Source organism: Anopheles merus, chromosome 2L (genome assembly GCF_017562075.2).
Source record: "Anopheles merus strain MAF chromosome 2L, AmerM5.1, whole genome shotgun sequence".
Classification (NCBI taxonomy): domain Eukaryota; kingdom Metazoa; phylum Arthropoda; class Insecta; order Diptera; family Culicidae; genus Anopheles; species Anopheles merus.
Window position 1 is genome coordinate 1,651,574 of NC_054083.1, and position 72,089 is coordinate 1,723,662.

Here is a 72,089-nt window from a genome sequence, read left to right on the forward strand (position 1 = left end):
TAGTTGCCATAAATATGACAGGAAACCCTATAACATTAAAATTTCACCAAGACCAATTACGGAAAAGCCATTGGACCGCATTCATATGGATATTTATATAATTAATAAGTGTAGCTTTCTTTCCATGATCGATTCATTTACAAAACATTTACAAATGCTAAACTTAAAAAACAAAAACGTTGTACAAGTTCAAAGGAAAATTACAAAGTATTTCTCGTCATTTGATTTACCCAAGGAAATCATAACAGATCATGAGACCACTTTTATGTCCATTCAACTAAAAAATTACCTATCGTCATTAGGAGTTTCGCTTAAATATGCCTCATGTTCCGAATCAAACGGACAAATCGAAAAGACACATTGCACATTAGCTGAGATACTCAATACAAACAAGTATAAGTATGAGAGAGCAGACACAAGGACACTAGTAAGAATTGCTGTTACTCTTTATAATAATACTGTACATTCAGCGACAGGATATACACCAAATGAATTGCTATTTAACAATTCAGATAGCCGTAATTTGCAACAGATATTAAGGAATGGGGAAACATTAGTCTCTGCGGCACAAACAAATATGTTAAAAGCAGCCAAGCAGCAAACCAAACGAAATAATGTAAAATGTGACCCTCCTTCTCTTGAAGAAAATCAAGTGGTGTATATCAAACCAAATATAAGAACGAAGATGCAACCAAGAGCATCAAAAGTGGTAGCGAAAAATGTTGCTGACAGAACTTTCGAAAATATCAGAGGTGTTAAAAGACATAAGCGCAAACTCAAAAGGTTGAAATAAGTGACATAAAAGTTAGTAGAATGATTTGTTTTGGTTTTAAACAGTTATTTTTTCTTAAAAAAGTACAGCATAGTAGTTCATATCTAATTTTGAATTTTCCCTTGTTAAGTTTTTGTTAGCTAATGATTTTGAACTCTAAATATCATATGAATGCTTCTAAATGCTAAAGATAAGACTATTACTTAGTTAAGTTTCAAGATAGTTTTAAGTAACATAAATTTTACCGTGTTTGAATTTTTTTAATAATGTCTATCGGACGAGGACGCCCGAGTTTCACCCCCCGAAGAAGTTATGAGTGGTATAACTTAAACTGGTCTATACCAGTATAATATTATACAAGCACTGTATAAACCTTGCCCAACTGAATTGTCAAAAACGTCAGTTGGATAACACAGCCGAGCTCCTCACATTATCTCTCTTCTATTCCGACCGTTGGCGAATAAACACCTAAATCCAATCTCCACGACTCATTATATATATATATATATATATATATATATATATATATATATATATATATATATATATATATATATATATATATATATATATATATATATATATACTTAAAATCAAAGCATTGATGCTATAAACGTTCTTCCGTTTTAAATACTGTAGTGTAGTACAAGACAGTCTTTTTAGGCCGTCCACAAGGACAGAGGAGGCGTGGAGGCGTCCTCCATTAAGGCCGGGATAACGGACTGGCAGACGAAGGCTCGAGACCGTGAGCGGTTTCGGACACTTCCTGACACTCCTGCCTCCGTGTTCAATTTGGCGTAACGTCCTACATGGACATGCCGGCCCATACAGGCCGAGATTTATTCACTCCCTCGCAATCGGATAGTCAGTCCTACGCGGGGACGGTCCAAATGAAGCTTAAACCCACGACGGGTATGTTGTTAAGTCTTTCAAGTTGACGACCGTCCCTGTGGGCCCTGCTTCCCTCCGCCCGCGCCCAAATACCATTGGAAAGCAGCGATTAATATAAATGCTAAAATATAATATTGTAGCGTCTGGTCCTAAAAGAGCAGATTGGTTGGAGGATTGGACCGTTAAACGTGTGCACACACAAACTGCACATTGGAGCACAATTCATTACCCTCATTGCTATATTAAAATCTATAGCACCAAATATACTCACCATGAACTTGCTAGCTCAGGTATCAAGCCGGTCTCATGGTACAGTCGTCAACTCGTACGACTTAACAACATGCCCGTCATGGGTTCAAGCCCCAAATAGACCGTGCCGCCATACGTAGGACTGACTATCCTGCTATGGGGGGAAATCAATAAGTCACTGAAAGCCAACCCCACAAGTGGGTTGGCAGGCCTTGACCGGCATCGGTTGTTGAGCCAAAGAAGAAGAAGAAGAACTTGCTAGTTTGAATCGTTCTCTACTTCTCATTCTTCATTTTCCAAACGTGTGCATATCGTTTTTCCGGATTTGTATTTCTGTCTCGCCTGTGATCGTTAGACCTTATTTACGACGTAAATATCCTAAAAATAAACAAATACAACAAAATATTTGCTGCAAAATCACAAAACGTGCTTGCAACATAAAGAAAATTAATATTATCGGTTAAATAGACAAGGGGTTTCAATGTATTGTGATAAGAAAAACCGGTTTGTTTAACGCTTTTCTATTTTGTTTACTTTTTCTCACGTCACATACGAATTTGGCAACCATTCTTCCACCCCGCATCCAGGCGCTTCATACGTCTCAGCCTGTTGTGTGCCAAAATGACATTCGAAGCAGGCTCATGTGCTATCTCTTTCCCTCCTTTCCTTCAGAAGTCGCTCAGCTCTGCGGCTCGGGGCTACCGCACACTGTCCTGATGAAACACAGGGTTTGATGTCTTTTTGGTTGTTTCTTCATTTTTTGGATTTATCTCACATTTTATTGCATGCTTCCCAAATTATTTTGGACTCATTCCACAATTTATTAGTTGTTTCTCGTATAATTTTGCATTCTTTTTGTGATCTATTCTTACCATCCCAGTTGTTTTGAAACAAATGATAGAACAAATTTTAGGAAACGCTAAATAATCGTGATCCATAAACCCTGTAATAGGAGACAAAATTGATATCAATCGGGGCGAGTATGGGCTTCGAACGACGAAATCCGTTCGACGCTCATGAGAGAATGAGAAACATGAGATACAACTGTCAATCAGGCGTGTCAGACAGGCGCTTATATCTATGATTTAAGGCTTATACAATTTTGAATTTTGATTTTTTTTCGTTGGTGTTGGATTTGAATCGTTACATCTGTATTGGATGATTTGTTAACAATAACATGGCGGTTTTATTTGCTTTTGTCATAACCATCGAAATGTCAACATCACCAAATGGATCAACCTGGTAGCGGTTGGCTGACAGCGGCTGTCAACAGGGGGAACGGGAAAAAAGTGCGCCACGGGAGCAGCGTGGGGAGAAGCGTACAAACGGAAAAGATACAGAAGTACAAATATACGAGTGAATTACAACAAATTGGCGACGAGGAAGTACGAAAACCACGTTATTATACCTAAGCAAACTAAGCTTGTGTTGTTTTCATGGATCCGGCGTCAAAGAAGACCGAAATTCCTGCTGCTTCTGTCACCACACGGGCTGCTGCTAAATCTGCCAGTACCGGAACACCTACGGCCGATTCTTCTTCAAACCTTCCTACTGGCGTCCTTGCTACGGACAATTCTGCTACTGCTAAGCCTATTTCTTCGAACACTTCTACTAGAGGCCCTGTTACGGCCCATTCTGCTGCGGTAAAACCAAAGGCATCCAGTTCTACTACATCCAGCACATCGGTGCCCGGCTCAAGTGTGGGTGAAGGTACCGCTCTGTCTGTTTCGGTCCGGGGGATAACTACTGCTGTTACGAATATGTCTACAATGTTCTCATTTGAGCCGTTTGATCCAACAAACTGCAAATTTCAGAGATGGTTGGAAAGGTTGCAAATTGCCTTCAAAATCCATCGAGTTTCCGAAGAAGACAAACGTGATTACCTTCTCCATTATATGGGTGGTGCTACTTATGACGTGTTGTGCAACAAGTTAAAGAATGCAGAACCGCAAACTAAAACGTTCCAGGAAATTGTTTCCATTCTTCAAGAGCATTTCAACCCAAATCCTTTAGAAATTTTGGAAAATTTCAAGTTTGCAAATCGGAAGCAAGCTGAAAACGAAACACTGTCTACGTATCTAATGGAATTGGAGAAGCTAGCACAAACATGCAATTTTGGGGATTACCTCGACAAAGCCTTGAGAAACCAATTTGTATTCGGACTCCAAAACCGTGCGATCCAATCGCGGTTGCTCGAGGTGCGCGACTTAACATTAGCTAAAGCGAAGGACATAGCTTTTAGTATGGAAATGTCAAATCGAGGCGCAGACGAAATACACGGCGCCGGTGCAGCGTATCCAGTTCAGCACATCAGCACCACGAGCAAGAAGAAGAGCAAGCCAACAACGGTTCAAAGGAAAACAGCTTGCTATCGGTGTGGAAACGAAGAGCATTTTGCGGATAAGTGTCGACACCGGAATGCAATTTGCAACTACTGCAAGAAAATGGGACACTTGGATAAAGTGTGTCGTACAAAACTACAACGAGCAGGAGTACACACACTGGAGTACGAGCCTGATCTTCCTGCCTGTGACGATGACGTTGTGGATGTGCTCAACCTGAGAGCAGTGCAAAATCTGGCGGGTAAGTTTTTGCTGGAAATGGAAATCTCTGATAGAAAACTTATTTTCGAGGTGGACACGGGTTCTCCAGTATCACTAATAAGTAACAGGGATAGATTAAATTGTTTTCCTAACACATTGATGAAGAAAAGCAATGTAAAATTGAAAAGTTACTGCAACGGTGTTATCAACGTTCTTGGAGAGATCGAAGTGAGAGCAAACATTAAAAATTTAGAAATTCCTTTGCCATTGCTTGTCACAAAATCCGACAGAAATCCTTTGCTTGGACGTAACTGGATGAGAGCTATAAAGTTAGATTTGAATAAATTTATGCATACCAGTCAAGAAGTTTCATATTGTGAAAAGGAAAATTTCACTCCATGCTCAATACTAGAAGCTCTACTAAAAAAATATTCGGAAGTATTTGAGGCAGGAATAGGCAAAATTGAAGGGTTACAAGCTTCATTAACTCTTCGCAAAGAAACAAAACCTATTTTTATCAAAGCGCGGCCTTTCGCATTTGCTGTCCAAGATGCTGTAACCAATGAAATCAATAAGTTAGTTGAGGAAAACGTTCTAGAGAAAGTGGATCATTCTGAATGGGCTACACCTATTGTGCCAGTAAAAAAATCAGGGGGTAATGTAAGATTATGTGGTGACTATAAAATCACGGTTAATCCAAACCTATTAGTAGACGAGCACCCACTACCGACAGTTGAGGAATTGTTCACAAATATTGCAGGCGGGGAAAAATTTTCTAAATTAGACCTTTCCCAAGCCTATCTGCAATTGGAGGTAAGCCCCGATTGTCGGGATATTTTAACATTAGCAACCCACAAAGGATTGTACCGCCCTACCAGACTAATGTACGGGGTGGCATCGGCACCAGCAATATTTCAGAGGTTAATCGAACAGATTCTACAGGACATTCCAGGAGTAACTGCTTTTATTGATGATATTAGAATTACAGGGCCAAACGATGAAATCCATTTAAAAAGATTAGAAGAAGTACTAAAAAGATTACGAAAGTACAATCTAAAAGTAAACAAAGCTAAATGCGAGTTTTTCGCAGATCAAATAGAATATTGTGGATACCTAGTTGATAAACATGGCATACACAAACTACATACAAAAATTAAGGCCATACAGGACATGCCGGCTCTGAAATCCGTAGATGAATTAAGATCTTTTCTAGGTTTGGTAAATTATTACGGACGGTTCTTCCCAAATTTAAGTACTGTAAACTATCCTTTAAACAATCTTCTAAAAGATGGAATACCATACGTTTGGGACGAGCATTGCCAAAAGGCATTCGCTCAGGTAAAAAGGGAAATGCAAACGGAGAGAGTACTGGTACACTATGATCCTAACCTTCCTCTCATATTAGCTACAGATGCCTCACCCTACGGGGTAGGTGCCGTCCTTAGCCATAAATTTGCCGATGGAACCGAAAGGCCATTACAATACGCATCGCAAACTTTAAACAAAACTCAACAGCGATATTCTCAGATCGACAAAGAAGCCTACGCAATCATTTTCGGAGTGCATAAATTTCACCAATATTTATATGGACGGAAATTTACTCTGGTAACGGACAACAAACCCTTATCACAGATATTTTCAGAATCCAAAGGATTACCAACGATGTCGGCAATGCGAATGCAGCACTATGCAGCTTTTTTACAAGGGTTTGATTATAACATTCGTCACCGGAAATCTGTAAACCACTGTAACGCCGATGCATTGTCAAGGTTGCCTTTACCGTCAGAGGATTCTGATAGAAGAATAGAGGATTCCGATTTAGTTGAGATCAACGTAATCGAAACATTGCCTTTAACAGTTCCTGAATTGGCAAAAGCCACAGCTGTAGACCCAAATGTTGAAGAACTACTGCGTGCCCTCAGAACGGGTAAAATAATTTTACCGAAACACTGTTTTGGTATTGATCAAAATGAATTCGATTTACAAAGTGATTGTATTATGCGGGGGAGTAGAGTTTACATTCCGCCTTCATTAAGAGAAAAGGTATTACAGGAGCTTCACTCTTCTCATTTTGGGATCTCTAGAATCAAATCTTTGGCAAGAAGTTATTGTTGGTGGCCCAACATAGACAAAGAAATTGAAAATATTGTAAATAACTGCCAACCCTGTCAAGAGACAAGAGCAAACCCACCAAAAGTACCGATACATTGCTGGGAGAAAGCAGAAGGGCCTTTTCAGAGGGTGCATGTGGATTATGCTGGTCCTTTCATGGGAAGCTACTTTTTTATTTTAGTGGATGCTTTCTCTAAATGGCCTGAGGTCCGTGTCGTCAACAACATGACTACCGAAACCACAATAAATGCCTGCAGGGAAATATTCAGTACATTCGGAATTCCTATGGTTTTGGTTAGCGACAATGGCACTCAATTTTCGTCAACGGAATTTACCAGGTTTTTAAAGCTAAACGGGGTGATTCATAAATTTAGTGCACCTTACCATCCAGCGACAAATGGACAGGCCGAGCGTTTTATTCAAACACTAAAATCAAAGCTGAAGGCAGTAAAGTGTAATCGTACAGAAATTCCAGAAGTGTTGAGCAATATTCTATTGTCTTACAGAAAAATAATTCATCCTAGCACTGGTTTTTCGCCCTCTTTGTTAGTATTTGGAAGGCAAATACGCAGCCGTATTGACATAATGATTCCAACTTCAAACTCGAACAATAGAGAAATCATAAAAACTAAAGATTTTGAAATAGGACAAAGAGTAGCTGCAAGGGAGTACATTAAAAATAACAAATGGGAATTCGGAAAAGTAACAGCAAGATTAGGTAAACTGCATTATGAAATAGAGTTAGATGATGGACGAACTTGGAGACGTCACATCGATCAAATGCGCGCTGTGGGTATTAGTATGCAAAAACCAATAAATAGGAACACTTCTTGGCAAGGCAGAGAGACTACTTCGCATAATTTGGAATCAGAAACTAATACCATCCCGAAAAATAGCAGTACACCAGAACTAATGACAGATTGTGGATCTAGGTCAATAGTACAAGCGCAACCATCCAACCCTCCACCAATGAGTTTTCCATCAGAGGCTCCATGTTCAGCGGAAATACCACCGGAAGCAAAACTGCGGCGATCAGCAAGGAGTATCAAAACACCACAAAGGCTACTACTGTAAATAACTATTTCGGAGGGAAGAGCTGTCATAACCATCGAAATGTCAACATCACCAAATGGACCAACCTGGTAGCGGTTGGCTGACAGCGGCTGTCAACAGGGGGAACGGGAAAAAAGTGCGCCACGGGAGCAGCGTGGGGAGAAGCGTACAAACGGAAAAGATACAGAAGTACAAATATACGAGTGAATTACAACAGCTTTATTTTTATTTAAATTTTAATTTAAACTTATACAAATTAAGGAGGGGCAGCAAGCTTTGAATTAGTTAATAAAAATCTTTAAAAAAATATTATTTTTATACAAAATAGTGATAAATTCAGGTTTATTCAAAAAGTAACTTTAATTTCAATTTAATAAATAATAATGGCAATAGAATTGTATTTTAATTATGAACAACGCTATTCAGTATCGTTATTTAACATAGCAAAGACAGCGGTTTAATCTTGTTGCGGGCAACATTGTTGCGGGGAACGTTATTGTTCGGAAACATATACAGCAATTATCCGCAGTACGCGATACTCGATATACGCGAATTCGCAGTACGCGATTGCTCTAAATTTGACAGCTCCATGTGTTTTTTGCAAATATTTCAATACTTTGAAATATTTTATGCTCTTTTTGAATTTCCCTAATGTTCTTTTTGCATTTTGGATTAAATTTTTGCAAAAGATACCTGTTTTACAACGAAAAACTTTAATGCAAAGCTCTGTGGCGATATTTTTCAACCCTCGAACTGGTAGTGTAAACTATTTTTCCATACAAATCCGCTATACGCGAAAACTCGAGATACGCTATTGCGCTCGGTCCCGTACGATAGCGTATATCGGATAATGACTGTACCTGAGATTGTCGATGAATATTTCTAGCTGCGTTTAGTTTTGACATGAAGGAATTTTCGCTAATAGCTGCTGTTTCATATCATTTGCCGAATGTCCAAGGTAAATAGACAATGTTGCAGGAAAAAAATCAAATTGTTTTGAATTTGGTCACCAACAAAGTTGTGCGCAACAAGAATAAACCAATGCCTAAATGAAACCTAATAGAACCAACACTATTAAGTTGAATTTCGTCCTTGCGTTTCATCGTTACTAACCATAATATGCACAATATTTGCAAGAGAAATGCAGGACCGATAATTGATCGACTCCTGTAATACTAGATGCGTTCAAATTTCATTTTGACCAATCCTCTCAGTAGGAATTGGCACTCCAGTTACGCTTCAGTCTACGTCGTCACACCGATCTTGGTGGTTTTGGCCTGCGTAAGAAGTGTCCGAAATCGCTAACCGTCTCACGCCTTCATGTGCTAATCCGTTATTATGGTCTGAATGACATGCATATACTTACCAACACAAGTTGGGCTTTCCACAAACCCAACCCGTTGATGTTCATATGGACGGTCCCTTGGGACGTTAAAAACTGATCAAATTCGGATACGCTTTTAAAATGCATTTAGAAAGCCTGCATTAGGCCTTCAAGGCCGAATCCATCGCCAAGAAAAAGAAAAAAAAAGAAATGAAAACAGCGGTTTTACTTTGATTGAAGCGGCTACAGTCACCCCAGCAAGCGTGCGAGCTCTTTCTGAAAATGTATGAAATTTGACAACCATAGCGAGAGTCAGTTTCAGAATCAAACAATTTTGATTTTTTCGCACGCCTGTAGGAGCGATTATCGCTTCTTGAGATATATGAGTCATTTAGCAGCAGTCTGGCAGCAATCAAACAATATATCCAACTAAAACAAATGTATATGAAGTTGTGGTGACACAACGTGTAACCGCTTCTTAAGACGCGTTACGCATAGCAAACACATACAGAACGCATCGCGCGTAACGTGTAGCACTCTTTCACTCACTAACACTAACAATAGCAAACGATTGCACTACTACCATTAGATATAGGATTAGAATTATATTTTATATTAGAAATAAAATCATTCTACGAGTGACCACCAAGCGAGCAACAAGCCAACTCATTACGTGCACCCGAAAGTAGTGAAATCAGCTAGAACATTCCCATAACTGGTGACCCCGACTGAACAAATATCAAAATACGTTTATCCGAAACGTAACGTAGCAATCGCGAGTAATCATTTCACAGTGACAGCTTTTCATTTGCATTTCGCTCGCCGCGTTTTTAATTTCAATAATCGAACATTGACCATCAAGTGTCGACCGCGTGCGAAACAAAATGACGACCAACAATGAAGTTGAACAAAATGGTGCGCTGATTGTGAAAAGTGAGGCAAGTAAAGCTACAGTGATTGCCAAAATAAATTTTCCAGACTTCGACCAAGCGGATATTGAAACCTGGTTCATATGCCTCGAAGCCTCTTTTCACGTCAACGGCATTAAACTGGACAAGTTTAAGTTCAACACAGTGATCGTCGCTCTTGGTTCACGAGCAAAATACGTGCATTCAGTAATCAAGCAGTGCCAAAACGAAAATAACAGCAACAAGTACGAAACACTAAAGGAAGCTGTTATCGCTCATTTCCAACCATCGGAAACACAGCGACTGAGCAGTTTGCTGTCCGGCATGTCCCTTGGAGACCAGAAACCCAGCGTTTTGCTGTCCGAGATGCGCCGCTTAGGAGGAGCAGGTTGTACCGACAACATCCTGACCAACTTATGGTTGCGAGCCCTGCCCAACACAACTCGTGCCATCATCGCTGCCATGCCAACCGCAACACTGGACGACCAGGCAAAAGTTGCTGACAAGATTCTGGAGGCACCCCGCGAGCAGATTTCCTCTATTCAATATCGAGGAGATGGAGCTACGATAAATTCGCTGGAACAACGTATCGAAGCCCTTACGCAACGCTTAGATGAAGCACTAACAGGTAACCCCCACAGACGGAACCGTTTTACTAATACACGTTCTCGTTCTTGCAGCCGACGGGATGGAACGCCAGCCAGAAATAAACGTGGCTGGATCTGCTGGTTTCATTTCCGGCACGGTTCTCAAGCTCGCAAGTGCGAAAAACAGAAGGCTGACAACCCGAACGTACCGTGTATTTTTTTCGACGGGAAGATCGAGGTGTACTCTCGACCGCGACCGATGTAAGCGCTAACCCACAAACCGCCCACGCCGCTGCTGCATCTGCCAGCAATCCTGCGTCCGCCACGGACAACGACAGCAGCGACAACAATCGCTTACAACGCATACACATACACGACCCGAAAACATCGAATCGATTCCTTATCGACACCGGAGCGGACGTTTCTGTTGTCCCACCAACCTTAAGAGAACGTAACTCACCAAAACACTCACAACAGCTGTTTGCCGCGAACGGTACCCCAATACACACGTACGGTACCAAGCGTATCACTGTCGATCTCGGCCTACGACGATCCTTTGTGTGGGTGTTTGTCATCGCAGATGTAAAGTCGCCAATCATAGGTGCCGATTTCTTAAAACATTACGATCTCCTTGTCGATCTCCGGCGATGCAAACTGATCGATAACACGACTCGTTTTGAAATCGAAAACATTAACGCAGTGACCGAACCTGCTATTACCACATTCGACATGAATTCACCGTTTTCTGACATTCTTAACGAATATAAGGACATAACTGTTTTAAACATGAAGCACAAACCAACCGAGGCAAACACCGTCCATCAGATAATCACTAACGGACCACCCGTTTTTTGTCGACCACGACGATTGCCCATCGACAAATTAAAAGAAGCCAAGGCTGAATTCCAATTTTTAATGGAACAGGGGATTTGTCAACCCTCTAAAAGCAACTGGGCAAGCGCTTTACATCTTGTAAAAAAATCGAACGGCAAGTGGAGACCGTGCGGAGATTATCGGAATCTTAACGCGATCACCATACCAGACCGATACCCAGTACCGCATATTCAGGATTTTTCGAATATCCTGCACGGCAAAACAATATTTTCATGTATTGACTTACAAAGGGCATATCATCAGATTCCAGTAGCCCCAGAAGATGTCCCAAAGACGGCCATAACGACCCCTTTCGGACTTTTCGAATTTAAATACATGACCTTTGGCTTAAGAAACGCAGGACAGACTCTACAAAGGCATTTGCACGCTATCTTAGGCGACCTCGATTATGTTTTTCCTTACGTAGATGATCTATGCATAGCTTCAGAGAACATAGAACTGCATAAAAGGCACCTTCGTGAAGTTTTTGTACGCTTGAAACAGAATGGTCTCGTCATAAACGCAGCTAAATGTCAAATAGGCCAACAAGCTGTGGATTTTCTCGGACACAGAGTCACAGCCGAGGGTATACAACCGAAACTCGCCAAAGTTCAAGCCATTATTGATATACCTAGACCCATTAACGCCAAGGAACTGAAAAGATTTCTAGGAGCCATAAACTTTTATCGCCGATTCATACCACGCGCAGCTGAAAACCAACGCATCCTACAGGCAATGATATCAGGCAACATAAAAAACGACACGACTAGCCTCGAATGGAATGACACTACCAACGACGCATTCCTAAAGTGCAAACAGGAACTATCAAATGCTACTCTGCTTGCACACCCTTCACCTGAAGGAACACTAGCCCTTGATGTGGATGCCTCGAATACGTGCATCGGTGCCGTTCTTCATCAGATCACCGAAAAGGGACTACAACCACTTGCATTCTTTTCACGCAAGCTGAGTGAGAGCCAACAAAAGCTAAGCACGTATGATCGCGAGCTAATCGCGATGTACGAAGCAGTAAAGCACTTTAAAGATACCGTACAAGCCCGAGAGTTTTGTATTTATACAGATCATAAACCGCTCGTCACCGCTTTTCAGCAGCGCCCAGAAAAGGCTACACCTACACAGCAACGCAGACTTAGCTACATAAGCGAATTTACAACCGATATTCGGCATGTAGCGGGTGATGCGAATAAAGTTGCCGACATGCTGAGCCGCATTAACACCATTACTGCAATAGATACAATAGACTACAATCGCATGGCTAAGGAACAGAAAACCGATCCAGAACTCAAGCATTTCCTAGAAAACCCACCAACAAATACTTGCGTTCATCTTAAACAATTAAAATCACCTCTAGCCGATACTCCCATATATTGCGATATATCCACAGAGGCGATTCGCCCTTTCGTACCAAAGCAATTTAGAAAGCAGATTTTAGAAAAAATGCATAGCACATCACACCCTGGTATACGTGCTACCACTCGTTTGGTATCTGACCGCTTCATTTGGCCTTCTCTTCGTCGAGATTGCAAAGCATTTGTAACGAATTGTATGCCATGCCAGAAATCAAAAATACAACGCCATAACAAATCGCCAATTGATCAAATCAAAACGCCTGATCGCCGATTCGCACACATCCATATGGATCTCATAGGACCCTTACCGCCATCTGAAGGCAATTTATATTGTCTTACCATCATCGATAAATTTACCAGGTGGCCCGAGGTTTACCCTATACCTAACATGACCGCACACACCGTAGCGCGTGCTTTCATAAGTGGTTGGATTTCGCGATTTGGTGTACCGACGAATATTACAACCGACTGTGGCAGGCAATTCGAGTCAGAGCTTTTCCGTACCCTTACAAGTATGCTTGGCATAACACACTTGCGCACTACCCCATACCATCCGCAAGCAAACGGACAAATCGAGCGTACACATCGACAGCTCAAGGCAGCTATAATGTGCCACCAAAACTCGAGGTGGACTGAAGTCCTACCTATCGTCCTCTTAGGCATGCGATCTTCTCTGAAAGCAGATCTAAATGCAACGGTTGCTGAGCTTATTTACGGCGTACCACTTCGACTACCTGGTGAATTTTTCGTGCCAAGCGAAGATAAGAGAGCAACATCTGAGTTTGTAACACAGCTGAAGCAGCAAATGTTGAAAATAGCACCAAAACCAACCAGCAACCACAACACACGAGAAGCTCCATTCATCCAAAAGGAGATAGCAACATGCACACACGTTTTCATCCGAGTGGGTGCAATCAAACCGCCTCTAACGCAGCCGTATGATGGACCATACCGAGTGGTCCGACGGAAGAAAAAGGTTTTTATCGTCGAGGTAAACGGAAAGAACGTCCCAGTTTCCATCGACCGCCTTAAAGCAGCATTTACCCAGGCAGAGGATGAAGATTCACCCGCGAAAAATGATCAGCATTCCAATTCACCACCAATTGTAGACCCTCCGTACAAAACACGCTCAGGACGCCGTGTTGTGATTCCGAACCGCTATTAAAATCTAAGGGGGAAGTAGTGTGGTGACACAACGTGTAACCGCTTCTTAAGACGCGTTACGCATAGCAAACACATACAGAACGCATCGCGCGTAACGTGTAGCACTCTTTCACTCACTAACACTAACAATAGCAAACGATTGCACTACTACCATTAGATATAGGATTAGAATTATATTTTATATTAGAAATAAAATCATTCTACGAGTGACCACCAAGCGAGCAACAAGCCAACTCATTACGTGCACCCGAAAGTAGTGAAATCAGCTAGAACATTCCCATAAAGTATACGAAGGAGGAGATATCTCGAACCATTCCATACATTGTTCGTGTCTGATGTATTGTTTGATGGCTACCAGAGCGCCGGATAACCATTGGTAAAGTGTCATCTTGAATCTATTTCCCGCCTATCCCGATGTTAACAAATAAAAATTCTTCTCAATACGTCAAAAATTCTGGGTTCATTTAGTTTGATGCTGAGCTTTCAACAAAATTTGCAGTGAAGAACAGTTTAGTAGAACAGTAGAAATAATAAAATGATGTTCATAACAAATGTGTGTGCTAGTGAAGCTGCTGCTATGAGAGAACTAATACGCCATCGCAGATTGCTACGAAATAACACGGATCCTCTCGCTCTTGCAGATGAAGCGTATGTACCATAACGAATTAAATATACTACTGTTTACTTACTCGAAATTGATTATTGTTTTAGCTTTATTCAAAATTTTAGGGTTTCAAAGGCCATATTTTTGTACCTTTTTGATGGTCTTCACGCGCAATTAAATACTCAACGATGTTATGGACTCGACACGAAAGAACAAAAAGCAGCATGTCGATTTATTTTTGCCACCGGAAGCTACCAACGTGGCGTTGGGAAAGATTTCCATATTGCAAGTGCGCAAAAAAACGTTTTCAAAAGTGCTACAGCAAACATTAGCACCGACAAACCGACATGACACTGGCGTTACAAAAGTGTCCCTCACGAAAGTACTGTCATTTACCAATGAGGCGAACACTTCTGTCAAAGTAAGCTCTGTTCACTGCTGCTTCGATGTAAACAACTTTTCTAAATACAAATGGCGAAGGAAGTGTGAGGCAAGATTTTGTGAGAATTATTGGACAAAACACCCAGGAAAGTCATTTTATAAGTTTCCAAATCAATGCAAAAGATGTGAGAAGTACATAAAACAATACGCATTGTAATTTGCGAAGAAAAACAAAAAGGGGATTTAGCAGTTTCTTGTCTGTGTCAGTGTAGTAAGCGAATCATTATAGAGATGGCGGTAGTGTTTAACGTATTTTCATTTGAAATAAGGAGACAACTTTTGAAGCTCATTTTGTTCGAAGTGTCACGTCGGTTTGTCGGTGACATTACCCAAATAACCAAAAGCCCGAAATCGCCACCAATTTTCAAATTTTAGAACACAGTTGATTTGATTCAAGCCAGCTTGAAATGCTGAATTGTCGTTTCATTGTATGAATCTGTTTGGGTTTTCAACCCCGAGAATTGAACTATACGATTGTATAAACGCTTGGACGAAGTGATGAACTGGTTCCTTGACAGAAGAAGCTGAAGAAAAAAAAAATCATTGTGGAACGCCCATGTTTTGGTAAACTAGCAGGAGGTCCGCAAAAGAAAAAAAAGATGTTATCGAAAAATATCCGAAAAACTGGAACTTTATACAAAAAAGGGATAAGATGCACGCAGCATTCTTCAATGCACAGGATGAAACATCAGATACTGCGCCTATCGCTTGTACAGGTGAGTATGTTGTTTACGTTTCCATATTTTACCTTCCGTTCAATAGCGTATCACGAGAAGATTCTATCTATTAAACTATCTTCTTTTATGAATATAGATATCGAAAATAGTACGGCAGATTTAGATGTTGCAATGGAGCGTGAAGAAGACATGAATGACGAAGAGGAATCAGATCAGGAAACATCATCAATACATGACACTGATAAAATGGATTTTTCCAATATGTCGTTGGAAGATTGCATAAAATTTTATGCTTTGTCAACAAATCAGTCACACATCGCAATCAATCTGCTGTCTAATATATTATCAGCTAACCTGGGACGAAGCCTACCAAAATCTGCTCGAACTCTTCTGAAGACCAGGAGGAATAATGACGATGTTCACAACATTCCCGGAGGCCAATTATGGTATTACGGTGTTGCTCAAAACAGTAGAAACTACTACAGGTAATAGCATATAGTATATAATTGCATACGAAGACTCACATTTGGCTTTAATTTCTAGGTCTAGTGTACCAAATATAACAACGTTATCCATCAACATTTCGATTGATGGATTACCATTGTACAAAAGTAGTAGAACACAGTTTTGGCCCATATTGATGGATATTGTGGAACTAGAAAATGCTCCAGTTATGACTATGGGTATATTTTGTGGTCAAAGCAAACCAACAAACGTGCAGGACTATTTGAGAAAGTTGGTGGATGAGCTAAAAGATATCCTGATAAATGGCATTTTGATCAATTCTGCTCAAATCAAAATCAATTTGCGTGCCATTATTGCGGATGCACCTGCTCGAGCATTTATTAAGGGTATGTTAATTGGATTTGGTACATGATATATAATTAATATTTAATTTTCTATCATTTCTCAGGATGTGCATATTTTAATGCTACTCATGGATGTATGAAGTGTACCTGTGAAGGAGAGTTTAGTCCCCTTTCAAATACAACGACTTTTAAAAGCATCAATGCCCCTCTTCGTACTGATAAAGAATTTCGAGCCGGAGCTTACCCAGATCATGTGAAAGTAATCTCTCCTCTTTTAGAAATACCCGACATCGATATAATAAGAGATGTCATAATTTCAGAATCCCTACATTTGTTTTACTTAGGTATATTGAAAAGACTTTTATTTGGATGGAGAGATGGCAAGTTAGGGAAATTTTACAAATGGTCTGGTATGCAATGCGATAGTGTATCAGAGCACCTAGTAGGTATAGAATTGCCATCGGAAATACATAGAAGGTTTAGACGATTAGATGAGTTAAAAAATTGGAAAGGTACTGAGCTAGCATCATTTTTACACTACGCTGGATTGGTGGTTTTGAAGGTACTTCCATCTGAAGCTTACGAACATTTTCTGCTACTGTTTTGTGCAGTTACGATGCTCTCATCTAATGAATTTAAAAAAATTGGCACGTAGCTGGTAAAATGTTGGAAACATTTGTCATCCAGTATGGACAAATATATGGCGAACAATATCTTACTAGTAACGTACATAATTTGCTGCACGTTTTGGATGAAGTGCGACATTTTGGACCACTTCCTTCACTTTCCGCTTTTCGATATGAAAACAAATTACAATTTATAAAAAAATCTCTTCGTGGAACCAATAGACCTTTAGCTCAGGCCGCCAATAGAAATATTGAACTTCAAATTTTTTTTACGATTGCTAATAATACAGTACCATCTTACCCATTAACTAAGAATAACAAAACAAACGATTTATTTATAACTTCTGGATTCCTCTTGCAAAACAACAATCGAAATGGTTGGTTCTTAACTTTAGACAAGCAAATAATTCGTTACCATTCTTTTGATTCCGATTCTGAAACAGAGATTAGAATTGAAGGTTTTGTTTTGCCAGGCAATACAGACTATTTTCAGTATCCCATAAAATCTAATCATCTATACGATTTTCGGGGAAACCGGCGCGACTTAAGAAAAACATCTTCTATGTTTAAGTTAAGTGATATTAAATGCAAGCTAGCTGCTGTAACAACAAATGATGGCGATGAACATGTTTTTGTACCTTTATTGCATACGTTACGATGAGTACGAAGTGTGAATAAAAAAAAACAATAACATGTGAATAATTACATTGAAATGTTGTTTTTATAAATTCATTTCATTTTTTTTTAATTTTTAGTTCACAGTCACAGAGTTTGTTAAGCAAATAAATTCGTCACAATTACATTGTGAGTTACTAGAACTATGTTAAAGATTCAATATATCACATTTCATGGTGTTTGAAAGTATGTTTAGTTGATTTTCTTAATCCTTTATTATTTAGTCGCTTCTGTGCGTACTTTAACGTATCCTTGAAAAAGTTTGCAACTGCATTCAAAGAAAGCTGTTCATCATTAGTAGACCCTATTTCTTTAAAAAGGTTAACAACATTTTGATATGATTGAAACTGTATCCTGCTCCCAGTTCTTCCTACACCTGTCCAACTACATTTCGTTAAAAAGGTTTTGTCAAATAGAATGTCCAATGCTTGTATCAATCTATTATGGCTGATTTATTTATTTATTTATTTATTTCAATACTTTATTTATTTCATATATATAAACCGACGGACCATCATGTCTAATCGGCAACCTTATAATTAAATTAAGGAGCATATAAATAAACATCTAGTTATAAGCAAACATTACATGTGACGTAGACGCAATTTCTCCTTGAACGTGGAAGTAGACATACTAAAATCGAACAAATCTAACACTTCATTGAACTCGAGGGACATACGTATAATAGGGTGTCCCTGGCTATGGTTGTTGCGGGTACGCGGAACACGGAGATGGAAATTGGATCTAAGAATCCGACAGGGAGCGAACAAATTGATGCTGGCTAGTAATGCCGGGGAATCGATCTCTCCGTTAAGGAGCCGAAATATGAAAAGGCATTGGGCGTTTTTACGTCGAGAGCAGAGTGGTTCAAGTCCGAGAAGCAGACACCGCTGATGGTAGGTGGGCCGAGCGTGGTGGGATTGCCATGGAAGGAGTCGAACCGCGTACCTGGTGAGTCTCCGTTGAATGGCTTCGAGGCGATTGATGTCACCAACGCCAAGCGGGCACCAGATCGGACAGCAGTACTCCAGGCACGACCTTACGATGGCACAGAAGATCGACTTGACGCACATGGGATCGGTAAACTCGCTACAGGTCCGCGTAATTAAACCAAGTAGCTGATTTCCCTTCGCAACAACGCTATCAATGTGAGGGCGAAATGACATCTTCTGATCGAGTAGCACCCCCAGATCACGGATACATGTCGTGCGAGCCAAAGCCGTGTTGAGCATAGTGTATGTAAACGTGATGGGGTGACGGGCTCTGCTGAATGATATACACTGGCATTTATCAGCACACACTTGGAGAGCGTTTCTGCTGCACCAGCTATCCAGATTCTCAAGGATCATTTGAAGGCGTACACAGTCACTGTCGTTTCTAACTGGAGCGAATATTTTTACATCGTCGGCGTACATTAGGTGTTGGCCTGGCGGTAAAACGAAAGATAGATCATTAATATAGATGAGGAAGAGTAGCGGTCCCAAATTACTCCCTTGAGGCACACCGGAGGAGCTGGTGAAAGAGTGAGAACGATGAGATCCTATACTTATGTAGTACGAACGACCAGTTAAATATGAACGCAGCCAGGTGATGTGCCAGTCGAGGAAACCGAGTTTTTTTAGCTTCGAAAGTAGAATATCATGAGAAATACTATCGAACGCAGCCCTGAAGTCGATATATACTGCATCAACTTGAGTACCACGATCCATGTTGTCGAAGCAGTAGCCAACAAATTCAGCAAGATTTGTGGTGGAAGATCTCCTTGGGAGAAATCCATGCTGACTAGGGCTCATATAGTTTTGAACTGCTGTGAGTAGCGGATTGTATAGAATGAGCTCAAACACCTTTGCACAAGCGCATAGGGATACAATGCCACGATAATTACTAGCATGAAGTCGACTGCCTTTTTTATGGATAGGAATCATTCGCGCGTGTTTCCAGGACTCAGGATACGTGCCACGCATAAGGGAATCATTAAATATTTTGGCAAGAATGGGTGCGAGTGATTGACGGCAGTGCTTCAATATGTATGCGGGAATATTGTCAGGTCCAGATGATGTAGATGGTTTTATATCGTTGAGTGTGCGCGCAATTAATGCTTCGTCAATTGTGGGTATAATAAAATCGATAGCATCCGATGGAGTATTGCGGGTGGCCTCTGCTAGTGTGTTAGGATTGTGAACAGGAAGGGTGAATGCATCAGCGAAACGATTGGCGAGAGTGTTGCAAATATCGGATGTATCGATACTAGTTTGGCCATTGTAGCTCATTGACGGAGGGATACTTCTTATATTGCGCCGTTTGTTCCAGAAGCTCCAGAACCGTGTCGGCTTAGAAAATAGCTGCCTTTCGGTACGGCGAATGAAGGAGCGGTAGAGCACACGATTATGTCGACGATAATTGTTCAGTGCATCGAAAAAAATTCTCCTATGCAGCGATGATCTCGTTCTACTGTAATCCGCGTAGGCTTTTGATTTTATTTTTTTCAACCGTCTTAAAGATGCATTAGACCAATCGGGGCCAGGCTTTCGTTGAGCAACAGGAACGCAGGAATTAATCGCTGAGCGCATAAAAACGCTAAAGCAATCGGTGGCTTCGTCGATAGTGGAAAAGTTGGAGCAGTCAAAATTACGGTCAAACGACACAATAAGGGCATTCATACGTTCCACATTCGTTTTGAAGAAATTTCTATTGACTGTACTGCGAGTGTGACTGTTGGTGGTGTGGGATAGTTGTACGGGATAATAAATCATCATATCCAATGAAGGATGATGAAAGTCCTCACTGAGAAGTGGAATACTACAGTGTGTTACGTATGGGAGGAAGTTCTCTAGAGCCGAAGTACCATTCACAGAGTGCAGAGGTGTGATTGAGTCGCACAAAATATTGGTTGCGGCAAGGTTTGCGAAGACCAGATCCAATTGACGCCCAGATTGATTTGCAATACCACTCAACTGAAATAATCCGGTACTATGCAACCCATCAACGAAATCGGTATTAGCCACGGAATTGCATAAAGGTGCATAATGCATGACAGAATAACATGGAGAGCAATCGGTGGCTTCTGATGTATTAGTCAGCTCCCATCTGATATCAGGTTTATTGAAATCTCCGAAGACGTATAATAAATCGCTCTCTTTAATGCGGCTTGAAATTTCACGTACACTATCATGTAAAGCGTTCATCACTGCGGGGTCATTCGCATGACTAGGCGGAATGTAAACAACGCCGATGTAAACAGAGACACCTGGCAGCAATGTTTTGATCCAAAGTTGTTCCAGTATGGTATTAGGCGATGCGATTTCACATGTCGGTATTGAAGAGGAACTTGCAATTAAAACACCCCCACCGCGTGAGAGGGCACTGTTGGAAAGATTCCTATCGCACCTGTAGATATGATAATGATCGTCAGTGAGGAGCGAAGAAGGTATGGACTGAGTAAGCCAAGTCTCGGTAAGAATGATAAAATCATATTCTGATTCTGATAGCGCCAGGCGAAGATTTGTAGTTTTCGTTCGTAGACCACGTACATTTTGGTAGTAGATAGAGAGACTGGGATGAGCTGAACGAGGTGCATCGCCGGATGCTGTGCAAGATTGCTATTCATCCGACGGGCCAGCGTCAGCAGATTCATCAGTCCGTTTAGCGTTTCGCTTCGGTCGTTTTTTAGGAGCGGCTAAGCATTCGGGAGGTGACCTAGTAGGTGTGGTGGTAACAAGCATTCGCTCATTAAGGTCAAGATGTGGTTCGTTTGTAAACAAAGCTGCGTCTGTAGTGGTCATGGCAGGTGAGGAAATCGTAACGGGCTGTGCGAGCGTATCTGTTGTAGTAGTTGGCATCGCGGCACTCCCTCCAGAATGTGAGAGAGGATTATGATAAGTGTCGGTAGCGGGAGTAACGTTTTGATCGAGCATCGAATTTGTTTCAGTTGTTGCACAGGTATTAGTGTTATAATTATTGGTCCGATAGTCACGGAACTCTCGGTAGGTAAGAGCAGAGGGCCATGTGTTAGGTGAGAGAGCCTTGTTGCGTAGAGTGGCTGGTATGCCCACCTTAAATGAGATAAATGAGAGTGTACTAGTGTCGGCACCAAGCTTCGTCAAACGGTGTACAGACACATCCCGCTTATCGAGTGCTAGCCGTACTTGTACCATGAGAGAAATCTGCTCAGTGGTAACCGATGGGGAGAAACGCGTAAAGAATAGCCACATTCGCGTATCGGTGTGTGGGATGGTGTCTAGTGTGTCAGAATCGAGCGGCGATCCCGATCCTCTGAGTAGTGGTGTTTGCGGGTTGTAAACTGGTGGCATATTGGTGAAGGATGACGGTTCGTTCGCACTCACACTAAGAGAAGCGGCTAATGATGGATACTGTTGTAGTGTGGGTGTAATAGTACCGGGGATATTTTTGACCACTGAATTAAACAATTTAGGCGCTGAATTGTGATGAATGGGCCGTTGAGACGGTAAATCGGTGGCGGCATGCGTCGATCGCAAGCAGGAACGGATCTCCGCCTTTAAAACTTCCAGAAGCTCTAACTTAATAGCTGTGGTATGCTGTGACAGCTCGCTACGGAGGCCCGCTTTAAGGTCGGCTATGCTGGACAGTAGGTCGACAGAGGTGTGAGTGTACGGGGTGGATGACCTCAATACGGCCGTACGCGGATCCTTGTGAAACTTTACACAGGCTTTACAGGCCCAAAAAAGTTGTGCACAGGACTCTATAGTAGCGGAAAGTTCCTCAGAAAGTCCGCTGCATGAGAAGTGAAACTCAGAGTTGCACCAACCCTGGCATTTCACAATGCGATCAGCAGCTACGATGTCGTTAGCGCAGGCGGAACAAATACCAGCCATTGCTTTGTGGATGAGCGATTGATTGTGATGTTGAAGCGACGAAATGATTGTGGGCCGGAAAACGTTTCCAGGTGATTGACGGTGAATAATCCAGTTGTTAAACAAAACCAGGCAATGAAGTCACCTACACCAGCAACAAGTTCAGCAAAGATACAGGCTTTCTCGGAATAATATTGAAAATAGTCGGAGCGCAGAGAATCTTCGACCAGTCACAGTGACGTTTGGAATGTGACTTGATATCAAAAAATCAAGCCAATCAAATATTGTTCGCATGTTGGTAAATGACTCTAGATCTTTGTTAAGTTTTTCGAGATCTTCCAACGTTTTTATAGTTTTAATATTAGCATGCTTTTCTTTTAGATGTGGAGGCACACGAGGACATGTCTTATCAAGCAAAATATTCATTTGGGTGATAAGAGTTGCTTGCATCTTTTCGATTCTTGAAAGCCTGTTATCTATTTCATTTAGTTGCTGAGTATGGTCATAGTCTCCTTTTCGGTTTTGTGTATGTCTAGGAACATTGTTGTTTTCATCTATGGGCAGATGATTGCTTTTTACTAAGTTATTTGGATCACAGGGAATATATGAGTGAGGGTATTGTGCATTGGCATCGTCCATATCTGCAAGCATTTGATAGCCATGGTTTGAGCATACAGTTGCTACCGAGTGATTAGTCGTATCACATTTATCATTTGCGTCATTTTCATGAAGCCATTCTTCTGTAGAGTATTTCGCGGATTGAATTTCTTCTACAGCCACTTTAGTTTCGTTGCCATTGGTTGAATGTAGTGATGCTACCGATCCATTTATCGATTCAACTGCATCATGTGCATCATTGTCATGAAGCCATTCTATGGAATATTCAGACCATCGATTTTCTTCTATAGCTTCTGTACTTTCATTTTTAACATCATCTATCACCATTAAGTTTTCAAAGTTAGCTCTTTTTATACCATCTAATGTAGGTGCAGATGTGATGCTAAAATCAGAGTTATTTTCGTCACTCATAGCAGTTACCAGTTGCTCCGCATCTTCTATCGTACTGATGTTCTTTTTTTCACGATGCACTTAATCTTCTCCCAGTTAGGATTGCCCGTGCAATTCCCATCGTTAACCATTTGTTGAAGATGGCGTTTGTTTTTATATTTTGGCCAAAGATGATATGTTTTGCCTCGGCTTGTTTCCTGTATCCAGCCCTCTGGAATTATATATAGCTCGGCATTTCCTCTTGCATCAGTTGTCTGAACTATGGCGTGCGGCATTTTACTGAAAAAATATATCAACGACGATGATTATAAGCAATCCATTATATACGTGTACTTGTGGCTAATACGCCGAAGCTCTACCTGTTCTATATGTCCTCTAACAACTTGGATGGCTTTTTACGTCGATATCTCAATCTTTTCAGATAGTCGAAACGACAAAGGCGCTAGAAGATGGATGCACACAAAGGCCTCGGATCAGGACTTCACTACAGTGGGTAAATAGAATAAAATCTTAGTTACAATCACATCACACTAATACCATATCACAATATAATACACGCAATAAAGGCAATATTAACCAATGTGTATCCCTATAAACAGCATCGGTGAAAATGACATACACACGCAGATACACACCGGCCGAACAAGATCGGACAAGCTTTTTTTTTTGGCGCATTCGTTACTTTTGACATAGATTGCACATTTAAACCCCAGAGTTAAAAACTGACAACCGGGGCTGTCAGTCATGTTCTAAAAACAGTACATGTTCTAAAATTTGGTGGGTTAACGACTGAATCGACCACCTTTAACCCACGTGCGTTTAAAGTGGGTTAACAGTGGGTTAAGGCCGATTTGGTTATTTGGGTAGTCCCTCTTCATAATTTAATAAGAGATTGGATTAAATTGGCGATGTCCGAAGAGGAGCAAAAGAAATCTTTTTGGAAAAAAGTGGATTTGAAAATATCGTCATGTGTGTTGATGGTACCCACATAAAAATAATAAAAAAAACCACGTAACCGACCACTACAGTATTTAAAACGGAAGAACGTTTATAGCATAAATGCTTTGATTAGTATATATATATATATATATATATATATATATATATATATATATATATATATATATATATATATATATATATATATATATATATACTAACAATCAAAGCATTGATGCTATAAACGTTCTTCCGTTTTAAATACTGTAGTGGTCGGTTACGTGGTTTTTTTTATTATTTTTCTTTTTTTTTCTTTTTCTTGGCGATGGATTCGGCCTTGAAGGCCTAATGCAGGCTTTCTAAATGCATTTTAAAAGCGTCACCAATCATATCACTCGTTAGAACCACTTGAGAATTTCACTTGTGATAATCGCATTTGATTACGTGACGCTGACAAGGTTTTTGTTTCACTCAGTTTTTTTGTGATATTGATGGTGACATTTTGCAGCACTGACTGTCCATTTCAATTTCACAATTGTCGTCTTCGAAAACACACGTCAGATGCGGCACGGGTTGTTTTGGTTTTGGCTGGAACGTGTATCACTTGTGTATAAGAATTGAACCATGCAGTAAACAGGTCTTGATTGAATATGAGAATATGGAAAAGTTGAGCAATATGGACATGCTAAGCAGTTTTATCATTTGGTTTTAGTTATTATTGGAGCGTTACAGTTTTTAAGTTATTTTGGGACGTTGTAATTTTTTTTTCATTTGCTACCAGTAAAAGCACTGATTAATGTACAAATTTTTGCATTGTATTAAAAATTAAAATAAAGATAAAACTGCCTAACATGTCCATGTTGCTCAGCTTTCCCAACTTCAAGTGATACACGTTCCAGCCAAAACCAAAACAACCAGTGCCGCATCTGACGTGTGTTTTCGAAGACGACAATTGTGAAATTGAAATGGATAGTTTACCAAAAACGGCTTGACTTGTTTGTAAGTGGTAGACAATCGTGTTTTTCAAATCGAGGATTGCTAGTTGACTGTGGACAGTTGTTAATTGGAATGGAAAACCCTGTAATAGATGCCGTACATGAATAAATGTTGAACTTGATTCCATAGTTAGTTTTTTAAATATTTTTTTATTTCCGTAACAATTATTTCAAACTTCTTCTCTTGTTCTTTGGCACAACAACCGCTGTCGGTCAAGGCCTGCCTGTACTCACAAGTGAAGTGAGCTTGGCTTTCAGTGACTTATTGTTACCATAGCAGGATAGTCAGTCCTACGTATGAGGATCATGGATCATGATCACGGATATGCATCATTTGCATTGCAGCCGAGTACCGAAATGATGGAACTACGTCCTATCTAATGGTTTTTTCTGCTCTGACGTCAGTTTCATCGGTCGTGCCCGCTACTCCTATTATTCTTGCTTCGACATTGTTGGCTGTCTCATCGTCACCACCACCTATATTTGTTTCGTCAGATATGTTGACCGTTCCATCGTCACCGCCACCCATCCGTGATGTTTGCGGTACATTTCTTTTGGGTGGATCTATGTCCGGTTCGTCAGCCAAGCCGGGACAGCGATCCTCTTCCGGACCGTCATTGTTGATCGTCCCATCGTCACCATCACCCATCACTAATGTTTCCGGTTCGTTTCTGTTCAAAGGATCAATGCCCAGTTCGTCTGCCAAGCCGGGACAGCGATCCTCTTCCGGAACGTCATTGTTGACCGTCCCATCGTCATCACCACCAATCTGTGATGTTTCCGGTAAGTTTCTTTTGGGTGGATCTACGCCCGGTTCGTCAGTCATACCGGGACAGCGATCCTCTTCCGGACCGTCATTGTTGACCGTCCTATCGTCACCACCACCCATCACTAATGTTTCCGGTTCGTTTCTGTTCAAAGGATCAATGCCCAGTTCGTCTGCCAAGCCGGGACAGCGATCCTCTTCCGGAAGGTCATTGTTGACCGCTTCATCGCCACCATCAACCATCCCTGATGTTTCCGGTACGTTCCTTTTCGATGGATCTTTGTCCGATTCGTCAGCCATACCGGGACAGCGATTCACTTCCGATTCGTCAGCTATGCCGGGACAGCGATTCTCTTCCGGATCGTCATCCTCAACCAGTCTGCCGTCTTTACCTGATACTTTTTCATCATCCGGTGTACATGAGTGTGTTATAACTCGAAAACAAGTGGACAATCTTATTAAGCTATCGAAGCAGACTACGGCTCGAAATTATGTTTTACGCAATGGATACTATAGCAGGGACAACATCACGCAATGCAGCCATTACTGCCATTGATACAGAAGAGGCATTAGAAGCATTTAATGCTAACTTAGAAGCTAACACGTATGTGACTGAGATGCTCAGTTCACTTTTGAATACAATAGGTCGTATAAAATATGTAAAAAGAAGATCAAATAATAGATCTATTGTTTACTAAAGATGTTTTTCTAAATGTTGGTCAGGGATTTGTAATAAAACTCCAAAAAATCGCATTTTTTTATCTTGGAAACTTTACGTAAAGTTGCATAATTTAAGAAGCTAAGATAATTATTAGTCCAACGTAAATTTGAAACCATGGGTTTAAGTCCCGAATAGACCGCGTCCCCATACGTAGGACTGACTATCCTGCTATGGTAACAATAAGTCACTGAAAGCCAAGCTCACTTCACTTGTGAGTACAGGCAGGCTTTGACCGACAACGGTTGTTGTGCCAAAGAAGAAGAGAAGAAGTTTGAAATAATTGTTACGGAAATAAAAAAATATTAAAAAAAACTAACTATGGAATCAAGTTCAAGAATCAAGTTCAACATTTATTTATGTACGACATCTATTAACATAAAAAGTTCCTCCATTCGTATTAGTTCATAATTGTGAAGCAATGCATCTGCATGCTTCAATTACATTCTTGCTAGTATCACGAGGAGGTTGGGATAGGAGTTAAAGATACGTATGAAGTATCTTAGCATTTGCTAGCCAACTGATAACGAAAAGTAATATAAACAAAAAAATAAACATTGAAATAAAGCTACTCTCTGTCTATTTCTATTGCACTCTCTTACTAGCTAGCTACTCTTGAAATGTGTGCGTTAAAGTACCTAAATGAAAATAGACTCCTCCATCTAATGATATTGCTTAAAACTTACATTACGTTACATGTACTGACTGTTTAGTGTCTAACTAATGCCTTTTTATGTCTATTTGCTAAGCTAGTGCCTATTTCTGTCTATTTGCTAAGCTATTTAGATGTCAAAATGCAAGTGCGATCGTAAGATCTTTCTGGTTCTGATGGAAGCTCGGTCATGTTGGTACCACGCATGCACTGGTGTCTCGTTCCCTACGCTGTGTTGTCTGCGGGCTGCAGTCCGGTGTCATCCGATGCTCCGCAGTGTAAGCTGGATTCGTCTGGTCAGTTTGTGCAGGTGCATAGATGATAAATGATGTTAGATGTATCCGGTTAACCTGTTTAAGGTAAAACAAATAAATTAAATGTAATAAAAGTTTATATACAAGACAGTCTTTTTAGGCCGTCCACAAGGACAGAGGAGGCGTGGAGGCGTCCTCCATTAAGGCCGGGATAACGGACTGGCAGACGAAGGCTCGAGACCGTGAGCGGTTTCGGACACTTCCTGACACTCCTGCCTCCGTGTTCAATTTGGCGTAACGTCCTACATGGACATGCCGGCCCATACAGGCCGAGACTTATTCACTCCCTCGCAATCGGATAGTCAGTCCTACGCGGGGACGGTCCAAATGAAGCTTAAACCCACGACGGGTATGTTGTTAAGTCTTTTAAGTTGACGACCGTCCCTGTGGGCCCTGCTTCCCTCCGCCCGCGCCCAAATACCATTGGAAAGCAGCGATTAATACAAATGCTAAAATATAATATTGTAGCGTCTGCTCCTAAAAGAGCAGATTGGTTGGAGGATTGGACCGTTAAACGTGTGCACACACAAACTGCACATTGGAGCACAATTCATTACCCTCATTGCTATATTAAAATCTATAGCACCAAATATACTCACCATGAACTTGCTAGCTCAGGTACCAAGCCGGTCTCATGGTACAGTCGTCAACTCGTACGACTTAACAACATGCCCGTCATGGGTTCAAGCCCCAAATAGACCGTGCCGCCATACGTAGGACTGACTATCCTGCTATGGGGGGAAATCAATAAGTCACTGAAAGCCAACCCCACAAGTGGGTTGGCAGGCCTTGACCGGCATCGGTTGTTGAGCCAAAGAAGAAGAAGAAGAACTTGCTAGTTTGAATCGTTCTCTACTTCTCATTCTTCATTTTCCAAACGTGTGCATATCGTTTTTCCGGATTTGTATTTCTGTCTCGCCTGTGATCGTTAGACCTTATTTACGACGTAAATATCCTAAAAATAAACAAATACAACAAAATATTTGCTGCAAAATCACAAAACGTGCTTGCAACATAAAGAAAATTAATATTATCGGTTAAATAGACAAGGGGTTTCAATGTATTGTGATAAGAAAAACCGGTTTGTTTAACGCTTTTCTATTTTGTTTACTTTTTCTCACGTCACATACGAATTTGGCAACCATTCTTCCACCCCGCATCCAGGCGCTTCATACGTCTCAGCCTGTTGTGTGCCAAAATGACATTCGAAGCAGGCTCATGTGCTATCTCTTTCCCTCCTTTCCTTCAGAAGTCGCTCAGCTCTGCGGCTCGGGGCTACCGCACACTGTCCTGATGAAACACAGGGTTTGATGTCTTTTTGGTTGTTTCTTCATTTTTTGGATTTATCTCACATTTTATTGCATGCTTCCCAAATTATTTTGGACTCATTCCACAATTTATTAGTTGTTTCTCGTATAATTTTGCATTATTTTTGTGATCTATTCTTACCATCCCAGTTGTTTTGAAACAAATGATAGAACAAATTTTAGGAAACGCTAAATAATCGTGATCCATAAACCCTGTAATAGGAGACAAAATTGATATCAATCGGGGCGAGTATGGGCTTCGAACGACGAAATCCGTTCGACGCTCATGAGAGAATGAGAAACATGAGATACAACTGTCAATCAGGCGTGTCAGACAGGCGTTTATATCTATGATTTAAGGCTTATACAATTTTGAATTTTGATTTTTTTTCGTTGGTGTTGGATTTGAATCCATCTTACATCTGTATTGGATGATTTGTTAACAATAACATGGCGGTTTTATTTGCTTTATTTTTATTTAAATTTTAATTTAAACTTATACAAATTAAGGAGGGGCAGCAAGCTTTGAATTAGTTAATAAAAATCTTAAAAAAAAATATTATTTTTATACAAAATAGTGATAAATTCAGGTTTATTCAAAAAGTAACTTTAATTTCAATTTAATAAATAATAATGGCAATAGAATTGTATTTTAATTATGTACAACGCTATTCAGTATCGTTATTTAACATAGCAAACCCAAATAACCAAATCGGCCTTAACCCACTGTAAAGCCACTTCAAACCCACGTGGGTTAGCGGTGGTCGATTCAGTCGTTAACCCACCAAATTTTAGAACAACTGAAGCTGTCAGTTCTAATAAGATGTATTGACCTTGCCCATGCTTGGCCCACCTTTTCCAAACATGTTGACGAGAAAAAGATGGATCAAGTGCGGGCTAAGGTCAATATGTTGAACATGATTTTAACACATCGATTACTTTAGCTCATTCACTTACATCACAGTATAACTTCGGTAATATTATTAATAAATAAACGGTGCACTGACCAGCGAAATGAAAGAGTCCATTCGCTAGTAAACAAACACACACATCCACATCTTACACAAATATTTTTAACAACAAATCAACTTAAACACACAAGTTTTATAGCTTCCTTTGCACAATTAAACACATTTTTGGGTCATACATGTTGAGTAAATGAATTACCCGTGCATAAAAAAAACTGACTTCAACAAACATTGAAGTGGCCGATTCTGTAGATGTGTGGTTTAACCCACCAAACTGACAGTTTTTTGGCTTTTTTCGATGCAACTGGATTTTTAGTACAGGAAATTGGTGGCGTTTTCGGTATGTTGGTTATTTGGGAAGACAGCGGTTTAATCTTGTTGCGGGCAACATTGTTGCGGGGAACGTTATTGTTCGGAAACATATACAGCAATTATCCGCAGTACGCGATACTCGATATACGCGAATTCGCAGTACGCGATTGCTCTAAATTTGACAGCTCCATGTGTTTTTTGCAAATATTTCAATACTTTGAAATATTTTATGCTCTTTTTGAATTTCCCTAATGTTCTTTTTGCATTTTGGATTAAATTTTTGCAAAAGATACCTGTTTTACAACGAAAAACTTTAATGCAAAGCTCTGTGGCGATATTTTTCAACCCTCGAACTGGTAGTGTAAACTATTTTTCCATACAAATCCGCTATACGCGAAAACTCGAGATACGCTATTGCGCTCGGTCCCGTACGATAGCGTATATCGGATAATGACTGTACCTGAGATTGTCGATGAATATTTCTAGCTGCGTTTAGTTTTGACATGAAGGAATTTTTGCTAATAGCTGCTGTTTCATATCATTTGCCGAATGTCCAAGGTAAATAGACAATGTTGCAGGAAAAAAATCAAATTGTTTTGAATTTGGTCACCAACAAAGTTGTGCGCAACAAGAATAAACCAATGCCTAAATGAAACCTAATAGAACCAACACTATTAAGTTGAATTTCGTCCTTGCGTTTCATCGTTACTAACCATAATATGCACAATATTTGCAAGAGAAATGCAGGACCGATAATTGATCGACTCCTGTAATACTAGATGCGTTCAAATTTCATTTTGACCAATCCTCTCAGTAGGAATTGGCACTCCAGTTACGCTTCAGTCTACGTCGTCACACCGATCTTGGTGGTTTTGGCCTGCGTAAGAAGTGTCCGAAATCGCTAACCGTCTCACGCCTTCATGTGCTAATCCGTTATTATGGTCTGAATGACATGCATATACTTACCAACACAAGTTGGGCTTTCCACAAACCCAACCCGTTGATGTTCATATGGACGGTCCCTTGGGACGTTAAAAACTGATCAAATTCGGATACGCTTTTAAAATGCATTTAGAAAGCCTGCATTAGGCCTTCAAGGCCGAATCCATCGCCAAGAAAAAGAAAAAAAAAGAAAAATAATAAAAAAAACCACATATATATATATATATATATATATATATATATATATATATATATATATATATATATATATATATATATATATATATACTAACAATCAAAGCATTGATGCTATAAACGTTCTTCCGTTTTAAATACTGTAGTGGTCGGTTACGTGGTTTTTTTTATTATTTTTCTTTTTTTTTCTTTTTCTTGGCGATGGATTCGGCCTTGAAGGCCTAATGCAGGCTTTCTAAATGCATTTTAAAAGCGTATCCGAATTTGATCAGTTTTTAACGTCCCAAGGGACCGTCCATATGAACATCAACGGGTTGGGTTTGTGGAAAGCCCAACTTGTGTTGGTAAGTATATGCATGTCATTCAGACCATAATAACGGATTAGCACATGAAGGCGTGAGACGGTTAGCGATTTCGGACACTTCTTACGCAGGCCAAAACCACCAAGATCGGTGTGACGACGTAGACTGAAGCGTAACTGGAGTGCCAATTCCTACTGAGAGGATTGGTCAAAATGAAATTTGAACGCATCTAGTATTACAGGAGTCGATCAATTATCGGTCCTGCATTTCTCTTGCAAATATTGTGCATATTATGGTTAGTAACGATGAAACGCAAGGACGAAATTCAACTTAATAGTGTTGGTTCTATTAGGTTTCATTTAGGCATTGGTTTATTCTTGTTGCACACAACTTTGTTGGTGACCAAATTCAAAACAATTTGATTTTTTTCCTGCAACATTGTCTATTTACCTTGGACATTCGGCAAATGATATGAAACAGCAGCTATTAGCGAAAATTCCTTCATGTCAAAACTAAACGCAGCTAGAAATATTCATCGACAATCTCAGGTACAGTCATTATCCGATATACGCTATCGTACGGGACCGAGCGCAATAGCGTATCTCGAGTTTTCGCGTATAGCGGATTTGTATGGAAAAATAGTTTACACTACCAGTTCGAGGGTTGAAAAATATCGCCACAGAGCTTTGCATTAAAGTTTTTCGTTGTAAAACAGGTATCTTTTGCAAAAATTTAATCCAAAATGCAAAAAGAACATTAGGGAAATTCAAAAAGAGCATAAAATATTTCAAAGTATTGAAATATTTGCAAAAAACACATGGAGCTGTCAAATTTAGAGCAATCGCGTACTGCGAATTCGCGTATATCGAGTATCGCGTACTGCGGATAATTGCTGTATATGTTTCCGAACAATAACGTTCCCCGCAACAATGTTGCCCGCAACAAGATTAAACCGCTGTCTTCCCAAATAACCAACATACCGAAAACGCCACCAATTTCCTGTACTAAAAATCCAGTTGCATCGAAAAAAGCCAAAAAACTGTCAGTTTGGTGGGTTAAACCACACATCTACAGAATCGGCCACTTCAATGTTTGTTGAAGTCAGTTTTTTTTTATGCACGGGTAATTCATTTACTCAACATGTATGACCCAAAAATGTGTTTAATTGTGCAAAGGAAGCTATAAAACTTGTGTGTTTAAGTTGATTTGTTGTTAAAAATATTTGTGTAAGATGTGGATGTGTGTGTTTGTTTACTAGCGAATGGACTCTTTCATTTCGCTGGTCAGTGCACCGTTTATTTATTAATAATATTACCGAAGTTATACTGTGATGTAAGTGAATGAGCTAAAGTAATCGATGTGTTAAAATCATGTTCAACATATTGACCTTAGCCCGCACTTGATCCATCTTTTTCTCGTCAACATGTTTGGAAAAGGTGGGCCAAGCATGGGCAAGGTCAATACATCTTATTAGAACTGACAGCTTCAGTTGTTCTAAAATTTGGTGGGTTAACGACTGAATCGACCACCGCTAACCCACGTGGGTTTGAAGTGGCTTTACAGTGGGTTAAGGCCGATTTGGTTATTTGGGTTTGCTATGTTAAATAACGATACTGAATAGCGTTGTACATAATTAAAATACAATTCTATTGCCATTATTATTTATTAAATTGAAATTAAAGTTACTTTTTGAATAAACCTGAATTTATCACTATTTTGTATAAAAATAATATTTTTTTTAAAGATTTTTATTAACTAATTCAAAGCTTGCTGCCCCTCCTTAATTTGTATAAGTTTAAATTAAAATTTAAATAAAAATAAAGCAAATAAAACCGCCATGTTATTGTTAACAAATCATCCAATACAGATGTAAGATGGATTCAAATCCAACACCAACGAAAAAAAATCAAAATTCAAAATTGTATAAGCCTTAAATCATAGATATAAACGCCTGTCTGACACGCCTGATTGACAGTTGTATCTCATGTTTCTCATTCTCTCATGAGCGTCGAACGGATTTCGTCGTTCGAAGCCCATACTCGCCCCGATTGATATCAATTTTGTCTCCTATTACAGGGTTTATGGATCACGATTATTTAGCGTTTCCTAAAATTTGTTCTATCATTTGTTTCAAAACAACTGGGATGGTAAGAATAGATCACAAAAATAATGCAAAATTATACGAGAAACAACTAATAAATTGTGGAATGAGTCCAAAATAATTTGGGAAGTATGCAATAAATTGTGAGATAAATCCAAAAAATGAAGAAACAACCAAAAAGACATCAAACCCTGTGTTTCATCAGGACAGTGTGCGGTAGCCCCGAGCCGCAGAGCTGAGCGACTTCTGAAGGAAAGGAGGGAAAGAGATAGCACATGAGCCTGCTTCGAATGTCATTTTGGCACACAACAGGCTGAGACGTATGAAGCGCCTGGATGCGGGGTGGAAGAATGGTTGCCAAATTCGTATGTGACGTGAGAAAAAGTAAACAAAATAGAAAAGCGTTAAACAAACCGGTTTTTCTTATCACAATACATTGAAACCCCTTGTCTATTTAACCGATAATATTAATTTTCTTTATGTTGCAAGCACGTTTTGTGATTTTGCAGCAAATATTTTGTTGTATTTGTTTATTTTTAGGATATTTACGTCGTAAATAAGGTCTAACGATCACAGGCGAGACAGAAATACAAATCCGGAAAAACGATATGCACACGTTTGGAAAATGAAGAATGAGAAGTAGAGAACGATTCAAACTAGCAAGTTCTTCTTCTTCTTCTTTGACTCAACAACCGATGCCGGTCAAGGCCTGCCAACCCACTTGTGGGGTTGGCTTTCAGTGACTTATTGATTTCCCCCCATAGCAGGATAGTCAGTCCTACGTATGGCGGCACGGTCTATTTGGGGCTTGAACCCATGACGGGCATGTTGTTAAGTCGTACGAGTTGACGACTGTACCATGAGACCGGCTTGGTACCTGAGCTAGCAAGTTCATGGTGAGTATATTTGGTGCTATAGATTTTAATATAGCAATGAGGGTAATGAATTGTGCTCCAATGTGCAGTTTGTGTGTGCACACGTTTAACGGTCCAATCCTCCAACCAATCTGCTCTTTTAGGAGCAGACGCTACAATATTATATTTTAGCATTTGTATTAATCGCTGCTTTCCAATGGTATTTGGGCGCGGGCGGAGGGAAGCAGGGCCCACAGGGACGGTCGTCAACTTAAAAGACTTAACAACATACCCGTCGTGGGTTTAAGCTTCATTTGGACCGTCCCCGCGTAGGACTGACTATCCGATTGCGAGGGAGTGAATAAGTCTCGGCCTGTATGGGCCGGCATGTCCATGTAGGACGTTACGCCAAATTGAACACGGAGGCAGGAGTGTCAGGAAGTGTCCGAAACCGCTCACGGTCTCGAGCCTTCGTCTGCCAGTCCGTTATCCCGGCCTTAATGGAGGACGCCTCCACGCCTCCTCTGTCCTTGTGGACGGCCTAAAAAGACTGTCTTGTATATAAACTTTTATTACATTTAATTTATTTGTTTTACCTTAAACAGGTTAACCGGATACATCTAACATCATTTATCATCTATGCACCTGCACAAACTGACCAGACGAATCCAGCTTACACTGCGGAGCATCGGATGACACCGGACTGCAGCCCGCAGACAACACAGCGTAGGGAACGAGACACCAGTGCATGCGTGGTACCAACATGACCGAGCTTCCATCAGAACCAGAAAGATCTTACGATCGCACTTGCATTTTGACATCTAAATAGCTTAGCAAATAGACAGAAATAGGCACTAGCTTAGCAAATAGACATAAAAAGGCATTAGTTAGACACTAAACAGTCAGTACATGTAACGTAATGTAAGTTTTAAGCAATATCATTAGATGGAGGAGTCTATTTTCATTTAGGTACTTTAACGCACACATTTCAAGAGTAGCTAGCTAGTAAGAGAGTGCAATAGAAATAGACAGAGAGTAGCTTTATTTCAATGTTTATTTTTTTGTTTATATTACTTTTCGTTATCAGTTGGCTAGCAAATGCTAAGATACTTCATACGTATCTTTAACTCCTATCCCAACCTCCTCGTGATACTAGCAAGAATGTAATTGAAGCATGCAGATGCATTGCTTCACAATTATGAACTAATACGAATGGAGGAACTTTTTATGTTAATAGATGTCGTACATAAATAAATGTTGAACTTGATTCTTGAACTTGATTCCATAGTTAGTTTTTTTAATATTTTTTTATTTCCGTAACAATTATTTCAAACTTCTTCTCTTCTTCTTTGGCACAACAACCGTTGTCGGTCAAAGCCTGCCTGTACTCACAAGTGAAGTGAGCTTGGCTTTCAGTGACTTATTGTTACCATAGCAGGATAGTCAGTCCTACGTATGGGGACGCGGTCTATTCGGGACTTAAACCCATGGTTTCAAATTTACGTTGGACTAATAATTATCTTAGCTTCTTAAATTATGCAACTTTACGTAAAGTTTCCAAGATAAAAAAATGCGATTTTTTGGAGTTTTATTACAAATCCCTGACCAACGTTTAGAAAAACATCTTTAGTAAACAATAGATCTATTATTTGATCTTCTTTTACATATTTTATACGACCTATTGTATTCAAAAGTGAACTGAGCATCTCAGTCACATACGTGTTAGCTTCTAAGTTAGCATTAAATGCTTCTAATGCCTCTTCTGTATCAATGGCAGTAATGGCTGCATTGCGTGATGTTGTCCCTGCTATAGTATCCATTGCGTAAAACATAATTTCGAGCCGTAGTCTGCTTCGATAGCTTAATAAGATTGTCCACTTGTTTTCGAGTTATAACACACTCATGTACACCGGATGATGAAAAAGTATCAGGTAAAGACGGCAGACTGGTTGAGGATGACGATCCGGAAGAGAATCGCTGTCCCGGCATAGCTGACGAATCGGAAGTGAATCGCTGTCCCGGTATGGCTGACGAATCGGACAAAGATCCATCGAAAAGGAACGTACCGGAAACATCAGGGATGGTTGATGGTGGCGATGAAGCGGTCAACAATGACCTTCCGGAAGAGGATCGCTGTCCCGGCTTGGCAGACGAACTGGGCATTGATCCTTTGAACAGAAACGAACCGGAAACATTAGTGATGGGTGGTGGTGACGATAGGACGGTCAACAATGACAGTCCGGAAGAGGATCGCTGTCCCGGTATGACTGACGAACCGGGCGTAGATCCACCCAAAAGAAACTTACCGGAAACATCACAGATTGGTGGTGATGACGATGGGACGGTCAACAATGACGTTCCGGAAGAGGATCGCTGTCCCGGCTTGGCAGACGAACTGGGCATTGATCCTTTGAACAGAAACGAACCGGAAACATTAGTGATGGGTGATGGTGACGATGGGACGATCAACAATGACGGTCCGGAAGAGGATCGCTGTCCCGGCTTGGCTGACGAACCGGACATAGATCCACCCAAAAGAAATGTACCGCAAACATCACGGATGGGTGGCGGTGACGATGGAACGGTCAACATATCTGACGAAACAAATATAGGTGGTGGTGACGATGAGACAGCCAACAATGTCGAAGCAAGAATAATAGGAGTAGCGGGCACGACCGATGAAACTGACGTCAGAGCAGAAAAAACCATTAGATAGGACGTAGTTCCATCATTTCGGTACTCGGCTGCAATGCAAATGATGCATATCCGTGATCATGATCCATGATCCTCATACGTAGGACTGACTATCCTGCTATGGTAACAATAAGTCACTGAAAGCCAAGCTCACTTCACTTGTGAGTACAGGCAGGCCTTGACCGACAGCGGTTGTTGTGCCAAAGAACAAGAGAAGAAGTTTGAAATAATTGTTACGGAAATAAAAAAATATTTAAAAAACTAACTATGGAATCAAGTTCAACATTTATTCATGTACGGTATCTATTACAGGGTTTTCCATTCCAATTAACAACTGTCCACAGTCAACTAGCAATCCTCGATTTGAAAAACACGATTGTCTACCACTTACAAACAAGTCAAGCCGTTTTTGGTAAACTATCCATTTCAATTTCACAATTGTCGTCTTCGAAAACACACGTCAGATGCGGCACTGGTTGTTTTGGTTTTGGCTGGAACGTGTATCACTTGAAGTTGGGAAAGCTGAGCAACATGGACATGTTAGGCAGTTTTATCTTTATTTTAATTTTTAATACAATGCAAAAATTTGTACATTAATCAGTGCTTTTACTGGTAGCAAATGAAAAAAAAATTACAACGTCCCAAAATAACTTAAAAACTGTAACGCTCCAATAATAACTAAAACCAAATGATAAAACTGCTTAGCATGTCCATATTGCTCAACTTTTCCATATTCTCATATTCAATCAAGACCTGTTTACTGCATGGTTCAATTCTTATACACAAGTGATACACGTTCCAGCCAAAACCAAAACAACCCGTGCCGCATCTGACGTGTGTTTTCGAAGACGACAATTGTGAAATTGAAATGGACAGTCAGTGCTGCAAAATGTCACCATCAATATCACAAAAAAACTGAGTGAAACAAAAACCTTGTCAGCGTCACGTAATCAAATGCGATTATCACAAGTGAAATTCTCAAGTGGTTCTAACGAGTGATATGATTGGTGACAATTTGGGAATTAACTTTTAGTCAATCACTTTTTTATGAAATTTTCTGGACCAGGAGCAGCACTGTAAAATATCACTGTTTCAGTCACCAACGCTCATGACTGAAACGAGGCTCAAGTCGACTCACGTACACAAGTGCGATGATCAGGCGCAAGCCCGCTGCGCAAATTCGAGCAGTTTCCAGCGCAGGAAATGTAACAAAATCTGCGCTGGCCAGCGCAGATTTTGGTTGGTCTCCCGCGCTGGACTTCAGCGATTCCTGCGCAGGCCTGCGCCAGGTTAGCGCCATCTGTTGGCGAAATGGACGAACTATTTGTGGCGGCGGAGCAAAAAAAACGGTCAAAAAATTTAAAAATATTGGCGCCCATTTTTTCGTCCGCTTCTTCTCCCTCCCTCACCCTGCCCTGCCTTACTAGCGCTTCTGCCCGTGCCTTCCGCCGCCAGCTGATTGGGTGTTTTTGGTGTATGCGTTAATTCATATATGTGTATTGTTATTGGTGGGTGTTAGCATTTATTAATTTGTGTGTGACCTTGAGACGCTGTGGGAGAAGCTGGATTGGGATTTAAAGTGTTATCGGTGTATTGATGGTTTATTTTATTTCGTGCCACTGCTGATGAGACCATTCGATGCCCCTGCCAATTGAGGGTGAAGAAGCCTATTTAAAACAAGCGTAGGAGAACGTCTAACACTAAACTAATATTTTTTAATTTGAACATGTTTGATGCTTCAACGACGTTCTGTACATCATGTAGCACAGTGTATAGTGGTTATAATTTTTTTTAATTTGCCGAAATCTGTCTCCAGTTTTTGGGTCTCGACACACACACACACAGCTCGGGGAAAGTGGCCGTTCACTCTATCATGTCACGATCCCCCATCCCGCCCGGCGCTAGGGATGAGGATGCTACAAGAAAGCTGAACCAACCGTTCTACCGATAAGGTAGCCGTAAATGATCATGCGTGAAGGGGGGTGGGTTTAGGGGGGGGGGGGAGTGCGTGCTTGCGCGATTTCTGGGGTGCGTGCTCGCGAGCGCGCTTTCGTGGGTGCGTGCTGGCGTGCGCGCTTTCATGCTCGCGGGCGCGCGTACGTGCGTGTGTGTGTGTGTGTGTGTGTGTGTGTGTGTGTGTGTGTGTGTGTGTGTGTGTGTGTGTGTGTGTGTGTGTGTGTGTGTGTGTGTGTGTGTGTGCGAGTTTGCGCGCGCGTGTTTGTGTGTGAGTTTGCGCACGCGTCTTATTTGTTATTTTTTAATGAAAATTCAACGGACCGCAAGTGGCCCACTTGAAGCGAGTTCATTTACATTCATTCATTATAACATAGTCGCATTTCGGTCATTCATTAGTCACGCTTAGTCTTCAGTAACATAATTAAGATGTAAAAGGTCGTACGACACGAATGCTATTTTACAATGCGGTGCGCGACATGTCAGGTTGATGACGATCACAAATAACATTAAACTCACGGCACATACGAATAAACGGATCAGAGGAGCCAAAGCGAGTGCGGCGTTCCTCCACGTCAAGTAGCGATCTAGCTCGGAGCGATTTTGTGTTTGTGTCATTGTGTGTGTGCGTGCGTTTGGAAACCCCAAAACTATTTGATTCTGATGCGTACATTTTCATCCGCTGCGGCTACAAAGTACCACGCATTTTCGATGTTGAGAGACAACACAACCATTGGCATTGGCATCTTTGCGATCGGCTCTGCTGTTGGGGGTATTAAAAAGACACACGATCTAAGCAAACGTGCGTGTGATATGTTGCACATTTATTTCTAATTCAGCTAGCGGACGCTAGTGGAAACAACATTTTGAATTGAATTCATACAAAAGAGGATTCTGGATTTGTTTATTACGGTGCGCGTATGGTGCTGCACCTGTCCGTCCAGAATCTGGTGGCTTGTTGGCTGGGCAAGCCGGTATCATGACGCCGTTCGACTGGCACTGCCTTGGAATGGGTTCGGATCGGTAGGTTCATGTTTTGATCGAGTGCATTCCGTGCATTTGTCGCGTCACAGCGGCAGCAACAAAGTCAAGACAAACTCTTACCCGGGTGTGCACTGCTATGCTAAGTTCTTTTTATTATTATTATTATTATTATTATTATTGGCTTAATAGCCAACGCGATCATGCCGGCCTTTTCAAGACTTGAGTACCACGTAGTCGGAGCCGGTGACTAACCCCTTGCTACGGCGGACGGTACATACGCGATTAGAACCGACGACGGGCATGCAGATGTGCGGAATGATGGCGGTGCCGCGGGCCCGCTCCTATCCAGTGTGCAACTTGCATACTGCCACACTGTCTCCTGCCCGGTCCATACGCAGCAGGCAGGGGGAAGGATGCACCTCCACGATAAAAAAAACACCGTCATGAACCTGCGGCGGATCTAACGGTAGACGGACTAGGCGGTCGCCGAAGATCTCTAGTCTGTAGTATGGCGTATGTTTACAAGTGGACAGAGTATTAGCGACAAGGCCCCCGAAAAGATGGTCGTTGGGGCTCCGTGGCTGGAGAATCATTTGCCCCCCCCCCTCCCCCCCTCACGCCGGCAATAATTGTAGGGCCTGTGACCGATGATCGTAGGAGTCCCATGGCCGAAGCCCTCCCCCTCCCTCCCCCCCTCATGCCGGCAATAATTGTAGGGCCTGTGACCGATGATCGTAGGAGTCCCATGGCCGAAGCCCTCTCCCTCCCTCCCCCGCCGGCAATTTAAGTATACTGTTTAATCTTCCAACGGCTGTGTCTCAGTACCCCCTCCTCCAGGTCATCCCGTGCCTCAACTCGTCTTTCCGCCAAGGGCCCTCGATTCCCCCTACTCCGCCTCTCTCATGAACACCTTCTTTTCTTTGACCGATGGATCATAACATTCCGGAAGAGCATACATTCGGCGACAGTTTTGCACACATACGCACACTCACACCCTTGCGCAGACGGCTCAGCATATCTGTGTAATCTACACCATACGAAAGCAAAAGCTTATGGTAACAAAGTTATGCTTAATGCTTAACACGTTCAGTTCGATGACAGGCCCCAGGGACTGCCAGTGGACTTTCCAGTATACCGGTTTCACAATCAGCTTGCGTTCTAGATGCTGGCGGAAAGGAAAGTTGATGAAAATCAGCGCCGGGCTGAACGTGTTAATGCGAATAAGGGTTCTGCGCGTTGCACAGCAACCCCTCCAGCGTGAGCTAGCGATTCCTTAGTCATTTTTACATTGCAGCAATTGAACTCATTGCGCTTTTTTGGTTTGATTTGTGAAAATGCAACTTCATCGCCGCAATGTTTGTTAAAGACTTTTTTGATCGCCGCAGCAACTCATGAGCATTGACCACACGCGAGAAAGAGATAGCGCTATGGAGGGAAAAAGTACGGACGAGGGTTGACAGCGATTGGCCGTCTGACGCACCAACACATCCAAACCTTCGACAGCGCGCTCAGGCGAGGGGTATGAGGCGGAGTCAGGGACGGGCAGCTCAACGAGCTGCTTGACAAATTTGCCGTTGGAGGGAAAGAGATGGCATGATAAAATTCTCAGAACGGCATGATTTCTTCCGTCGCTTTGCGCAGCGGGAGATGAACATAGTCGTTGTGACGTGTGACCAGATTGGTGACATTTCAGCAAGTACCTCTTGGTCGGTCACTTTGACGTGACTTTGTTTGTCTGTGATCAATTTCGAAATGTCACTGATGCTATCACCAGCACTCGTGATTGAAATGAAATTCATTTCGGTTCACGTACACATGTGCGATGATCAGAGGTAAGACGCACATGGTCGTTATTTGTGGCGTCTGATCTGATTGGTGATATTTTGGTAACCAACTCCTTTTATGAAATTTTCTGGACCAGGAGCAGCACTGTAAAATATCACTGTTTCAGTCACCAACGCTCATGACTGAAACGAGGCTCAAGTCGACTCACGTACACAAGTGCGATGATCAGGCGCAAGCCCGCTGCGCAAATTCGAGCAGTTTCCAGCGCAGGAAATGTAACAAAATCTGCGCTGGCCAGCGCAGATTTTGGTTGGTCTCCCGCGCTGGACTTCAGCGATTCCTGCGCAGGCCTGCGCCAGGTTAGCGCCATCTGTTGGCGAAATGGACGAACTATTTGTGGCGGCGGAGCAAAAAAAACGGTCAAAAAATTTAAAAATATTGGCGCCCATTTTTTCGTCCGCTTCTTCTCCCTCCCTCACCCTGCCCTGCCTTACTAGCGCTTCTGCCCGTGCCTTCCGCCGCCAGCTGATTGGGTGTTTTTGGTGTATGCGTTGATTCATATATGTGTATTGTTATTGGTGGGTGTTAGCATTTATTAATTTGTGTGTGACCTTGAGACGCTGTGGGAGAAGCTGGATTGGGATTTAAAGTGTTATCGGTGTATTGATGGTTTATTTTATTTCGTGCCACTGCTGATGAGACCATTCGATGCCCCTGCCAATTGAGGGTGAAGAAGCCTATTTAAAACAAGCGTAGGAGAACGTCTAACACTAAACTAATATTTTTTAATTTGAACATGTTTGATGCTTCAACGACGTTCTGTACATCATGTAGCACAGTGTATAGTGGTTATAATTTTTTTTAATTTGCCGAAATCTGTCTCCAGTTTTTGGGTCTCGACACACACACACACACAGCTCGGGGAAAGTGGCCGTTCACTCTATCATGTCACGATCCCCCATCCCGCCCGGCGCTAGGGATGAGGATGCTACAAGAAAGCTGAACCAACCGTTCTACCGATAAGGTAGCCGTAAATGATCATGCGTGAAGGGGGGGGGGGTTTAGGGGGGGGGGGAGTGCGTGCTTGCGCGATTTCTGGGGTGCGTGCTCGCGAGCGCGCTTTCGTGGGTGCGTGCTGGCGTGCGCGCTTTCATGCTCGCGGGCGCGCGTACGTGCGTGTGTGTGTGTGTGTGTGTGTGTGTGTGTGTGTGTGTGTGTGTGTGTGTGTGTGTGTGTGTGTGTGTGTGTGTGCGAGTTTGCGCGCGCGTGTTTGTGTGTGAGTTTGCGCACGCGTCTTATTTGTTATTTTTTAATGAAAATTCAACGGACCGCAAGTGGCCCACTTGAAGCGAGTTCATTTACATTCATTCATTATAACATAGTCGCATTTCGGTCATTCATTAGTCACGCTTAGTCTTCAGTAACATAATTAAGATGTAAAAGGTCGTACGACACGAATGCTATTTTACAATGCGGTGCGCGACATGTCAGGTTGATGACGATCACAAATAACATTAAACTCACGGCACATACGAATAAACGGATCAGAGGAGCCAAAGCGAGTGCGGCGTTCCTCCACGTCAAGTAGCGATCTAGCTCGGAGCGATTTTGTGTTTGTGTCATTGTGTGTGTGCGTGCGTTTGGAAACCCCAAAACTATTTGATTCTGATGCGTACATTTTCATCCGCTGCGGCTACAAAGTACCACGCATTTTCGATGTTGAGAGACAACACAACCATTGGCATTGGCATCTTTGCGATCGGCTCTGCTGTTGGGGGTATTAAAAAGACACACGATCTAAGCAAACGTGCGTGTGATATGTTGCACATTTATTTCTAATTCAGCTAGCGGACGCTAGTGGAAACAACATTTTGAATTGAATTCATACAAAAGAGGATTCTGGATTTGTTTATTACGGTGCGCGTATGGTGCTGCACCTGTCCGTCCAGAATCTGGTGGCTTGTTGGCTGGGCAAGCCGGTATCATGACGCCGTTCGACTGGCACTGCCTTGGAATGGGTTCGGATCGGTAGGTTCATGTTTTGATCGAGTGCATTCCGTGCATTTGTCGCGTCACAGCGGCAGCAACAAAGTCAAGACAAACTCTTACCCGGGTGTGCACTGCTATGCTAAGTTCTTTTTATTATTATTATTATTATTATTATTATTGGCTTAATAGCCAACGCGATCATGCCGGCCTTTTCAAGATTTGAGTACCACGTAGTCGGAGCCGGTGACTAACCCCTTGCTACGGCGGACGGTACATACGCGATTAGAACCGACGACGGGCATGCAGATGTGCGGAATGATGGCGGTGCCGCGAGCCCGCTCCTATCCAGTGTGCAACTTGCATACTGCCACACTGTCTCCTGCCCGGTCCATACGCAGCAGGCAGGGGGAAGGATGCACCTCCACGATAAAAAAAAACACCGTCATGAACCTGCGGCGGATCTAACGGTAGACGGACTAGGCGGTCGCCGAAGATCTCTAGTCTGTAGTATGGCGTATGTTTACAAGTGGACAGAGTATTAGCGACAAGGCCCCCGAAAAGATGGTCGTTGGGGCTCCGTGGCTGGAGAATCATTTGCCCCCCCCCCTCCCCCCCTCACGCCGGCAATAATTGTAGGGCCTGTGACCGATGATCGTAGGAGTCCCATGGCCGAAGCCCTCCCCCTCCCTCCCCCCCTCATGCCGGCAATAATTGTAGGGCCTGTGACCGATGATCGTAGGAGTCCCATGGCCGAAGCCCTCTCCCTCCCTCCCCCGCCGGCAATTTAAGTATACTGTTTAATCTTCCAACGGCTGTGTCTCAGTACCCCCTCCTCCAGGTCATCCCGTGCCTCAACTCGTCTTTCCGCCAAGGGCCCTCGATTCCCCCTACTCCGCCTCTCTCATGAACACCTTCTTTTCTTTGACCGATGGATCATAACATTCCGGAAGAGCATACATTCGGCGACAGTTTTGCACACATACGCACACTCACACCCTTGCGCAGACGGCTCAGCATATCTGTGTAATCTACACCATACGAAAGCAAAAGCTTATGGTAACAAAGTTATGCTTAATGCTTAACACGTTCAGTTCGATGACAGGCCCCAGGGACTGCCAGTGGACTTTCCAGTATACCGGTTTCACAATCAGCTTGCGTTCTAGATGCTGGCGGAAAGGAAAGTTGATGAAAATCAGCGCCGGGCTGAACGTGTTAATGCGAATAAGGGTTCTGCGCGTTGCACAGCAACCCCTCCAGCGTGAGCTAGCGATTCCTTAGTCATTTTTACATTGCAGCAATTGAACTCATTGCGCTTTTTTGGTTTGATTTGTGAAAATGCAACTTCATCGCCGCAATGTTTGTTAAAGACTTTTTTGATCGCCGCAGCAACTCATGAGCATTGACCACACGCGAGAAAGAGATAGCGCTATGGAGGGAAAAAGTACAGACGAGGGTTGACAGCGATTGGCCGTCTGACGCACCAACACATCCAAACCTTCGACAGCGCGCTCAGGCGAGGGGTATGAGGCGGAGTCAGGGACGGGCAGCTCAACGAGCTGCTTGACAAATTTGCCGTTGGAGGGAAAGAGATGGCATGATAAAATTCTCAGAACGGCATGATTTCTTCCGTCGCTTTGCGCAGCGGGAGATGAACATAGTCGTTGTGACGTGTGACCAGATTGGTGACATTTCAGCAAGTACCTCTTGGTCGGTCACTTTGACGTGACTTTGTTTGTCTGTGATCAATTTCGAAATGTCACTGATGCTATCACCAGCACTCGTGATTGAAATGAAATTCATTTCGGTTCACGTACACATGTGCGATGATCAGAGGTAAGACGCACATGGTCGTTATTTGTGGCGTCTGATCTGATTGGTGATATTTTGGTAACCAACTCCTGGTTAATCAGTTTGTCGTGATTTTTTGGTATTTTATTATCGCGATAGACTTAGAACATACGTGGCGCGGGCGAGTGGTGTTTTATTAACCATGTGCATATGATTAGAAGCAGTAATCGGTTCTGCTAACTGGTCAAATGATCCCGCATCCTACATATATTGCCAGACTCAGTTTGCTGATCCAAACGTTTATGTATGAACTCTCGTAAGCAGTGCACATGCAAGGATTACCGCTTCATAATTGTTGTGTCCGCACAAAACAAACATGAAGACGGTGGTGTACGGCACAAACAGAATATGTATTTTATCACTATCTTTGGTATATGTTCAACCGTTTACAATAATAAATAATACCACACAATAACACGCAATGCGGGGAGAAGACGGCTGGTCCTTCTCGCGCCGCGATCCTCACTGAGGACGTCACCGGATGACAGCCCTGCTGTCAACGGCGAGCCCTCAGGATGAGGCAGCGGTCTGTCCACAACATCTCCCCGTTTTAATTAAGCCGGTACGGCTTAAGCCAACGCAGCGGTTTTAATGTACTTAAAACCGGAGTGGCAAGCGTACGGCTCAAGTGGCGCTGTGTAAAACGGGGGAGAGTGCTGAACGGCCTCCGTGCCTAACGCTCGAACGGGATGAGCGTTACGGGCTGCAACAGGGGGCAGCCGATGTGCTGCGCTCGCTCGTTCCGTTGCAGCCGCTGTGGTGTTGTTGTTGTTGTTGTTGTTGGTGCAACTGCAGCATGATGCTGTTGCCGTAGGACGTTGCACCGGACGCCGATGATGCTGATGAGGCAGCTCTCCGGATGCTGCTGCCGTTGGGGCGTCGATGTGCGGCTGAGCAGGGGGCGGCCGTGGTGCCGCGCGCGCTTGGACCGCTCAGCCGGAACCGCTGCACAGGGACGCTGACGTTGACGATGATGATGAGGGTACACAGGGGGCGACCGTGATGCCGCGCACGACGACTGTGACCCGGGACACATACGATGTTGCTGCACAGGGGCGACAGTGGTGCCGCCGTCGAGATGCACCTGTGCAGCTGGAGCGCCGGCGATGAAGATGGACAGGGGGCAGCCGATATGCCTCAGCACTGTGCCTGCTCACCGGGCTCGACGATGATGCTGGTGCAGCAAGGGCGGCCCTGATGCCGCGCACGACAATACTGCACCAGTGTGTCCGATGACGCAGCAGCGGGCGGCGGTGATGCCGTGTGACGACGGTCCAAAGCGGAATGTCCCCTCGCTTTGTCCGGTATAGTGCTGCAGCGGAGTGAGGATCCTGGGGCTTCGCGCAAGCTCGAGCGAGCCCATCCTGCGCGATGGCGGTTGTGCGATGGTGACCTTCGTGCTGCGTCGGTTCGTTGTAGGATCCCCCCCTACGCGAGGAGGATCCCATCCTCGTCGCCACTGTTGTGTCCGCACAAAACAAACATGAAGACGGTGGTGTACGGCAAAAAAAAGAATATGTATTTTATCACTATCTTTGGTATATGTTCAACCGTTTACAATAATAAATAATACCACACAATAACACGCAATGCGGGGAGAAGACGGCTGGTCCTTCTCGCGCCGCGATCCTCACTGAGGACGTCACCGGATGACAGCCCTGCTGTCAACGGCGAGCCCTCAGGATGAGGCAGCGGTCTGTCCACAACAATAATGTATTTATTAATTACTCTAGAAAAACACTTTAGACCCACAAATAGCCGGCACCGGAATTTGAGACAATTTGGAAGAAGGGAAGGAAGAGTCAGTACGACTTTTAGCGGACATTGCCTAAGTTTCTTGTCCAGATGACCAATTTTACGCTGTTCGATGGTAAGGGGAATCCTATGTTAATGATGATCTCCGAAGGCGGATACACAGGCTGTTGTTGGTGGCAGTGGATAGACGCTAAGTGTCAGCATGCCGTGCCCGTTAGAAAATCCGTACCCGTGCGCGGTGTCAATTGCGCCAAAGGTGGATTATGAAAGGTGCTGGAATTTGGTGGCTTTGTCTAGAATTAGTGCTTTCGAATATGAAAATAATAAAACCAGGATATAAAACAAAAACTATCTACCTTTTCATCCATCTACAAAACATCTTTTTATATTTGCACTATGGAGAAACTAACAAATTACACGCCTCGTATGCTAAGAATATCACCGATTCGATTAAAATTATTACACTAACAACACAGTGAATGAGGAGGTGCCACTGAAGTGAGTTCACATCCGAGGAGCTCTGCTTGATCGTTTTCCAGCCGAAATCGAACGCCAACGCAAGTACTGGAAAACTGCCTACTTTATCTTTTTGAGTCGACCGGATTCTTAGGCCGGTTCCTTGGCCAGACACTTTACTTCGTTTTGCCAAAATTCTCGATCGGGCCGACCATGTAAAAGGCAATCTCTGTCAGTTGGTCGAGTTTGCCGTTCATGAGCATGGTGTAAACCTTGATAATGTTCTCTTTGTTCACCAGCTTGTCTGCATAGCCCGTGAAAAATTCTGTGACCTGAAACGCCTGCAATTCGAAACGCTGGAAACGGCGCATCATGCGCACAGCACATCATATTATGCGCGCATTACAACACAGCGCTTAAAGTACGCGGCTGTGCGGAAAGTTTTACGTGGACGTGGAAAAAATGGAGACCAAACCTCAAGTGCTCAAAGAGCGGACAGGGCTCAAAAACTCAAACTCAGTGTCGGTGAACTCGCCACCTTTGGCGCAATTGACACCGCGCACGGGTACGGATTTTCTAACGGGCACGGCATGCTGACACTTAGCGTCTATCCACTGCCACCAACAACAGCCTGTGTATCCGCCTCCGGAGATCACCATTAACATAGGATTCCCCTTACCATCGAGCAGCGTAAAATTGGTCATCTGGACAAGAAACTTAGGCAATGTCCGCTAAAAGTCGTACTGACTCTTCCTTCCCTTCTTCCAAATTGTCTCAAATTCCGGTGCCGGCTGTTTGTGGGTCTAAAGTGTTTTTCTAGAGTAATTAATAAATACATTATGAAGCGGTAATCCTTGCATGTGCACTGCTTACGAGAGTTCATACATAAACGTTTGGATCAGCAAACTGAGTCTGGCAATATATGTAGGATGCGGGATCATTTGACCAGTTAGCAGAACCGATTACTGCTTCTAATCATATGCAAATGGTTAATAAAACACCACTCGCCCGCGCCACGTATGTTCTAAGTCTATCGCGATAATAAAATACCAAAAATCACGACAAACTGATTGACCAGGAGTTGGTTACCAAAATATCACCAATCAGATCAGACGCCACAACGACCATGTGCGTCTTACCTCTGATCATCGCACATGTGTACGTGAACCGAAATGAATTTCATTTCAATCACGAGTGCTGGTGATAGCATCAGTGACATTTCGAAATTGATCACAGACAAACAAAGTCACGTCAAAGTGACCGACCAAGAGGTGCTTGCTGCATTGTCACCAATCTGGTCACACGTCACAACGACTATGTTCATCTTGCGCCTGATCATCGCACTTGTGTACGTGAGTCGACTTGAGCTTCGTTTCAGTCATGAGCGTTGGTGACTGAAACAGTGATATTTGGTAGCACTGTACACAGCCAGCAATAGTCATTATTATGCTTATGCGGGCATTATGCTAAGCTTGTCAGTCAGAGTATCGCGTTGGACTCAAGAATTCACATGTCGTGTTCAGCATGTCATGACGCACTTTTATTGACTATCAACAATGAGCATCAAGCTACCACGGATATGTTCATTGTTTTCGTTGGTGAAAATCTCGTGATACTCATGACATTTTGCTGCACTGGTTGTGAGTACTACAAACGTTTTAACTAGATCTAAGTCTACTAAGGGGTCCGACGTAGACCCGTCCGAATTATATAATGTTATTGCGGAACTTAAAAGGGAGAACGAAGAATTAGTGCGGGTTAAAAGGAAGAAAGAAGAACTAGAGAAAAAACGAGCGTACGAAAGGGAAGAAGTTGAACGGTTAAAAAAAGAAAACGCGGAATTATTGCGTCAAGCCCAAGAGATTTCAGCTTAGGTGAGGAGGAGGAGGAAAATGTCACAACAAATCCTATCGCAAATATACCGAAAGCCGAACTGAGCCCGGATTTAATGGAGTTTATCAGGAGCATGGTGCAAATTTTAAAGGAACGAACCGCAAGTCCTCCTAAGCCCCAGACAATGGACTTGCCAGAATTTGATGGCAACTTCAGAACCTGGACGCGATTTAAAACTGTGTTTGATAAATTTAAACGCGAGGAAGATTTTTCAGCCTTAGAAATTCTAAGAGCCTTACAGAAAAGTTTGAAAGGGGAGGCAGCTGAAAGTGTCAGCGGAATGCTTTTCGATGAAGCTAACATAGAAGCTATCATGGAGCGCCAACCCAAATATATGGCAACCCAAATATAATTTACCAAACGCTCGTTAAAGACCTCATGAGCATAGATAACCCAAATATGGATAACCCTAAAACTTTTCTTACCTTTATGCATGCAATCGACAATATGATAGGAAGTATGACCACGTTGGGTCGAGCAGATTATTTGCAAGATACTATGCTCATAGAAAACTTAGTGGGAAAACTACCAGTCGAACTAATGCGAAAATGGTATCAATACACTTTAAGTGAAAAAAGGGTTATAACTTTAGGCGACCTTGCGGCATGGCTCAGACCCCAGGAGCAATTGGCAATCTTATTAAAAGCGAAGGGAGCAAAGGAAGCAGACCAACCGTCTTGCTCATATGCACAGCCCCAACAACGCGTAATTCAAGAGCCTGTCCAAAGGCAAAAAGCAAAATGTTTCATTTATGGCCTTGGTCATAAATTAATTGATTGTCGTAGATTTCAATACATGCATGTTAATGAGCGTTGGAATGTCATAAAGGGTAGAATATGTGCAAATTGCTGTAGCCAAACAAATCATGAATCGCGAACTTGTTACCTTCCACCACAGTGCAGAGAACATAATTGCCACAAAACACATCATACTCTGCTTCATAATTTTCGACCAAATACGCAAACCGTTGAAAGATTAAATGTCCATAATCACAAACAATGTCTATTTCAAATATTTCCCATAACACTTAAACATAACGCGAAACAATTGAATACATTCGCATTCATCGATACGGGTTCATCGGCTAGCTTGATTCTCAAGCAAACGAAGGATGCGCTAAAGGCCACGGGTCCTAAGCTACCTTTATCATTGTCGTGGACAAACGGGGTACGTCAAGAGGAGCCCTAAAGTGAAGTGATAAGTGTTAAAATTAAAAATGTCGAAGGAAAATTCCTAGATCTAAACGGGTTACGAACAGTGCAAGAAATGCGTCTGCCAGCTCAATCAGTCAACGCAGAACAAATTAAAATACGATACAAACATCTCGCTCTGTAATGGGATGGGATCCGAAGCCCCATTGAGGGATAATAAAGGCTCTCCCATCCAACTCCTATTCCGACACGTCCTCGTCGTGCAGAGTGGTAACATGTGCCTCCACATATCCAAGCTTGGGTACACGGGCTTGACCCAACCCCTCGGGCGGATGGTGGCACATGGCGAACCAGGAGGGGGGTGGGTATCCCGGGAAACTGGGTGCCTGAACGTCGGGGGGGCAACCCGACGCTAAACAAAACGGTCACGTGGGCGCGGGGCCAGTCACCCAGTCCCATGAATCAACGACTACGGAAAGCCGCAGAAGTTTTCGAAACGGACATCACGATACTGACCATACGCAATGCCCCCGGACTACTCTGAAAATGGGCTCATGGAACGTACGCACTCTAAGCGAAGCCGGAGCCTTGAAAAAACTTGATGATGCCCTAGCCACACTGAGCATGGACCTCGTAGCTTTACAAGAGATTCGGTGGCTAGGGAACGGTGTGCAGAACAGGCGTGGTAAGCATTGCTACGACATATACTACAGCTGCCACGACCGCCACCGCGTGCTCGGAACGGGTTTCGCCGTAGGTCCCCGGTTGAAACCCGCAATCATGGATTTCAAGGCTATAAACGATAGGCTATGCACCCTGCGCATGCGAGGCAAATTTTTTAATATCAGCCTCATAAACGTTCACGCCCCTGCCGAAGAGAAAGAGTAAGAGGAGAAGTACCTTTTTTACGGCCGCCTCGCTAGAACTATAGATGCGTGCCCCAGGCATGACCTCAAAATCATCCTGGGTGACTTCAACGCCAAAGTCGGTAGGGAGCCAATGTACCGCCAATACACTGGCTGTCACAGTCTGCATGAGAACAGTAACGATAATGGTAGTAGATTGGTCCAGTTCGCCGCAGCGAACAATCTGGTTGTAGGAAGTACCAAATTTGCGCGCAAGAAAATCCACAAGATAACATGGGCGCACCCGAGTGGAGAATCCTTCAACCAGATCGACCACGTGTTAATAAGCCGCCGACGACAGTCGAGTCTGTTAAATGTCAGAACATATCGAGGAGCCAATATCGATTCCGATCACTACTTGGTTGGCTTAGTGATACGTTGTAGAATCGCCCGCCCCCGCGCCAATGGGGGCGGAGAAAACACGCAGCCTCGGCTCAACACGGACTCTCTAAGGGACATTACTGTCCAACAGGAATTCAAAACCGCTTTAGAAGAGTCTCTACTACCAGAAGACAAATACGAAACTACGAGCGAGAGGTGGAACGCTCTAAAAACAAAAATAATAAACTGTGCAAGAAATATACTCCCACCACGTCGTGGCAACACCAAATCTGGCTGGTTCGACGATGAATGCAGACAAGTGACCGAACGTAAGAATGCTGCATACCGAGCAATGCAGCAACGGCATAGAACGCGGGCATGCGCAGAGGAATATTCACGGCTTAGACGCGAAGAGAAACGAGTTCATCGCTCCAAAAAGCATGCTTTGGAAGAGCAAAACATGCGGGAACTCGAGCAAACCAGAGAGGCGTACGGACCGACACGAAAGTTTTACCAAGCGATAGCAGGTCACCGAAACAACGTTGTACCTAAGGTAACCTGCTGTCGCAACAAGGATGGAGATCTGGTCAGTAACCAGCCAGAGGTCCTCTCGCGGTGGGCTCAGTACTTTGATGAATTACTCAACGACCAGTTTAGCGAACAGCTAGAAGCGCCACTAGCAGATAGTGTCATGCTACTGCCACCTAGCATAGAAGAAACACGAAAGGCTATCCGTCGGCTGAAAAATAACAAGGCACCCGGAACCGACGGAATTGCAGCCGAACTGGTCAAGAATGGAGGTGCACGACTAGAAAACGAGATTCATCAAATTGTTACTGAGGTGTGGGATAGCGAATCGATGCCTTGTGATTGGAATCTCGGCATCATCTACCCCATATACAAGAAGGGAGATAGGTTGGACTGCAACAACTACAGGGGTATTACGGTGTTGAATACCGCCTATAAAATATTCTCCCTGATCCTTCAGGATCGCCTTAACCCGCACGTCAAAGAGATAGTCGAAAACTATCAAAGAGGATTCCGAAACGGAAAATCTACCACTGATCAGATCTTCACCATGCGGCAGATCTTGGAGAAGATGGCTGAATACAAAAACGACACATACCATCTCTTCATAGACTGCAAAGCCGCATACGATAGCATAGCCAGGGTAAAACTGTATGACGCTATGAGCTCATTTGGAATCCCGGCCAAACTGATAAGGCTAGTTAGAATGACTATGACCAACGTCACATGCCAGGTGAGGGTGGATGGAAAACTCTCAGGACCTTTTGCTACCACCAAAGGTCTGCGCCAGGGGGACGGGCTTGCTTGTCTCTTATTCAACCTGGCGCTAGAGAGAGCCATCCGTGACTCGAGGGTGGAGACTACGGGAACCATCTTCTATAAGTCAACCCAGATCCTGGCATACGCTGATGATATAGACATCATTGGTCTGCGGCTCTCCTATGTAGCAGAAGCCTACCAAGGGATCGAGCAGGCGGCAGAGAACCTCGGATTGCAGATAAACGAGGCAAAGACCAAACTGATGGTGGCAACATCAGCGGACCCGCCAACAAATAATCAGAATCTACGTAGGCGTGACGTGCAGATAGGTGAACGCACTTTTGAAGTCGTCCCACAATTCACCTATCTGGGATCAAAGGTCAGCAACGACAATAGCATGGAAGCTGAGTTGCGCGCAAGGATGCTGGCTGCCAACCGGTCATTCTACAGCCTGAAAAAGCAGTTCACCTCAAAGAACCTGTCGCGACGGACGAAGCTGGGACTATATAGTACCTATATAGTACCAGTACTCACATACGCCTCTGAGACATGGACACTGTCCAAATCTGACGAAACCCTCTTAGCCGCGTTCGAGAGGAAGATGCTCAGAAGGATACTTGGCCCCGTATGTGTGGAAGGACAATGGAGGAGCCGCTATAATGACGAGCTATACGAGATGTACGGCGACCTCACTGTCGTACAGCGTATAAAGCTCGCCAGGCTCCGGTGGGCTGGCCATGTTATACGCATGGAAACGGACGACCCAGCCCGTAAAATCTTTTTAAGCCGTCCACAAGGACAGAGGAGGCGTGGTAGGCCCAAATTGAGGTGGCAAGATGGCGTGGAGGCGTCCGCCATTAAGGCCGGGATAACGGACTGGCAGACGAAGGCGCGAGACCGTGAGCGGTTTCGGACACTCCTGAGGCAGGCCAAGACCGCAAAGCGGTTGTAGCGCCGGATAAGTAAGTAAGTAAGTAACAAACATCTCGAAGATATAACGTTAGCGAGTTTTGAAAATGGTAGGCCAACGGTATTACTTGGGCTACCTCACGCACATTTGATATATGCACGACAAAGTCGCGCAGGCAAACCAGGATAACCCATAGCTAATGAGACAAATTTGGGGTGGGTGCTATTTGGTGAAAACAATGAAATTCAAACACAATACACAGAAAAAAAAACTTGGCTAAAAATTCCCAAGGCTGATGCAGTTGCATCTCTTTTTGGGATTCTTGTTCGTTTTCGCGAAGGAAGTATAGGGGTTTCAGGGGACATAAAAGAAATGTTCCACCAGGTTAAAATAAGACAGCAAGATCAATCCACACAGCTTTTCTTGTATAGAGAAAGTCCTACTAGTATTCCAAAAACATTAAAAATGAATGTAATGATATTTGGGGCTACCTGCTCACCAGCGTGCGCTTAATATGTGTAAAATGAAAATGCTAGGCAATTTATAAATATCCACCCCGAAGCTGTCACAGCAATTATTCAAAATCACTACGTCGATGATTACCTTGATAGTTTTGATACAGAAGAAACAGCCCTAGAAAGAGTAAGCGAAGTAATCACCATTCACGACGAAGCAAACTTTTATTTTAGAAATTTTATATCAAATTCTAAAAGCTTATTAAAGAACTTGGCAACAGATCGTGTCAGTGAAAGCAGTTTATTAATAATCACTGAAAAAGATCAAACATACCCAAAAATATTAGGCCAATGGTGGGATACAGAAGGCGATTGTTTTTAATATATACTTAAATTTCTTAATATGGCCAATGAATTTACAACAAAGCGTGAAGTTTTGTCAGTAATAATGAAATTTTACGATCCATTAGGATTATTAGCAAACCACCTTATAGAAGCCAAATTAATAATGCAGGAAATGTGGAGATTAGGGCATAATTGGGATGACAAATTTCCAATTGTTATAATTAATCAATGGAACGCTTGGGTTAAGAGCATGAAAATAGTCGAAAAAATCAATATTAAAAGATGTTATTCCAAAACAAATCACATAACTCGGCGGGAAATTCACGTTTTTGTCGATGCGTCCGACAAAACTTTTGCAGCCATCGTGTATATGAGAACAATTCGTTCAAATGGCATTGAAGTCTCTCCTATAGCAGTGAAATCTCGCGTTGCGCAGATAAAGCCTTAATCAATTCCCTGTTTGGAGCTGCAAGGTGCAGTTCTCGGAGTAAGATTGGCCGATACAATTTTATGGTCGGGGTACATATTAACGACACGTTCTACTGGACTGATTCTAGAACAGTAATGGCATGGATAGCTGCTGCAGAACCAAAAAGGTACACACAATTCGTAGCTGCAAGAGTAGGAGAAATATTAAGTAAAACTTCAGCCGCACAATGGAACCGGGTTTGTTCAAAAGATAATCCGGCCGATGAAGCCACCAAACAATCATCGCGGCAATCCATTTGGCTAACAGGACCAAAGTTTTTGCAAGATCAGGAAATTCCAAAACTCGATGTTGAGTCAGAAACTGTACAAGAAATGCAATCGATTTACCTTAACGCAATTAGCACAACGGAAAAAATAGACTGGGAAGTCATAAATGTCAATTGGTGCTCCAGCTGGAAAAGATTGATGAAAGCATTGTCAATAGGGCTAACATATTTAAAACGACTTAAATCAAAAAATAAAGAAAGTCCAAAAATAATAGATAGGCCCATTTTAGACATGGCAGACAATCTATTGATTAGGAAAGCCAATGGGAAGGATTTGAAGAAGAGGTAACAGCCCTTAGCATGAAATTGCCAATATCGAAAAAAAGAAACATAAAAAATCTATGCCCAATTATAGATGAAAACAATATTATGAGAGCAAATGGAAGGCTAGATAAAGTTGAAATTTTAAGTTCAGATACAAAATATCCAATTTTATTACCTAAATCTCACTATATAACCATGCTCATCGTACGATTTTACCATGAAAAATATCAACATAAAAAAACCGAAACAGTAATTGCCGCCATACGCCAGAGATTCTGGGTAGTCGATCTTAGAGCCGTATTGAAAAGGGTATCAGCTATCTGCCAAAAATGCAAAAATGATAAGGCCAAACCACAAGCGCCTCAAATGGCAGCGTTGCCACCTTGTAGAACGGCCGCTTATTTTAAACCATTCACGCATACAGGAGTGGATTATTTTGGACCACTTACTGTAACGATTGGTCGACGATCTGAAAAAAGATGGGGAGCATTGTTTACATGCCTAACAACCCGAGCTGTACATCTAGAGCTTGCCAACGATCTAAGTTCTAACACATTTATTATGAATCTAAAAAATATGCAGCATCGAAGGGGAAAAATTCCACATATATATTGCGACAATGGTACTAATTTTGTTGGCGCTTGTAGAGAAATGGCACAAATTCAGCAAAGGTGTGCTACGGAAGGAATTTGTTGGCATTTTAATCCACCGGCAGCACCACATTTTGGAGGGGCTTGGGAAAGAATGGTGCAAGAAGTAAAAAGTCTTCTCCCGTTAACAAAAGATTCCTTGCCCGAAGTAGCGTTGAGATCTTTGTTGATAGAGATAGAATTTATCATTAACAATAGACCGCTAACGCACATCCCTATTGAACACGAGGATGATGAACCTCTAACACCAAGCCACTTCCTAATTGGTTATTCCGGAGAGGCCGCACTGTCTCTTTTAGACATTGTTGAAGCCGAGGCATCGAGGTCTATTTGGAAAAAATCCAGACTAGTGGCTCAAAATTATTGGTTGAGATGGGTGGAGGAATACCTACCTCAATTGATATTGCGCGGGAAATGGTTAAATAAAGCAGAACCACTAAAAATAGGAGATATTGTGACATTTCCGAACGAACAGGTTAGCGGTAGGTGGATAAAGGGAAGAGTAGTAGATGTTTACCTCCTGTTTATGTTTTACCTCCTGATGGTCATCTCCTTTATGCGGATGATATCAAAATCTTTTTACCTGTGTCTTCTTCTTCTGATTGTCTGAGACTTCAGCATTACCTCAATGCCTTTGTTCATTGGTGTTCATCCAATTTACTTCGCCTGTGTCCCGAAAAATGTTCTGTTATTTCCTTCTCTCACTCTCTTTGTCCAATTTTATTTAACTATACTCTCTCTAGCGCTTCCCTCTCTCGTGTTATGTCCATCCGTGACCTTGGTATTATACTTGACTGTCGTCTTAACTTTAAACTGCAGCTTGATGAGGTGCTACTAAAAGCAAATCGAACCCTTGGGTTTATCTTACGTTTTACCTCTATTTTTAGAGTTCAAAGCATCCTTAGAATACTTTATTGTGCTTTGGTAAGGCCTATTCTTGAATATGCTAGTATCATCTGAAATCCTCCCACTATTGATAGCTGTTCGAGAATTGAAAGCATTCAGCGCCTCTTTACCAGGATTGCTTTTCGTCGTTTGTTCGGTGCTGCCTCACTACCTCCCTATGAAACGCGATTGCAGTTATTCAATCTTCACTCTTTAAGCTTCCGCCGCCAAGTGTTTCAGGCTTGTTTTATTGGTGGCTTATTACTTTCTACTAATGATGCTCCTGATTTACTCTCGTCCATCTCGCTGTATGTTCCCTCTCGTTCTCTTCGTCCACGTGATCCTCTGTCAATTGAAACACGTCATACTCTTTATACTTTCAATGACCCTCTTCTGTCCTGTTTCAGGTTGTTTAACCACTTTTACTATCTCTTTGATTTCGACTCCTCTCTTTACTCTTTCCGTAACCGTATTTTTTCTTCTAATTCCCTTTAATTATTCTCCTTAGTTTTCTATTACTCTCTTTTTTTTGTTAAGTTTATGATAGTCTCTACGCTCTACCCTTGTTTTTTTCTTTTCTTTTTTGCTAGGTCAAGACTAGGTTAGTTAGGCTTAGTTTTTCATGAATTATTTTGTTTATTTGTTAGCATTTAATTAGTTTTAAGTCTGTTATATTGAGCCTTGATGGCGGATATTGTATTAAATAAATGAAATGAAATGAAATGAAATGTTGATACGGCAAAGGATGGGCAAGTGAGAGCGGGAGTAATGCGTGTAGGAACCACGATGGTAAAAAGACCTGCCGCAAAAGTTGCTAAGCTAGACGTACGTAACGAAAAAGAAGAAAAGTAAGTTCAGTCGGCTCCTTTTTTGTTGTAACCCTCTACGAGTGCTTACGGGGGGGAGGAAGTCGCCGACAGAAATGAACTAGGTGGATTCTAAAAATAGAAATGAACTAATTAGGATTAAGACTAGAACTAGGATGAATTCGGAAGTAGGATGAACTATAGCATAGGATTAGATAGGAAGGCCACGCCCACTTTATAGATTAGGGCAGCTAGTGCGATTAGTAGTTTAAGTAGTGTTAGTAATTAGGATGCGCGCGTAAAGTGCGTGGGCATAGAAGTCACATTAAAATAAGGGTGGGGGTATTCATCATAAGGACATAGGGCATAAGGAAACTAGGATTAGGAAAATTAGGATTAGGCATCGCTAGAGTAAGATAGCGGCGTAGAACGGCTACGCCGAATTTAATGAATAAAGTCAGTTCCGTTCTTCCCTAACAACAGTGTAGTGTTTACTTACTCCGCTTGCATACGGGGTTGCGATGCCGTCACTGCAGACCTTTTATCGGGATAATTGCCCGGTTAAGGATACCTTCCTTACGAAGCCCCTTGGCGGAGTCATTTAGAAACGATGCCGATTTTTATCTTTGCCCATTACTAATTTTTTTTACAATAACATGAGATCTTTACATGGTATTACAAGGCGATCCTTCTCTCACTCTTGTTGGCCTGATTTGTTTTATCCGATGATAGTTCTACTACAGATGTACCAATCGGGTAAAGTAAGGTTCACGCCCAGTAATCCGCACCTATGACAACCAAATTTATGACATGAAATAGTGTTTGTGTAAAAGCGTTATTTAGGGACCAATTCTAAGTGATAGAATGTAAGAGGAAGTGTTACTTGTTTAGGTAATAAAGATCATTCGAGTCCAGAAAGCGTACGAATGTTACAAAACAATTCGGTCAAAAGTACAGACATTTGATTAAAAGGATTAGTATCTTTGATTTTTTTTAAATACATGCTTACTTTGTATTTACCTTTTAAAAAAGCTCTGGCAGGACAATCCGCTATTATTACCCGTACTTTAATTGTAACTCGACGATTATTCAGCACCATACCAACGTCCATTAACATATTCAGCTCATGCACCAGTGGTTTCATAAACCTTCTCACATCTTTTGGTTTGGTACGTCCACAAAAAATAGCTGCTGTGATTGGGGCAATCTGAGGCATTTCATTTATGTTGATCATGATCGGCCAAAATTGAATTTTACTGCTTTTGTGCAACGGAAGCCCGTCGATGAAAATGTTTAAAGATAGTGTTTCTGGTACTGTTGCAAATCTAGAAACAAAACAGAAACAAAAAAAGCTATTGTAGCATGCATATGCTATACTCAGTTCACATAATTCTCATTACACTCAAATAACAAAAATTGTCAACACACAACACACTATAACAACCCTTAAGTCAGGAAATGTAAATCAGCAGAAAAACTCTCATCCCAAAACACTTACAAAACATGCAAGCCACACACTAACTTTCAAGGACGAAAAAACATTACTAAGCACAAAACCCGTTAGAACGCAGATGAAGCATAAAACCATAACATTGCATAATAGCAACCATCAAGTGTCATATACAATGAAATAGGAGACACCGTACCATCGTGTGTACAAATAGAACCGTTACCCGCAAGCGTAGAAACAAAACACCGCATAAGCACAAAAATCCAGAACTGACCTTACAGAATAAGCGAAACCATATATAAACTCAAACTCTGATCTTCAGCATAATTGACACAAAACAGAAAGCGAAAGTAAAACCAAATTTACTCTCTCCGCTTTGTGACGCACAGACGTGGTTTTGATCGCTCCTGCTTATTCCAGTGTTTTAACGCGGCTTGATTAATCGCCCTGTGGCTGGCAAAATTTTATCGCTTGTGACTTTTGCACACATCTGATTTGCGATATCACTCGTTGTGTGCCTGCTTTCCAGTGTAACAGTGTTATCATAATGACTATCTGTGCAATTTGCGCTACGGCAATTAATCCAAATGGTGATCCATTACACTTGTCGTGTTCGGGGGTGTGTGGCCGTTTGTTCCATGCTCACTGTGCCGGTGTCTCTGAATCCACGTTAAGTGAATTGTAGGCAGATTGTGGTCTGTGCTGGCTATGCAAACAATGTGATGCCTTGCGTAAATCGAAAAAGCCTGTATTGTTTCCGGAGATTGAGGCCGCCTTGGTCAATTCAATGGATGGCATTTTCTCGTCTCTAGGAAACGCCATTAACTCGATAAGAGCGGATCTGCTTCACCGTCTTAAGCAGGATCTATTTAGTGAGAGTGCCTCGTTTGATTCTGCATATGGTAAGAGAGACGCACGGTGCCCTCTCCGAACATCATTACCCCTCGATCTACCATCTCGTCACCTCCCTCCGGCTCCCTGGCCGGCAGTGCCTCCTGCGCCTGCAATGCAACAAGGAACGGGATCGGGGAGTACATATGATCCAGTATTTGTGGCTCCAAGGCCACAGTCATTGTCGTGGATTTTTATGTCGCGCTTCGACACATCTGTAACGGATAAGCATGTCATTACCATGGTTACAAATCGACTTGCGCTTGCTCCATCGGACGTTGTGGTGCGTCGTCTCGTAAAACTTGGCGCCAACGTCGAAACGATGTCATTCGTATCGTTTAAGGTCGGTGTACCTTCCAGCAAGCGCGAAGAAGCTCTCTCTCCGGCCACTTGGCCTCCGTCTCTCGTGTTCCGAGAATTCATCGATTACCAAAATCGTCATCTCCCTGTAGTGTCAGTGAACGACACGCTTACAGATGAGTCGGCCATAAATATCGATAGTGCAAGCAACACTAACACCGTTAAATCTATCGTCGCCCGATTGGATGCTCCCGTAAACGATCCATCTAACTTCGGCTCTCTGAGCACACCACGCTTGGCCAGCATGCCTTCTCAGAGTGCTTCTCTGCCTTCGGCTCTCTCTCATCCACTGAGTGACACCTGTTCCGAGCCTACTTCCGTGCTTCCTGCTCTTCAATCAACCTCGTCGATTCCGTCATCGTCTTCATCGGTGTTCATTCCTGCGAGAACGACTGGATCCTCTCGTAAACCTTCGGATCGGTCGCCTCCAGACAACCTGCCTGCCCCTGTTAAGCGTACCCGTGGTGATTACGCCAGACAACCGTCGTTGTCAAATGAACCAAATGAATAGCTAAGTATTTACTATCAGAACACTCGTGGGTTACGATCAAAATGTACTGATTTGAGGCTAGCGGCCGATGCTGCTGATTTTAATGTGATTGTTTTCACTGAAACCTGGGCTGATGATTCTTTACCCAATAGTATGCTCTTTAGTAGTGATAAATTTATCGTTTACCGTTGTGATCGTAACATAAATAATAGTTCTCGTACTCGCGGTGGCGGTGTTCTCATTGCTGTTTCGACCAGTTTAGCATCAGCGCCTATTTCTGTAAATGCCGCGCCGCTTGAGTGTGTGTGGGTTGTGATTAAAAATGAGTGCTTTAATATATATATAGGTGTTGTCTATGTCCCACCCTACTTAGCAGCTGATATGCGTACGTTTGAAAAACTTTTAGAATGCGTTCACGATGTCAAAGCCCGCTTGCGTAACAAGGATCAACTTATTCTTCTTGGTGATTTTAATCAAACTTCTCTGCAGTGGATAAATTCTGTTAATTTAACGACACCTTTCCAGCACTATACACCTCATAATGCGTTGCTATGTCATGCACCTTTTGTTGATTTATTCAACGTTATGGAATTTTGTCAACTAAACAATATTCCAAACCATAATGGTCGTGTGCTTGACCTTATACTATTGTTTTCTCTTAACTTCACGCCGTGTTCCGTTTATGAGGCAGATCTTCCTCTTGTAAAAATTGATAACCACCATCCTCCGTTTGTTTTTGAAATTGAATATCTATCCACTGCCAACTTACCTGTTTCTGTGCAAAGTGTTAATCTTAGTCCTATTTATAATTATAAGAAGGCTGACTATGCTAGGCTGCGTGTAATTTTGTCCTCTATTGATTGGTCATTTTTGTTTGAATGTACGTCCATCAATGAGGCTGTAACACAGTTCAATGCTATCCTTATCACTTCCTTAAACTCCTGTTCTCCTCTCTTCAGACCACCTCCTTCCCCACCATGGTCCGACCGCCATCTGCGCTCTCTGCTTAGGGATCGAAATCGGGCTACACGTGCTTACCGGACTTGGCGTTCACCGTACACGCGTAGGTTATTTAAATATGCAGCATCCGCTTACAGATCATATAACAGATATCGCCATAAATTATATGTTTTGCGTCTTCAATCTCGCTTCCGTTCAAACCCTCGAGCGTTTTGGAATTACATAAACTCTATGAGAAACAATAATGGCCTCCCTACTAGTATGTCACTTGGTGATGTGCTTGCTACGTGCCCGAATGACATTCGTTCGCTTTTTGCTGATCATTTCTCGAGTGTCTATGAAAATGGTTTAGATAACTCTGCAAGCTTTGAGGCCAGTCTTTCATTCACCCCTCTCAATGTCCCGAATGTTGAATTTGTTTCTGTAAGCATTGCATCTGTTTTACGTGCGTTAGGTAACCTTAAACCATCCTCAGTGCCGGGTCCCGATGGTATTCCTGCTGCTTTACTCGTTCATTGTCGTGAAGCACTAGCCCTTCCTGTTTCTTTCCTTTTTAATCTTTCTTTGTCCACGGCTACTTTTCCGAATATTTGGAAACAAGCATGGATTAGGCCAGTTTTTAAAAAGGGTGATCGTGGTTGCGTCTCTAATTATCGTGGCATATCTATTTTATCGGCGTTCAGCAAAGTTTTTGAATCTGTTATTCGTTTACCTCTAATGGAAATGGTGAAATCGTGGATTATTCCAAATCAACATGGCTTTATGGCTGGCCGCTCCACCACTACTAATCTTATGGAATTTGTTTCCTCAGCACTCTTAAATCTTGACTCTGGCATGCAGGTTGATGCTGTGTATACCGATTTCAAAGCTGCGTTCGATAAAATCCCCCATTCTCTGCTCATTGCTAAATTCAAGAAACTTAGCTTCTCTCCTTTCTTTCTTGAATGGCTACAATCATTTCTATCGAATCGTTTTTGCTGTGTTAAATTGAATGACGGTTTTTCTTATGAGTTTCATTGTTCGTCGGGTGTACCCCAGGGTAGTGTCTTGAGTCCTTTACTTTTTATTTTATTTGTCAATGATGTGTGCTCTGTTCTTCCATCCGATTCCTTCCTTATGTTTGCAGATGATTTAAACATATTTTGTCCTATCACTGACTCTAATTCATGTGTCTCTCTTCAATGTCTGTTAGACTCCTTCTCCTTTTGGTGTTCTGCTAACTTTCTCTCCCTGTGTATCGATAAATGTGCTTGTATATCTTTCTCTCGGAGCTTAAATGTGTTGTCTCATAATTATTCACTAAACTCTGTTGTATTAAATCGTGTTAATGTCATTCGTGATCTTGGGGTTCACCTTGATGCAAAGCTGTCATTCAATCATCATATTGAGCGTACCATTAACCATGCCAATAGTGTACTAGGAATGATTTGTGCTATGGCAAATGATGTGCGTGACCCTATATGCCTTAAAGCCCTTTTCTGTAGCTTAGTCCGCCCTATTTTAGAATATGCTAGCACTGTGTGGTGCCCAGTCAGCTCGGTATGGATTGAAAGGGTTGAAAGTGTTCAACGCAGATTTACCCGTATTGCCATTAGGCGTCTTTTAGGGCAATCGGGTGCTTCTCTTCCCCCTTATGTAGTCCGATGCCGTATGCTTGGATTGATGACACTGCATGATCGTCACTCTGCTTCTCAAGCTTTGCTTATCAGTGGTTTGCTTCGGAACGAGATTGATTGTCCTTCACTTCTTAACAGAATACCGCTGTACGCGCCTGCTCGCTTTCTTCGACGCCGCGATTTCCTTCAAATCCCGTCGAGAAGAACGCTGTATGGCACCAATGATCCGTTTTTTCGATCCCTCCATCGCTTCAACAGTGCCTCTGGTGTGTTTGATTTTCATATTCCCCCTCAATCCCTTCGCCCCCTCTTCCTTCAGTTCTTTGACTCCCTTTTTGTTTCCCCATCCTAATTCTTTCATTTTACTTGTGTTGGCTGTGTTACAAATTGCTTGCTGTCTAGTATATGTTTGTCTAGTTAGATTTAAGTATTTGTTTGTTATCATTAATTTTAAGTTTAAGTCAGTAAGTTTCCCTATATTTAGCCCTCTGAGGCAGATATTTGTATCGTAATAAATAAATAAATAAATAAATAAATCTAACTATACTCGTTACTCGTATAAATAAAGATGTAAGATAAGAACGAGTACTGCTCAGTACGCACAGTGACACGGTTCAGTGGAGCCGTTTAAGTCTTATTGTAATTCGCACAAACAACACAAATGTGTTAAATTAATGCATTGTGTCCACTCGTTACCTGGAGCCCCGATGGCTCCCAGTGATCATCCGAAACTCTGCTTTGTTCTTGATCGCGCAAATCCCTACGTTGTGTTATATTTTTATGAACACCAGAACACGCTTTCACAATTTTTCAAAACTTCATTATAACGCGCGCTGTCGAGAGCCGTTTCTCCTTCGTGGTCGGTTAAAAGATGAATATCATTATGGCAGCTTATTCCCGCGATCTAATTCCCTACCAATACACACAAAAAACAGCACCTGTCAATCGTTTAGTTTATCGGTGAAACGCATATGCAAATAACGCAAGTGAAATATTTCACTCGGAACTATGAGCATTTAAAAACATGAAACGTAAACATACTCCCCGCCTTGATGGGACATCAACAGCAAAACAATAACAATCTTTCACCTGTCAAGGCGGCTCCGCTTCTAATAAATATGTGCTTTCCACTCAACGTTCTCTAAACTGTGTGATTACTAGTGGGTAAAACGTAAATTTTCGTAATCGGACGCTTAATCGTTCCCTTGGCGGTACGCAACGTTACAACTCGTACAAGTCCGTCCAGTCCGGGGTGAGTATCAGTTATACGCGCTAACGGCCAACGTGTGGTAGGGAGTAGCTCGTCGACCACAATCACCATCCTTCCAGGCTGGATGTCATCAGCTCGTGCGACCGATCGCGGGACCTTCTGCATTTCCTGGAGATACTCCTTCTGCCAGTGCTTCCAAAACTTCTGCACTAGTAGTTGAAGCTTCTGCAGGTGCTCGTAAGTGTTCATAGGTACCTGTTGGAAATCGGGGTCTGGCAAGGCAACCATGGACGTGCCTATTAAAAAATGAGAAGGGGTTAGTGCAGCTAAATCATTAGGATCATCAGATACCGGCAATATAGGGCGAGAATTCATAGCAGCCTCGATCTGATGCAGCACCGTGTAGTAGCCCTCGAAGGAAAGGCGTGTGCTCCCAAGGTGACGAAACAGATGACGTTTTGCTGTCTTCACAGCAGCCTCCCAGAGACCGCCAAAGTGTGGTGCACGCGGTGGTATCATGTGCCATCGGATACCTTGCTCAGCACATGATTTTGCGATGGCCCCCATCTCGGCCTCATTGGACAGCCGCTCGAATAACTCCTTCAATTCGTTCCTAGCTCCTTCTAAGTTCTTCCCGTTGTCTGAGTGCAAATGCTCTGGTAAGCCTCTCCTTGCACAGAATCTTCTCAGGGCAGCTAAAAACCCTTGCTTGGACAAATCACCAACAAGTTCCAAATGGACTGCCTTTGTAGCAAAGCAGACAAACACGCACAGGTACGCCTTCAACGATGCAGCACGACGATGTACTGGTTTCAAGTAGAACGGTCCAGCATAATCAACACCAGTAACTGCAAATGGTCGACTCGGCTGCACTCTTCCGGATGGCAGCTGACCAGTTTGCTGCTCCACAAGTGCAGGTTGGTAACGATTGCATCGATAACAGCTTCTCACAACGCTTTTGACAAGCATTCGTCCATTCATCGGCCAAAACTCCTCACGGATGTGTGAAAGTAATACACGACCTCCACCATGCAGCAATACACGATGCTCATGTTCAGCAATCAAACGAGCCAACGGGTGATGTTTTGGAAGAACCGCAGGATGCTTGGTTTGGAAGGGCAGTTGCGCAAAGTTTAACCTACCGCCTACTCGGATGATTTCCTTTTCGTCAAGGAACGGGGTAAGTCGATTTAAAACCGAACGTTTTCTCACTTGCTTTCGTTCTTTTAGATCCCGTAATTCTTCGGCGAATACTTCACGCTGCGCAAGACGGACTAAAACATTGACGGCTTCTACTCGCTCTTGAACGGTGAGCACTTCTGCAGAGATTGCATCCTCATTCACTTCATTCGTCGAAATAGCCGCAGAATTGTTGCTCCTTTTTTGCTGAACAAGTTGCCGAAGGTACGTGGCAAATCGTAAACAATATGCAACAACATTTACAAGGCGAGTATACGATGACCAACGCAGGAAAAACCAATTGTAGCTCAGCGCCGTATGAATCGATATCTGCAACACCTTCAGCGCTCTCTCTTCATCATCTCCTTCAGAAGGATCGGATACGGGCCAAAACTTCTCTGAGAGCGCGAGCCACGAAGGCCCATGTTTCCACGATCGACTCTCGTTAAAATTAGCAACTGACATACCACGAGATACTAAATCAGCTGGGTTCTCAATTCCAGCAACGTGTTTCCATTTGCATCCGGTGGTAAAATGCTGTATCTCGGAAACTCTATTGGCAACAAATGTCTTCCATGTATTCGGCGGCAGCTTTAACCAATTTAGACAAATTGACGAATCGGTCCAAAACCACGATCCATCTATCCTCATGTCGATAGCACGCTTAATGCGGTTATGTAAGTGCGCAGCAAGGACGCAGGCATACAGCTCAAGTCGAGCGATGGATAACCGCTTCAGTGGCGCTACTTTGCTCTTCGATGCCAGTAGCACAACACGAACAACTCCAGCGTCCTCCGACCGCACATAAGTACATGCTCCGTACGCAGCGATGGACGCATCAGCAAACGTGTGCAGTTCCATTTTGGTTACATTAGGAAGCACCACATAGCGATCCATGCTACAATTGGTCAAAGAAGATACCTCGCGTTGAAACTGCTTCCATTTAGCAACAATACAATCAGGCAAAGGATCGTCCCAATCGCACTAAGACACCCACATCTCCTGCATGATGATTTTGGCGCGAATGATGATTGGAGCTATCATTCCTAAAGGGTCATACATTTTAGCTATAGTGGAAAGTACTGACCGTTTTGTTGCGACTGCACTGTCTGGTTGTATCATGCAATCAAATTGCAACACATCTTCTTGAGGCTGCCAGCTGATGCCAAGGGTTTTCACCGTCTCATGCGTAGTGAAACACAACGATGATTTTGTACCGATCTGAGAATCATCCAAACCCTCAAGCACCTCTAGACGATTGGACGTCCATTTTCGCAGCTCGAAACCTCCTTTGCTCAGTAGAACGCTCAACTCTTTCCGCAACTGGATGGCAGCTTCGATGGATTGCACTCCACCGATAAAATCGTCGACATAAAAATTCTTCTTCAGCGCGGATCCAGCAAGAGCGTAGCCAGCACCTTCATCCTCTGCCAATTTCAATAACGTTCGTGTCACAAGAAACGAAGAAGGAGCCAGTCCATACGTTACGGTATTCAGGTCATATTCTTGAAAAGGGTGTTGTGGTGAGAATCTATACAAAATGCGTACAAGAGCCCGATCATCAGGGTGCAGTAACACTTGCCTATACATCTTGGCAATGTCTCCAACTAATGCAACACGGTATGTGCGAAAACGCAACAATTGATCCAGTAGATCATATTGCACCACTGGGCCAACGCTAAGAGATTCATTAAGAGAGAAGCCACTTGTGGTTTTCGCCGAGCCATCAAATACTACTCGTATTTTGGTCGTGGTACTTGTTTCTTTAAATACTGGATGGTGAGGTAAATAATAACATTCTGTAGGTTCCGGCGTTCCTTTACGTACTGCAGTCATGTGCCCAAGATCCAGATACTCTCTCATGAACGCGTGATACTCCTCCTTCACCTTTGAATCGCGTTCAAACCTTTTCTCCAGAAGGTGAAACCGGCGCTGTGCACCTGATTTAGATTCGCATGACGTGGCATGCGTACAACATATCGACCTTCTTCATTTCTCTCCGTCGTCTTCTGGTACAGCTCTTCACACCTCTTTTCTTCGGGAGAGTATCCATCTTTATTTTGCAGCGATTCGATCTACCAAAACCGCTCCATACTTTCTTCCAGCGACAACATACACACGGCTGCAGATACTTGTGTCACAGGAGAATGAGGAGGAAATTGTGCAGTTGCTGAGCCGGCTACGATCCAACCAAATACACTCTCGATCAGCCACGGAAGTTTATCAGATAACTGCAAACGCGCAGAGGAGGGGAACAACGAGTAATAGTGTTTAGCCCCTATGATCAAATCAACTGGCTGCGCTTTATTGAATTGAGGATCTGCTAACACGATTCCTTCTGGTATTTTCCAATCAGCGATAGATACGTCTTGAGCAGGAAGGTTAGCAGTTAACTTGTCCATCAACAAAAACTTCATTGTGCAACTAAATGGTTGCTTCTTGGACACCACTTCAGCTACGACCGCTTCTCGAGCATGAGATGTACAACTGCCAGCACCGTTGATTTTTACATTCGCTCTCTCTCGTGGTAGTTGAAGTAAACATGCGAGCCTTTTGGTCCTTAAGTTCGGCTGCGATGCGCTATCCAGCAGAGCGCGAACCGGATGTTCCTGGCCAAATGCGTCAACAATAACTAATCGCACAGTGAGAGGAAAAACATGCTCATTTATCTCGATGTCTCCAGCGGCATTTTGGCTGTGCACGACAGTTTCATTTATGGCTTTGTGAGGACCGGGAGAGGCTGACATCGCCATACTAGATTCCCTTCGGCTTTCGGGTGTGCTATTCGAACCGCGATGCAACAAAGAATGATGCCTCTCCCCACAATGTCTACAATTATGTACCACAGGGCAGCTACGTACTACATGTCCTACCTTTAAACAATTGTTACATACCCTCTTCGTATGGACTATCTGCATACGTTCAGACAGCGGAAGGCGGATAAACTTGTAACAGTTTCCCAGCAGATGGTCATGTTGGCAGTGTGGGCATTTTCTTGTAGTACTCGCAACAGACGAGCAAGAAGAAAGATGCGTTGGCGTTCGTCTCATCTGTGGGTATGTAGGCTCTCTGCTCGATTGATGGTTCATGGAGATTGACTCAAGTATTCTCATTTTTCGTTGCAGGAACTCGATCAAAGTATTGTAGTCAGGCGTTTCTAATGTGGAGGCATGATCTTCCCACGTTTTTAGGGTCTCTTCTGGCAGCTTGGTGCACAGCACATACTCTAGCATGGTGCTCCAATGCTCCGTTTTCTCGCCCAGTTGCTGCAGCATTTTTACATGACGATCAAAATCGTCCACGAGCTTATGCAGGGCCACAGTAGATTCCCTAGTTACACGAGCCATACAAAATATTGACTGCAGGTGTCTCTTTTTTTGCAGATAGTCATTAGCGTAGCGATCTACCAAAGACTTCCAAGCTATCTGATAATTTCCTGCGCATAATGGAACCGATTCAATGAGCTTCGCATCTTAACCCTTTAATGCAGCGCGAAGATAATGGAATTTTTGAATTTCCATTACTTCGGAATTGTTGTGTATAAGCGCTTCGAACGTGTCACGAAAAGCAGCCAAATGCATGTCGTCTCCACTAAACTCCGGTAGGGTAGGCAGTTTTATGCCGGACACTGCCACGCTGCTGGCAGATGAAGTAGCGGAGGACGCGTGCGGCAAAAGCGCACTTAACGATGCTCTCGTGACGTACAGCTTCTCTTCGATGACAGCACGAACTTGGCCTTCTTCTCCACGTAACTCTGATGTTGCCAAGTTTTCGATATGCTGCTGAACATTGTCGAATTCGGCCGCCAGATTCTCAAGTTCCGCAATCCGAAACGGTACTTGGGAGCAGTCTCTAGCAGGAACGTAGTTCGATACGAAAACAGATGCTCGGTTCAATTTCTCTTCCAGGGTTAAGCGGCGGGAAACCAGGTGCTCCATGTTGGCCATTTTTGATGCGCTGAGGACGATGAACTAAGATGACGATTTTGCGCGCGAAACCACTCGACACTTAAACCGACGTGTAGAATACGGAAATATCGGACGCGAGACGCGGAACGCGGGTAAATGTAAATGTTCAAATAATCGTATCCTAACGTAGAAGACGATTTACACGACGAATAAATCAAACACTCACGGAAAACGTAACGCACAAAATCTTAGTCCTGATTTTTGAAAATGGTGTCCAAAAAAGGTGTGGCCGAAAAACTGTCGCAATTGCTACGCAGCAAACATACAGACGTAGCAGGACAAAACACGGGCGCACAAACACTTTAAACCAAAAAACGCGAATCAGCAACTAGCGAAATAACGATGTGTAAGGTCCACGATTTAACCGAAAAGAATGTTCACAAATTACGAAGGAGAAAGTAGTGTCACAAATGTTCACAGAAAGACGGTACTGTGAAGGGACGGAGCACCAAATAAACGGACAAACAGGCACAGTTATGTTATGTAAAGTTATGTAATTAAATTTCCGCAGCAATCCTGGTCACGGCACCAATTTATGATCGCGCAAATCCCTACGTTGTGTTATATTTTTATGAACACCAGAACACGCTTTCACTATTTTACAAAACTTTATTATAACGCGCGCTGTCGAGAGCCGTTTCTCCTTCGTGGTCGGTTAAAAGATGAATATCATTATGGCAGCTTATTCCCGCGATCTAATTCCCTACCAATACACACAAAAAACAGCACCTGTCAATCGTTTAGTTTATCGGTGAAACGCATATGCAAATAAGGCTGCGCTCTGGCACCAATCGAAAACGACATCCGACTCGAACAAACCCATATAATCATATGGAGGTGCACTGTCAGACACGAACAAACAAACAAGACAAACATGTCAAATCTCATACATTTTTCATGTTCGATGTCGTGTTCGATTGGTGCTAGAGCGCCGGGTAACGCAAGTGAAATATTTCACTCGGAACTATGGGCATTTAACAACATGAAACTT

The 72,089-nt window shown here is 42.7% G+C and overlaps 4 protein-coding genes across 9 annotated transcripts in view; 3 read left to right on the plus strand and 1 right to left on the minus strand.

The window, feature by feature from the left end:
- The window catches only part of LOC121594230 (uncharacterized protein K02A2.6-like), a 12,859-nt gene extending 4,981 nt beyond the window's left edge, over positions 1-7,878 (plus strand). The window contains exons 2-3 of one of the 2 annotated variants that reach the window (XM_041917288.1): positions 3,159-4,495; positions 7,500-7,878. In XM_041917288.1, coding sequence (XP_041773222.1) covers positions 3,349-4,495; positions 7,500-7,507 — 1,155 coding nt within the window. In that variant the 5' untranslated portion in view covers positions 3,159-3,348 and the 3' untranslated portion in view covers positions 7,508-7,878. Of the gene's footprint in view, positions 1-3,158 lie in introns of both variants that reach the window. The other variant, XM_041917287.1, reaches the window with a different exon arrangement.
- Positions 7,879-15,255: 7,377 nt separating this feature from the next.
- Positions 15,256-17,673, plus strand: LOC121593162. Its single transcript, XM_041915297.1, has 4 exons — positions 15,256-15,607; positions 15,705-16,053; positions 16,112-16,419; positions 16,482-17,673. Exons 1-4 carry the CDS (start codon positions 15,544-15,546, stop codon positions 17,030-17,032), a joined length of 1,272 nt encoding a protein of 423 aa, XP_041771231.1. The 5' UTR covers positions 15,256-15,543; the 3' UTR covers positions 17,033-17,673.
- A 7,756-nt stretch (positions 17,674-25,429) lies between these two features.
- Positions 25,430-27,117, plus strand: LOC121593537 (chitinase-like protein PB1E7.04c). Of its 3 annotated transcripts, none has more exons than XM_041915988.1 (3): positions 25,430-25,456; positions 26,134-26,235; positions 26,374-27,117. In XM_041915988.1, the coding sequence occupies exons 2-3, from the start codon at positions 26,139-26,141 to the stop codon at positions 26,772-26,774; spliced, it is 498 nt and encodes a 165-aa protein (XP_041771922.1). In that variant the 5' UTR covers positions 25,430-25,456; positions 26,134-26,138; the 3' UTR covers positions 26,775-27,117. The 3 variants fall into 3 exon arrangements, with proteins under 3 accessions (XP_041771922.1, XP_041771921.1, XP_041771920.1); XM_041915987.1 differs by lacking the exon at positions 25,430-25,456 and adding an exon at positions 25,557-25,581; XM_041915986.1 differs by lacking the exon at positions 25,430-25,456 and adding an exon at positions 25,726-25,995.
- A 9,423-nt stretch (positions 27,118-36,540) lies between these two features.
- LOC121593590 (chitinase-like protein PB1E7.04c) lies at positions 36,541-37,995 on the minus strand. Of its 3 annotated transcripts, none has more exons than XM_041916099.1 (3): positions 37,969-37,995; positions 37,190-37,291; positions 36,541-37,051 (listed from the first exon to the last, which is right to left on the minus strand). In XM_041916099.1, exons 2-3 carry the CDS (start codon positions 37,284-37,286, stop codon positions 36,651-36,653), a joined length of 498 nt encoding a protein of 165 aa, XP_041772033.1. In that variant the 5' UTR covers positions 37,287-37,291; positions 37,969-37,995; the 3' UTR covers positions 36,541-36,650. The 3 variants fall into 3 exon arrangements, with proteins under 3 accessions (XP_041772033.1, XP_041772032.1, XP_041772031.1); XM_041916098.1 differs by lacking the exon at positions 37,969-37,995 and adding an exon at positions 37,844-37,868; XM_041916097.1 differs by lacking the exon at positions 37,969-37,995 and adding an exon at positions 37,430-37,699.
- Positions 37,996-72,089: the final 34,094 nt, after the last annotated feature.

What these genes read in the sequence shown, in the direction of transcription:
- LOC121593162 (XM_041915297.1), top strand. Translation starts at nt 15,544, where the DNA reads ATGCACGCAGCATTCTTCAATGCACAGGATGAAACATCAGATACTGCG. An exon ending in TGCGCCTATCGCTTGTACAG is followed by an intron (nt 15,608 to 15,704) that starts GTGAGTATGTTG and finishes TTATGAATATAG; the next exon opens with ATATCGAAAATAGTACGGCA. An exon ending in AACAGTAGAAACTACTACAG is followed by an intron (nt 16,054 to 16,111) that starts GTAATAGCATAT and finishes TTTAATTTCTAG; the next exon opens with GTCTAGTGTACCAAATATAA.
- LOC121593590 (XM_041916097.1), bottom strand. Translation starts at nt 37,592, where the DNA reads ATGGTTTTTTCTGCTCTGACGTCAGTTTCATCGGTCGTGCCCGCTACT. An exon ending in ACCCATCCGTGATGTTTGCG is followed by an intron (nt 37,292 to 37,429) that starts GTACATTTCTTT and finishes TTCTGTTCAAAG; the next exon opens with GATCAATGCCCAGTTCGTCT. An exon ending in ACCAATCTGTGATGTTTCCG is followed by an intron (nt 37,052 to 37,189) that starts GTAAGTTTCTTT and finishes TTCTGTTCAAAG; the next exon opens with GATCAATGCCCAGTTCGTCT.
- LOC121593537 (XM_041915986.1), top strand. Translation starts at nt 25,833, where the DNA reads ATGGTTTTTTCTGCTCTGACGTCAGTTTCATCGGTCGTGCCCGCTACT. An exon ending in ACCCATCCGTGATGTTTGCG is followed by an intron (nt 25,996 to 26,133) that starts GTACATTTCTTT and finishes TTCTGTTCAAAG; the next exon opens with GATCAATGCCCAGTTCGTCT. An exon ending in ACCAATCTGTGATGTTTCCG is followed by an intron (nt 26,236 to 26,373) that starts GTAAGTTTCTTT and finishes TTCTGTTCAAAG; the next exon opens with GATCAATGCCCAGTTCGTCT.